At 46.4% G+C, this 72,089-nt stretch overlaps 1 pseudogene; it reads left to right on the plus strand.

Annotated features, from left to right (window-relative positions):
- The first annotated feature begins 17,328 nt into the window (after positions 1-17,328).
- Positions 17,329-25,097, plus strand: LOC119384194 (uncharacterized; annotated as a pseudogene).
- Positions 25,098-72,089: the final 46,992 nt, after the last annotated feature.

A 72,089-nucleotide genomic window follows, 5' to 3' on the forward strand; every position in this document is an offset into this window, starting at 1 on the left:
GAAATAACAGCGAGCTATTTATATACACCATTTACCGCTGGTGATAAGCAAATATCGGAGGAGCTTGAGCGTGTTTTCTATCACGCAACGCTCCTAATTTTCTTTCACTTTGAGAACTGCCCTTGAGACGCGCACGACAAAGTGGCCCTTTTCTGTACCCACTCGTGATGTGGAAGGATAAAAAAAACAAAGAACACCGGGCACGCCTTACATCAGACGCTCCCGTGTGATAGGAGACGCAGAGGGTCACTCTACGCACCGCAATTTAAAAGAAGAAGAAATATCTGAGAGCGTCTGATTCTCCATTGTTGACACTTGCAGACGCAACGCTCCTAATTTTCTTTCAATGTGAAAACTGCCCTTGAGACGCGCACGACAAATTGGCCCTTTTCTGTACCCCCTCGTGATGTGGAAGAAAAAAAGAACAAAGAACACTGGGCCCACCAGGCACACCTTGCCATAGAGTTTCCTAAAATTAACTAGAGGGGACTCTGGCGCTGCGATCGTTCAGCCACCATGGGAATGATGGGTAGTACACAGATTTGCCTAATCATCGTGCTTACGGCTTCAAACGCGTTTGTGGCTTTGTTTATTGCTGAGCTTTGGCGTTTGTTTCAGATAAAAGAATACACCGTTGTGAACTTCGTGACCAGATTTGAATTAGTGAGCCTAAAAAAGTTAGTGATGAAGTGGAACTGCTGACTTTTGCTGAACTTCGTTTTGCGACAAAGCGGATGCATGACGTGGTGAAATTAGAATCATGCGAGACGCGGGCCATACAGCGTCGTGGCCCGCGCGGCGTCTGAATAGTCTCGCGGTGACCCAAGACGTCTTGGATCGAGCTGCTTCTCGTTCTTCGCGTGACATTCCAATTTCTTTTTTCAGGGTAACGGATAGACTCACAAGACAGTGTATTTTCTTATTGCCTTGCGGCTATAACCTTAGTGGTATTATGAAAATGTAGGGTGATGTAGCTTCTTAGTTACTAAATCGTAACGAGCCACCTAAGCGAGAGGAAGCCGAATTGTGACGTCACGAGTGGATGTTCAACAACAACATGTCGCTTTCTCACCATATACTCTCATAAAAAAAATTTAATGCCTCACTCCACACACGAAGTTTCCAACGAGATAGAACTCTCCAAGAGATTTCCAAAGGGCTGGCGTTTTGCAGGCGCAGCAGAGGTCATATCTGTTTCTTTCACCCACTCACTGGCGCAACATCCGCGCCGTTTGAAGCTGTAATTCGAATGCTGTGCAGAGATATAGCGTGCGGGTAAATGAAGTAAATTTATCTCAGAAAAACATAGTGGAGGATTAAACATTTTTGTTTAGCAAGGAAAGCTAATCTATTTCCACATCTACAGCATACGAGGTGACGTTAACTTTGGATATTGCCACCTCATTTACAAAAAGTACCTTGGAACGAAGGTGAAATGCAAGTTAAGCTCATGACTTAAAAAGCCACTCGATTGATATTCTGGAATTAATGTTGTAATTTAGAAATATTTGGTGCCAAGACTTCAATTGGCTTTATGCAAGTTAGATAAAAAATAACGCGGCTTACCGTATTCCGTAACTTCTGTCAAAAACTGATCACTTTGTAAAAATAATATCGACTGGAAGTATATTTCCACACATTAATCACGAATTCCAAGTCCTGTCCGCCCCGTGATCGATTTTTTTTCTTAGTTACTTGCAAACCAATCAAATTAATGGAACGACCTCTCGCAGTTTGCTGACATCGAACGGCCGTGCGATGGTAGTGTTCAACTCAGTGATGTTCCTCACATTGCATGGACTGTCGCTAATATGAATTATATTTTGATGTGGTGTGTACTATAAACTACTGTGAACTATACTATAGCGATGTGCAGTAAGAGGTATAGAGATATTTCAAATCCTAAAAATTTTGCCAATCGCGTCTGCTGTTAATTACTGCATGTGAAAAACTTCATTTCTGCACTTCTTCAACTTTATTCTTTCTTTCTTTTTTTTTCATACGTCCATGCATTACGAAAGAGAGATAGAGAGAGATAAACATTTTAATGAAGCTGGAGATGTTTGCCTGGCTGTTCGCCTGACATGCTACTCCAGGTGCTGGGTGACGATTATGATATATACAGTGATAACCACATAACACATACAGTCACACAAGTTTACAAAGTTTCGTTCAGGCTCGTGGCCCGCAAGAAATTCAACAGCGCTTTCGTGGCACGTAGCGCACAGGTGCTGCTTTGCCATGGACCCAGAACATGTCGCAACTCTAAGCACGATCCCCGTTGAAGATGCAAGGCTGCCTTCAGAGACTGTCTCTCTGATGCGTATCGCTTGCATTCACAAAGAACATGATGTAGATCTTCTTGGACGTTGCATTGGGCGCACATTGGTGAGTCCGACAGCTTAATCTTGCTCCTGAAGTAGCTTCTGCAATTGTTCTATAGGGCTAGAAGACCTTTACCATTTCGAATATTCTTCTCATGATTCTCCTCACAGGCGATCATTTAAGCATACATCTGCTCTTCTGGCCAACGTATACGAAGTGGTTACCACTAATTATTTATTCAGCTAATACTGTATGTTAATAGCAGATTTTTTTTTCTTTAGTATGTGTTGCGCATAACCTACTGCCCTGGTCCTCAATAAGATATGTTTCTTGCAGAGGGCGCATTAAATGAATGAATGAATGAATGAATGAATGAATGAATGAATGAATGAATGAATGAATGAATGAATGACAGCGATGAGTATAACACATGTGGCGCACTTGAATAATGTCAAGTTGCTAGATAGTGTTGGATGATGTATTTATGCTCTATAATAAAATATTATACATATGACACACCTCCTATGTAACGCCGTCTCTAAGAAGTCATTTGCACTATGGCAACCGAAGCGATAAAAAAAAACTTTTAGTCATAGATCGCGGTAGCAATTTATCAGAAACGTGAAACCTTTCTAGATAGAGTGATGTTGATTGTTTACCTGTGTATTTTCTTAATTTTTTCGTAACTATAGTATTGCTATCGGCCCGTGGTCGCGAACTTTATCCCCAAAAGCAGTCTATATACTATTACTTTATCACGTGTGCATCGCTGTATCAGACTCACGAAAATAAAACGCCACAAGGGCGCCACTCGAGGACATGAACGATCAACAAGTACCCGCAATTTGCATGAAACATCACCCCTACCACAGTGCTTCGAAAACACCACCACGTGATATAACATTTTTGATATTAAACAAAAAAGGAGGCTGTGCTATCAGGGGCAGGAAGAGAGAGAGAGAGAGAAAAGGGAGAAAGGAAAGACAGGGAGGTTAACCAGAAGCAGTCTCCGGTTTGCTACCCTGCACGTGGGGAGGGGAAAGGGGATGTAAAAGAATGAAAGAGAAGAAGAAGAAGAGTTTGTGACGACAGCACGCGACAAAATACTACAACAACAATAAAAAACAAACAAACAAAACGAAGTCATAACAGCAGTCCAAGTACTACACAGCAACATCAGTCATTTTTCTTCCATCAGTCAGATAACTAATTTGCATAAGCGGGTTCTCGTTTACACTGATGCACGTTAGAACTCACTCTTTTCTTCTCGATTTTCGCAAACGTTAACACGTGATAATCCAAATGCGTGTGTCCATGTCAGCGTACGCTATCAATGTAAACACTGTAAATTAAGTCTGCTGAAGCACTATAGAGCAGATAGAGAATTTTAATTGACTTTAAGCGCAGTAAGCAGCTCCAGATAAAGTCATGCACAACGTTTTTTTCTTTCCTTCTTTCTTTCTTCGAAATTTCAGTCCCACGCCAACGTGTCGTTATCGGTAACGTCTTTGCCTTATACTGCTTATTCAGTCTCAGTTAGCTCTGGGATGAATATATGCACCACTATACGGCAATTAGGTGTACACCTCAATTCACGCGCCGATTTCCGAACATACGTGTCGCTATGCTTGGACGTCGCTAGCTGAAAACATAACGCGCTCCCAGCAAGCACGGTGCTATCTGAAGTCATCTTAAATATTACAGGGATGCACCGCAGGAGGACGGTGACCGATATTGAGCGCAGCGCGCGCCCAATTTGTCAAGAAGCGACGACGCGTCGGTCTGCAAGGCGGAGGAGAAAAACACAGAGTGCAATTACAGATTAAAAAACGGGCACGCGGAGATGCCTGCGGCATCCGTTGGTGCCTAATTAAAATCACATTTGTATTTTAGCGCGGCCGCACAGTGTCTCCCATTGCGATAGAGACGTGCGTGCTTCGACTCGCGAGCATTCGAATTTCGTAACCTATAATGAGCCGTCATATAATTATGCCCGAAGAAAGGACTATGGTGTGTGTAAAGATTTGAAGAAAGAACACACACGTTCGTTGGTTCTATCGTTGATTCGTGTGTGCCATCTCCTATGGCCATGCATGGTCAGCGTTAAAAACGTTATCGATACACACACCAACTATACAGCCGCAAAAATACGTTTTCGTACATAAAGGTGCTATACTATACGCGTATACGTAAAGCAGAGGAAATTACAAGCATAAACGTTCCCGTATCGAAGACTATGAGGTAGACGAAAGAGTAAACACAGCAAGTCGCGTGCAGAGTGTGCAATCGCTGTTGACAGCTTTGGTACTAGTCGCGAAAAAGAAACAACTGAAGATGCTGGAAAGTCTGGAAAATCCGGGCGCTGAACTGAGAGTTTCTCTGTTGTTCTATAGACGCTTCTGTTTACATCAGCACGTTGGTGAGATTTCCAGCTTTGATAAGGGGCTGTCGTAATTTTGCCTGTGTTGCAAGGGCTATACGTCGGCCATCGAAGCGACGGTATACAGAAGAGGTACTTAGCGGAAATATTTTAAGTTTTTTGTTGTACTTTATGGCCCGATTAGAAAAACGAACCTGTCAGCATCTGGAGTGACGTCCTTGTGATATATATACAACGAGAGAGAAATAGAGAGATAGAGAGAGAAACAAAATATACGCATTAACACAAACGTCAACCAGCCAGACTTGCCGTTCCCTTCCCCGCAGAGGGGGTAGGGAGCTACGAAAGAAAGAACTGAAAATTACACATAAATGTAGCTTAACCAAGTCAGCTAACAGGCGAGTTTGCATTCCATGAAACATCGAGCTTCCATGAAACATCATTCTTACGGCGAAAGCAATTAACGAGGCAAAGGGGAAACGCGAGTGCTTCGGTTGTTCATGTGTTTCGTTCATTACTTACGTGCTAGGAACTTTGATGAAGGAAATCAAGCACTGGCGACAAGGATTTGGTGAGAACAGACTAACACTCTTAAAAAATGTTCGCCCTTAATGGTGTTTCCTTGTCCCAAAGGTAACACCATTATCTTAACGGCTGTAAGAAAATGAAAAAGAAAATGGTATTACACTCAACAGCGAGCTTAACTATACGTACGACGAGAAAAGGCATCGTTAAAAAAATGTCCTTCTTGTGTAGTGATTGGTGTTCTAAATACTGCGCTAAATGCAGCTCCACTACTGAGAAACCTGAGGAAGTGCGCAGCACGGACACCCAGCGATTCCCGTTCGTAGAGTTCCCACTCACTGCTCTATTTACTGAACCGTCGGTGACGTCAATGTTTGAGGTGAGCATGTAAGGTCTCCCCGGCACGAGTAGAATCTTGTTAGAGAAATTCGCGAACTCGGTATACGACATGCGCGCTACTTTTTGCTGCGCTTTATCGACTTCCTGCTTGTTACGGCAGTTGATATACGTGTCGTCTGCAGCAAGTTCCGTCAGGTTGTTTCCCTCTTCAGATGTAGCGACGAAGGCGCCGGAGAAGTGCCGGTGGGAGGAGTGCCCTCTCTTGCGCGGCGCGGGTGTCAGCCGCATGTTTCCGAAGCGTTTTTAGCGATTTTAAGTTAATTCTTGCGATTACTTCTGTGTTATTTCTGTTAATTATATTTCTTTAGACCTTGTTCGTTTATTTTAACCCGGATTTGAGCATTGCTGGCTTTTTTTAGGCCTGTATCGACCACTTGATATTCAGCGTGATCACGCCTCATGTGATCTGCGGATGGGTAACAAGCCGGGCCACTAGAGTGCTACGCACTTAAAACTTTCCAGTGATTCTGAGCACCTGGTATGCATAGAAATAGAATTCGGGTAAGAGATTTACAAAATTTCTTCAGTGCACTTTTTCGTAGCCTACTTTTAGAGGTCAAGTTTATTTGAAATGATACGTCGTTAAATAAGAAAATTGCAGTTGTTCCTACATAAAATTTGATATCGCCCCTTAACCTTGAGTCATGAGACAACCAACACCCTTTGAACACCCATAAAGATGTTAAATTTTTTATTGTGGGAACACGTCGATCGCGGCAGTTGATCACGGCTGAGCCATGCGTTGTCGCAGTTCTTTACACAAAAATGTTGCCATGTATGCAAGCGGCGAAGGATTCTCGCCTTAATAAAGAAAAAAAGTGTGCACCTTACGCCTGCGTAGACTTGACGCAGTATATAAAGTACAGTCAGTTGAATGGACGCGTAGCAGTAAGTCCAACAGCAGAGCGGACCAAATAGTCCGTTATTTATAAGCAGGAAACCTGCCTTTATCAAGTGCGCACGCGCGCGGGTGCTGATATTGTGGACGTGTAGGCGTTTTTCGTCTCTGCAGGTTGTTTACATTTTCTGGCGACACATGCATTCCTGCGCGGTGCGCGCGTGCCATGCTATGCCTAACCACGACTGTGGGCTTCAGGATGTGGGGCATGTATGGTGAAAATTATGTGTTGTGATAGCGAAGGAGCAACAGCAGCAGCTTGAGAGATCGAGAATAAAGAAAATTAGAAAGAGAGCGACGAGCGTGTAGTTGGTGAGAGCTATATATATATATGTTACCTTTCCAAGGTGCAAAATAAAACAGCACGAAGGACGGGACGAAAGACACAAAACCACAAGACGAGTGCTGGTCTTGTGGTTTTGTGTCTTTCGTCCCGTCCTTCGTGCTGTTTTATTTTGCAAATGTCGCACCAACTTGCCCCAGACAAAGTCTCTGCTTTCCAAGGTGATCCTCTTTTCTGTACAGGTAACTAGAGCTGAGTATCCAACGCCACAGTGATGGTACCCGGAGCTTGTGTTTCGGCGTGAAATTTAAGAAAAACAAGAACACAGAAAGAAAGGTTGGAATACTAGCTTCTTTTCTAGCAAAAAACCTCTTATTAGGAATTATATCTCAAATATTTTTTTGTGATTATATACTTTATCAGTGTAAATAGACTGAGTGTCGTTGTCTTGTTTTTTTTTTTTTTTTTTTCACGATATACTAGAACTTATTGTGGAGCCCCCAGCTACGGTTCGTCTGTTTTAAGTACGTTGTGAATCAGACAGTCTGCGAGTTTGCATTATGCTTGAGCTTATGTGAAACTTCAACGGAACGTGTGAAGCAACCGAGCGTTGTTGTTATAGCTGAAATCAACTGAAGAGCTTGTTCATAAGTATGCGGTCTATATAGACTCGATCGATAGGAGTGTAGTGAGGAAATCATGTACGTGCTTATTATTTCCCCATGCCTCACGTATATGATATGTAGCAACGTTACTAGAACAAACTCAGTTTAAAAGCTCCGCCGGAGAGGCGGTCCGCGTGGCGGTCGCGAGAACTAGTGGCGCTGCAGTCACGTCTAGCTCCCGCGGCTGGCGCTTGTTGTGATCGGCGCCGCCGATGTACGAGCGCACGTGGGTTACAGCGTCGTCTGCGCTTCGTTAGCTCGTCATTTTTGCGACTGTTCTTGACCAGGCTTAGCGTCTTGTACGAAGATACGGCATGATGTACGGAGCGTAACGAGGATGAAGAGATTCACGGTGCGGTATGCCGACTTGTTTTGCGCCGGGCTGCAAGAACGGCTACCGCAACGACGACTCCGCTTCACGACACTTCTTCGGACCTCCAAAAGACCCCACGCCATTCAAGCTTTGCATGGCAAAGATAGAAAGCTTACTGCGAAAGGCAAGGTCTGTGACGTTCATTTTGAGAGTGACGACATTGTAAAGCACTATCGTCGTGTCGTTGCGGGACAAGAAGTTTTGATCTCACGTGGAAAGTGGGAACTCGCGTCCGGTGCCGTGCCGCGCTTGTTCCCAGCACTTGCACCCCACATTTCAAAGCCAAAATGTTCGGGGTTTAGGCGCAAATCCCCCCCAAAACACACGTCCCGCGAAAGCCCGGTGCCCAGTTTGGAGGAGCCGCCAGAAATATAACAGCAAAACGACAGGCAGGCGATTACCTACGCTACCGAGACTGAGAGTTGTATCACACTGACATTCGATCAGTTGTCATCTGTCGCTATGCGTTCAAAGCAGTGGATTTTCGAGAGATTTTACGACGAGCTATCGAACAAGATGTGCGGAATATTTTACACTCGCCGGCTCGGGAACGGGCTGCGCAGCGCAATAATTTGACACGGTACACATAGAAAAGACGAGGACCAGCGCTGGTCCTCGTCTTTCCTATGTGTACCGTGTCAATTTTTTTGCGCTGAGCAGTTTAATAATGGAATACCAACTAGCCCAATCCCACAGTTTGCTTCGGGAACTGAGACTTACTTGTGCAAAAGATAATTGTAGTTGACGAGCAGTTTAACTGCTTTGTGAACGGCTACAGCACGAAACGCGAACGGCTGTCGTACAGTGTAATAAGTGCTGCGGGCATGAAACATCTGCTCGGTGAAGTTGAAAAACTGAAGTTGAATACTGACGACTCTTCTAGCGACAGAGTACGCGCGAATAACTGCTCGGTGCTCACATCACGGCCGATCTGTTCGATTTGTTTAAGGCACCGTAGAAGGATGCGACGTATAAAGATGAGACACCGAAAATACAACTATCCGCCGAAAAAATTGCTCAGAGTCAGAGACGACATCTATTCGATATAATCGCACACTGAGATTTCATTTACCGAGTTCTCGTAAAATTTTCCGATTTCGGGTCAGTATCCCTTTAACCGTCACGAAAGCGTGTCTTGTAAACATTGCAAAGCATTGGTGATGTTTTTCGGGAAAGTTTTCTTCAATAAATTGTAGACAACACGAGTACTGTTTTTCTAGAACGTTTTTGTATCTCGAGTAAGTACACTTCTCTGTATACTATAAAGGCTTTTACAAACGTGTTTGGTTGTTCTTGGTCTAAATAAGACGGCAGCGGCTAAAATTGTGGTGGTAGTTATAAAAATTACGCTGAAAACCCTCATTCGCTTAAAAACTCCTATGCTTGGAAGTTAAGCGCAACGTAGACAGCTCAAATATTGTCACAGGGTCGTGACGTCGACGAAGGCAGCTGTCAGCAGGTCCGAGATAAAACTCTTTACTTGGCCGAACTTGTGGCCGGGAAACAAAGTCAAACTACAGCAATAGACTGATAGCGGCGAACAGAGCGTCGATCAACTGACAAGCAGTCAAGGGCGTCGGCTTTTATACAGGCGCTATCGAACTTTCCAGCGATATCGCTGGTGGCGGCGTTATCTCTCGACAAAGCTGGAACATTCGCGTGCGGCGCGCAATCTTACCAAAACGGTCTACTGCAATCGCGAAGCTTCTGGAACACTGCTTCGCGGACAGCGTTGATAACCGTCCTTGCTGGTCAAACCCGAATACATGAAAATAAAACAAGTGGGCGTGGCAATATAGACCGAACATCGAGTCTTAGCCAATCAATGAACAACGCACGCGGGCCAATGCATACAGACGACCTTATGCATATCCACCTCAGTATCCACCTAACTAGTACAATAAGAAAGTTGCCGCGCAGTTGCCGCGAGCAACTGCGCGGCGGACTGCAGCGTTATGCCGTGGCAGCAGACGACGCGCCGATAGTGGCGCAAGATGGAACTGCAGCGCCGCTAGTTCTCGCGACCGCCGTTCGGACCACCCTCCTCCGCTGGCGGAGATACGGAGCTTTAAAACTGAGTTTGTTCTAGTAACGTTGATATGTAGGACGGAAGAAATTGTCATTCATCTCTCGCCTCTTTTTCCGTGTATACCATTGCTGTTTATGGGAATGAGAAAGAGCAGGACGAAATGCTGTACAGTCAAACCAGAAAAAAAAAATAAACGTTTATTAGCTTCTTCCATGCTTGCTTTGAAGGTTTGCAAGGTTCTGTGATAAGATGGAGTGTATATAAAGAAAATAATCTTGGTATACAGTGCCTCCAAAAGCGCACTTTGTCGCTTATGTGTAACATGACATTTTTATTATCACTCGTCATGATAAAAGCTAGCAGTTGCCTAAGCCAGCCGCCTGTCACAACTTACATCGGCCATTTATATTCATCCGTGCGAACTTCGCAACGTCCGGGATGCTATTCAGCATTGGCGTAGCCAGAGGGGGGGGGGGGTGAATTTTTCATGTCGATACGTACACGCACACATACAAACACACGCACTAACTCATATAAAGAGTGGGCAAATCCCCCCTCCACCCCCGAAAAACATTTCTGGCCACGCCCCAGTTATTTAGTTAGACTTATTAAAACCCTACACGCGATCCCCTTGTCTTCATTAACACGGAGAATAACGTTTAATATGGTACAGTGCCAACACAAGAGGCAAGCAGAGAAATAAGAATGTTGTGAGCTGAAATTCGCCTGGATAACGAAGGAATCTTGTAAGAAATAAACCCCTTCTACTCTCGACAAGTTCGCAGCTCTCGAAGACACTTAAGCTCACGCGAACACCTATCTTATTGTTCTTTTTTTTTTTTTTCACGCGAACGCCGCAATGACGAAGTTACACGTAACGAAATGAACGTGCAGCTGGCGCGCCTGAAGCCACGAGGCGTGCGTGTGGTCTTGTGACGTTTTGCGCCACACGCCGGCTTTTCGCACTTTTCGCCGAGGAACCCTTCTCATGAGCCGTTTAAGGGTTTCACCTAAGTGTGTAAAAGAAGATATATAACTTATTTACGCAAAAAGGCGAGAGCATACGCGCGCGACCAGTGCATGGCCACTCTAATCCACGACAGTGACAAAGTAATTGACATACAAGTGAAGGGGAAGCTGGAGGTCTGAAGAGACGAGATGTCGTCGAACGAAGAAAGTCGCTGGAGCGAAAGTTTCGACGAGATTGCCTTTATCAGGGCCTAGTTTGTTTGCTTTGCGGCGTGTTTACGTCATCGAAGGTAAATATTTGTGATTGCCTGTGTTGTGTTGCTTGCTTGTTAGTCGCTTGTGTTTGCTTCGGGCAGACGTCCAGCACTTGCACGTGACGTTTTCTCATTATTCTTTTTGCGGTGATGAGGTCAGCCTCGATGTCTGTTCGAGTAGCTGTGTGTCTATTAGCGTGTGTGTGTATATATATATATATATATATATATATATATATATATATATATATATATATATATATATATATATCCGGGTGAAAGTAGCCCGTGTATCGATGGGCTTGGGTTGTCGCGTGCATGGGTGATTCCGCGTCCACCGTCGGAGTATATATAGGTGCTTCTCATACTTTGCCTGTGGTGGAACATGTGCTGCAGCTGGCGACGGTACAGTTTTCGATGCATCGTCTTCTTGTTTTCGGGACGCCCATTACAGTGTGTCTTTGCGTCTCTTCAAATGCGTTCCTAGCCATGCACTTGATGTTCCTACATGAAGACCACTTCGACTGCCAGAATATAAGATCCTCCCCGAGTAAGAAGAATATCGGAGTCGTGGAGAATTGCGACATAATGAATGAGGTCTACGTTTTCATGGAGATCACATTCAATATCTAGGATAAAATCGTTAACATTGCATGACCTCAGTGCGTGAGGAAGGGGCGTATGTAATTGTTTATTTGTTTGTGATCCTCGGAAATACTGTTGTCAGGCTTCTCCGTTTGGCCTGTCGCTCTGCAAATCGTTCACCACAGTTTTCATGGCCTCTACTTTGTCATCACCTGCGTTTGGTGTGAAGTCATTAATCCCGTTAGTATGAACCTTTCTGCTCACGTTGCGTCACGTTGGGTCCGGCCGGTTTACCCTTGTTAACGTGCCCAGTCTTCGTGAATAGTTTGCATCCACGTCGCCGTACCGAGGGCTGGGGCCCTGTAAGGTTTTCGTTGTTGAGAAACCTTACAGATTTAGCGTGTCAGCGCTAATGTTTGTGCGCCGGGCCGGCTACGTGAACCCTGCAACACGACCCGGAGATGAAACGTGTGTGACGACGACTACCGGTGACGACGACTACCATGAGCATGGTGTGGTGTCGTCGCTGCGCAAAGAGGACCAGGTCAAGACATGAAGACTAGACATCCACGGTGTGAATCGTGCGTTGTGTGTGCTGTGTGTCGGCGCGTGTTTATTGACCAGAGCCGGCAGTGTGCGCGCGCCTCGTTGTGACGTGTACGCGGTATGAAGGTGTATAAAACCGTATATGCCACCGCCGGCCGTATCAAACGTGCGATGAGCGCGTTTTACCTTCCGTGCCAGAGTGCGCCGGGCAAGTGATTAACAATGTTTGTGTAGTAATAGAAGGCTTGCAATCTTGATATTCTTATTTTTTGCATATGCCCGGTGATTGCTTTTGCTGTGTTCCGTTGTGTCGCGTTCGTACTAACGTTATCCGCGGCACAACGTACTGAAAGTGGGGGGAAGTGTAGTAAGAGACTATATGTGTGTTAAGAGACTACAACCCACAAGAGAGTATGCCGAACCAGAGACGACGACGACGGTGTGCGCGAGCGAGACGCTCGCGAAGCTCGAGAGCGGCAGAACGTCGCCGGGCTGAAAGAACGCGGCCAGGCAGCCAGAGCGCCGGTCGTTGGGCCGAGAGAAAAGGGACCGAGCTGGTGCGACCAGGCCAGCCGGGACGAGCTTGGTGTGTCCCGGGAACGAACGAGCGTGCGGGCCAGGAGCCGAGATCGTGGCCTCGGTGCCACGTCCAGGCGGTTCCGGCGCAACCCGAGCTGACCCCGTTCCGGAGCCGAGATCGTGGCCTCGGCGCCACGTCCAAGCGGACCCTTTTCCGGAGCCGAGATCGTGGCCGTGGTGCCACGTCCGAGTCGGCCGTCGTCAGCGTGGGCCTGTGCGTTCCGCGACGAGCAGGTCGTCGTCTGCTCGTGCACCTTCGCACGACTGCATCACTCACCTGTCCGCCTCGTGCTGGCGTCGTCGCTACCTGACTGCGGTACTGTGAGTGACGCTCGACGGGCCTAGACGTCAGGACGCACCGATCCTCTCGCGTGTGGTTTAATAACCCTGAGATTTAGGACTTAAAGGATAATTGTATTGTTCAGTCAGACGAAGCGTGTGTAATTGTGTGTGTGTGTGTCAAGTCGATAAATGTGTTTCTTGTTCGTGCCTTGGTTTTCCTGCATCTGAGGGCCCAAGAACCACCACAGTGTGACTCAGGGCCTCCTAAACTTGTGACGCCTTCTCTGCGTCTTCCTAGTATTCGGGCTTGCGTACACGATGCGTGGACATACAATTTCAGGCATTTACTCTATGTCAGCACTGAAGTGAATCCTTAAAGGCAACTTTAACTTTCGTAAAGCCCACTTGGACACCCGCAGGCGCACTGTAAGTTTCTGTTTGCTTGCGTTTTGCGACGGGTAAGAGAGCACAGGTTGGGCTGACAGAATTTCCAAAGATCACGCGGAATTCGCAGTTAGCAACCGACTGGCAACGTACTTTGGTCAAAAACGACGCACATTACTGCGGGAACGAGCGTGCATTCCCGAATCCCTTCCGGCGCCCGTTCGCACGCCTACTGTTGGCTTCGCTGCCGGCTGCCAGCAGTGATCGTCGACAGTTGCGCACAACCCGATTCCGATCTCGTCCCGACCGGTTCTCTCATTGCTCTCTCTCTCTCATGCTTTCTTTCTTTTATTTTATTGGCCCCTCTCCTTACATCAGCGCACTGACAATGGCGTGATGAAGAGAATGATACAAAAAAAGAGAAAGAAAAGCTGCGCCTCAAAAACAGAGCTGGGAAACCGGGCTGGTTTTGAGGGGGAGTACAACAACCATGGAGCGAGAGAGAGAAACCACGTGGCGAGAGGTGGAAAGAAACATGGCGGGCGTCGTCGTCTCTTTAAAAATGCACGGCTCCTCCCTCGCGTTTTGAAGCGGGGCGGAGCGAGCGGCGTCGGCGTTGACGCGCAGCGTCGGCCGGCGGGGCGAGGGAACGCACGGGTGAGTGACGGGGAGGATCGCGGCGGCGTCGAGCTCACTCGCCGCCGCCGCTGCGGCATAAGGAGAAATGGAGCGCACGGAGACATAATCGACAACGGTGTCTCACTTCCCCTCCACCCGCTCACTCACCCGTGAGACGGAGGAGACAAAAAAAGAAAAAGACAAGCGGTGAAGGAAGTAGTACACTACCGGAGCGGCGCGGATGGGTGCCACCGCAATGGTGACTGCGGTTGAGACAGTCTCGTTGAAACACCCACTCCCGTTAAGAGTGAAGTGCCGACTGATTTTTTTGGCCGCGAGTAATACGGAAAGCACGTTGCCGACTGTAGGACGTGTTCGGCCGATCGTGCCCTTTCTTTTTTCGTTCTTGTTCCTGCGCTGCAGGTGGCAGCGATGAAAGTTCTTCGGCATTGCTGTTCCTGGGAGGGACTGACGACCTCTGACCGGTCGTATTTGTTCGTCATTGTTAATTTTGCCGTTGAGCGTGCAGACGACATATCCGTACTGTATACTTGCATGTGCGCATAAGAGTAGATAGAGAAAGAAGCAATGAATAAATGGAGATGCTGCGTCGTCCGCATCACTGCGCTCTCCTCGCTTTTACGCAAGTGACCTAAAGTACTTCGTCCAAATTAGCCAGAGTACTGTATGAAAGAGAGACTTAAAACACTCATACGTAGGATGCTAGGACTTCCTTGCGTGTATACACTGCTGATTAATCATGCAGCTGTCGTCATTCGCCTTGTAATCCGTCGGTTTCGAACGAAGCTTGCTTACATAAAAGAAGGAAGCAAGAAAGGGCGGAAAGCAAAGTGTCCTCCTCACGCGGTACAGTTTCTTTTTCTTTCCTTTTACTAAAAGAGGAGAGACTTCTTTCCTTTTCGTCCTTTTTTTGTTTTCATCCTCTTTTGACTATGGCAATCCTACATGCAGTCTCGACCGAATATACGTCTTCATATATAGGTCATTCTCTAAATTTCTCTTGTTTATCAACAAGCTGTACAATTATTCGCGCTTGATTTGTTGAATGGTTACAAGCGTCCTCTCTGCTCCGTAGCAATAATAATAATAATAATAATAATAATAATAATAATAATAATAATAATAATAATAATAATAATAATAATAATAATAATAATAATAATAATAATAAATGGAGAATTCAGAACATGGTGGTTCGGTTTGTCAGCTCTGACTATATACCAGGAATTTCAGTGTTTCAAAAGCAAAAGAATCGCTTGGTGGGGAACTTCTACACAAACGAAGGGAATATCTGAGGTTGAAACTTTTTCACAACGTATTTCATAACCGAACAGGTCTCGACCCCTCGCGATACTTTCGCAAACCGGATTACGTTTCGCAGCGACTATAAATCATGCCAATAAGATAAAGGGAATGAGCTACTGGACTGACGCGTTTAAAATGTCATTTTTTCCCAGGACGATCAGCCAGTGGAATAGGTTGTCTCCTGAACTAGCAGAAATTACTTCATATGAAGTATTTTCAAGTTCACTGCTGGGTCTCCAGTAGTGTATTCGCGCGGTTGTGTAAGGACAAAACTGTACTATGAACCTGATTTATATTGTGTATACCCTATGCATCCCTACGTAAGTTGATAGTGACTTGTCTTTATTGTAATGTTGAAGTGTTGGAATCTGTATTCTGTATTGATTGAAATATTGTATTCTTCACCCACAATGTCTTCATACATATCGTCACGTCTTGACCATCAGCATAAAGTTTTTATTCCTTTCTGCCGTACTAACGTTTTTTCAGACTCCTTTCTGCCAAAAACCAGTGCCGAGTGGAACCACCTTCCCCCCTCCATCGCCTCCATTGAGGACGTGTCATCCTTCAAGACTGCACTAACCGATCATATCTTAAGCCTCCAATAACTGAGTATTGTTTGAACATGTATTCTAATTAATTTGTTGTATTATTGTGTTCTGTTTTTTACTACATTTTTTGTTATATTACCCACCCCCTCTGTAACGCCTTTATGTGCCCTGAGGGTAATGTAAATAAATAAATAAATAAATAAATAAATAAATGTAATGCGCTTGGGCGCTATGTGTACCATGATAAATAAATAAATAAATAAATAAATAAATAAATAAATAAATAAATAAATAAATAAATTCGAAACAAGCCCCAGCTTATTTCTAGTTTTCTCCATTTTAGGCAAGCCAGAGGCCTTGCGCAATTTTTTTTCTTTGTGAATACTTTCTCGGCTTTACGCCGCTTCGGCATATCAAAGTTATTTGACTGTGAGTTTGAATTTTTGGACCAGCACATGTAACTTTGATGTATATTGTTGTTGGGCTCACCTCGCTTTTTCCTTTTACCTGTACGCGAGCTCTATGCGTTGTCTCAGTTTGCGCATGCGGGGAACGTAGGGGGGTTGATCATATAAGTGTTGTTTCTGCAATAAAAAGTTTAGTTGTGAGTGTCAGCGCTGTGTTTCCGTTTCGCTTCTTTTCTCTGTCCGTGTGTGTGGTTGCGCTGCCGGTAAATATGAAGTACAACCAACTGGCCCAAGTTTCCGTTTTGTTACAGTTTATTGCTTGTACTACGGGCTCTTTTAATGGATATAACGCTCAGTTTTTCAGTAACCCCGCCTTCCTGGTTTCCCTGCTGGCATCGACTGTGTGCAGGGCAAGAGTTGCTTCGTGGTACGCAAGATGTGGGAGCAGCCCCCCTGAAATCCAAGCGTGGTGTGGTGTGTTGCAACCGTCGACGGGGCATTCAAGAAGAATTTGTCGCATCCTCCGGGCTGAATTGTACACGCAGGCAGGTTACTTCAAGGATTGCCTGTGGGTGACGTGCATGCGCCAGCACGGTGGCCAAAAAGGAAGAAGAACGTTTGTTGAATGGTGTAAGATTAGTGATCAGACTACTGAATTCCTCTGGAGAACAGTCTTGCCTTCTTTACCTTCTAAGCGTAAATCACATGCGCCTCAAAGACAGGTGGTTCGTCTGGGAAATGTGGATGTATCTGAAGAATACTTGCACATATTACAGAAAGGGCCCAAATTTTGTTTTGAACCCTCCCTAAATCCGGTGGAAAAATTGGCTAAATGCCGGGCTATTCCGAGGCTGGTGTTAGAAGATGAACGTCCCAGATGCATCAAGGAATGCGTGGATGTGCTGAAGAGTGTGACAAACAGCGGACGTACCAAGGATCTGAGACCGTTAATGAGCTACTTTGCTTCGAACGGCTTAAGACTCTTGGCGGCGGACAAAGAGGGCGTTTTCGTGGTTCTGTCGCAGTGTACGTTCAATGAGAAGGCTTGTGCTGCGGTAGAAAAGAACTTCAAGATGGTGACACAGAAGCCTTCAAAAGTGAAGCAAACGGCCTTGAAGTTGCTGCAACGTCACAATCTGGAAAGATTGAGGGCTTCGGTAAAAAAAGGCAAGTGCTGATACTTTGCAAATTTTCTTCACCGCCAAAACCCATAAGGTGGACGTTCCGTTTCGGGCCATTGTTACAGAAAGGAACACTTGGCAAGTGCAAGTTTCCGGGTTCCTACAATTGCACCTGTCTTCGTTGAAGCTGGCTGACCCTTGTGCCTTGGTCAACTCGGACGAGCTAGTGTCCTATTTTGAGACAGCTAACCCAAGTCCGTGTAACATGTTCAGTGTCGACATTGAAGACTTACTTTATTCAATTCCTCAGGAGAAACTTTTGGAATGCGTAAAATTGTGTATTGTTAAAGATAATGATGAGAGCAGGTTCATAGAAAAGTGCGGTGTATCACTTGAAAGTTTTTTGGAAATCCTCTTGTTTTACCTGCAGAGCACCTTAGTCAGTTGGAATGGGCAGACTTTCGTACAGAGGTCGGGAATCTGCATTGGTTCCAGAGTGGCGCCTATACTATAAGCAGCATTTTTCTTGCAAAGCTAGGCTGTCACTTGCATCTCGGCATGGAGTCCTTGGGAATTATAAAACTATTTAGATATGTTGATGATTTCTTGGTGATCATGAAAACCGGTGATTTGTGCCGTCAAATGACTGATGTCCTGAAGCTGTTCCGGGAACGCGGTTTTGGATTACGGTTCACTTGTGAGGCGCCGAATAAACGTGAACTCCAGTTTTTAGATATGAAGTTGAGGCTTACAAAAGAGCATGTTTGTTGGATGTATTCGCCAAGATCCTCAAAACCGCTTCTAGATTCTCGTTCAGGTCACTCTAAGATAGTGAAAAATGGCATCATAACGTCATGTTTAAAGTCGGCCATCTCTAGGTCCTGCCCCCATGTACTAAATGAAAGTTTCAACCAACAGATTGAAAGGCTCAGATCTGCTGGGTATGATAATCAACTGTTAAGGAGCCGCGTCATGAAGTTGCTACGATGGGTGAAGGGCGGGAAGCCATCAGGGGATTTCGAAGACCGCAACAAGGAAAAAAAAAACGGTTACAATTCCTTATGTTCATTGTTTTTCACATGGCGTGAAGAATGTGGGGGCTAGATACGGCGTAAATGTTGCCTTGTCCGCCCCCAATAAGCTGGGTAGCATGTGTAAGAAAATTCAGGACAAAATAAGCGGAAAAGAGGATGATAACGTTTGTAAAGTCAGGCACAGAAAGCAACATGTGCCATGTAATATGGGTGTGGTTTATTCAATTCCTTTGGCATGCGGGGCGTGTTATATAGGACAAACGGGCAGATGTGTCAACGTTAGGTTAAAAGAACACGAGAATTCCTTAAAAAGAAAAGGGCATGCTCATTTGGCGTCTCATGTGGACAGGTGCGGGTGTGAACCGATATTCAGTAAAGTTAACATTTTAAGGAAACATAGGAACCAGTTTGTTCGAGAGTTAAATGAGGCATATTTCATTAGGAAACAAGGGGGGGGGGGGTCATGTATCAGCGAACCGTCGGTGACGTTGACTGTGAGTTTGAATTTTTGGACCAGCACGTGTAACTTTGATGTATATTGTTGTTGGGCTCGCCTCGCTTTTTGCTTTTACCTGTACGCGAGCTCTATGCGTTCTCTCAGTTTGCGCATGCGGGGAACGTAGGGGGTTGATCATATAAGTGTTGTTTCTGCAATAAAAAGTTTAGTTGTGAGTGTCAGCGCTGTGTTTCCGTTTCGCTTCTTTTCTCTGTCCGTGTGTGTGGTTGCGCTGCCGGTAAATATAAAGTTTTCTACACAGGGGCATCCTCTCCATAAATTACGTCGTCTATACATGCCATCTCTAACAATGCTACTCTTCCTGACATTATGCCAAGGTATATATATATTCTGATTCGAAATCTTGACACGAAACGGCAGCCGGTTTACAATGTCCACTTCGCAGGTATCGCTTTGCATATCCACCTACTGAACTTTCCACGCATACGACTGCTTACACTCTATAGACCAGAACACAGCGAATTCCATGCGCATCGCCATATTTGCATCGCGCGTCGCGCCAACTATCGCACGCGCGAGGAAACAACGTGCGCGGGCTGCCACGCTAGCAGACGCTGCACAGAGCAAACGTGAAACTCCCGAAACTCAGCCCGCCGGAGAGCGTGTTTCGCGTCTTTTCTGGCCTGGACATTTTCGCTGATTTTATTGGAACATCAAGAACATCTTGCTCATGCAAGTCCACAATGTATACAGTACGTGCTGAGTGGGCTGCGGAAGCAACCTCGTCAGATACGTACGCTGTTACACATGTAAAAAAACGTTCTCGCTGTAGTACGCGTGAATCGTAATTGCAGTGCAGCTCGCGAAAGAGTGAAACGATGTTTTGTTGCCCCATATTACAAGTTGTGCAAAACGTTTTGTGAAAGCTCATCATTTCAGCATGCATCGCGTAATAATTAGAGTACGCTTTACGGGTAGTTTCGCGGAACGTAATTTTTGTTTCACGAGCGCTCGTACAATAATGCGTCTTGCTCACAAAAGCGTGCTATCAGAGAGTATCACCTGCAGTGACGTTCATCGATCCCTTTTGGAAGCTATCTGCGCAATTTTATTCTTGTAACGATGGCGCTTTACAAGCGAAACTGTGCTACTCTTAGTTAAGCCGGTTAGCTACGTCTGCGACGTAAAAGACACTGGCGCGAGTACTCTTTACTTACGTGCCAATATATGTATTATGTGTCGTGTCCAAATAAATTTGGGGACATCGAACACTGCAGTGAAAGCACGAAATTCTGGCCAGCTGTTGAGGAGCACCGTGCAATTTATTACCTTTCGAAGACGAAATCTCGAAGGCGTGGATGCCATCAAAAGCACTAAAGCTTAATACTACGTTGAAAGTAGCAAAGCATGCTGATTTCTTGTGCTTGAAAGCACTACCTTGCACTACATTTTCGTCAAAGGAAACGCTCTAAGGTATGAATTCGTGCACGCTCACACGAAGCTCGCGCCTGCCTTCAACCCAGCTGCGTGTCACGCAAATTAGGTTCGCAAAACGAAATAGGTGGGCACCACACTGCAGAATACACGCATTTAGTGTACTTACTCGAGCATTTTCACTCGGCTCCTAGTTTTTTTGCTTGAATCACAGTTATCCACTCGCGGCGAAGCTGAAAATACCGCACCGGCACTATTTCCGTGGCGCGTCGTATAATCGTCGCAGACAACGCTATTATCCTCTTGTTGCGCTGCTTGTTTTGGCATCCAAAGACGACGCAGTAGTGCCCAGACGAGCTCTTATACGCTGAAGCGGCGTGAACGAGTACTTTTTTGCACTTTAAAGCCTCAGAACTGCAGCTTGCCCTGTTTACTTGGTGCAGCCTGCGCGCGCCTTGGCAGCCCGGTGAGCCCGGCGTCTGGGTGCGAGAGTATCCGCTCGGCTCGCCAGCAGCCTGGGCTGGGTGCGAGACAGGCGTGCTCTAGTGTATAGACATGGACATTTTTTTCACATACAATTGCTCAAGCCGAGCACGAAACACGATGAAGGCGCACACGAGGATTGACTTGGGCAGAAAACTTCAATGTACATTGAAGAAACCAACCAAGCATCCTCTTACAGCAGTCAGCTATCATCACGAAACGCTTTACGAGCCCGCGACAGCAGATTAGCACCGATAACACCGATACTGTTTTAGCACCGATACTGTATAAGAATAGGGAGGCTATATTTAAAGGCTGAATCGAAGTGTTGTGGTGTTCATGTCCGCTTTCTTTTTTGTCAATTTTTGTTTTAGTTAATGTAGGGCACGGATGCTAAGAGTGTGTCGGAGCGACAGGGGGTATATGCAGCTAGCCGAGTAAGTTTGAATATTAACGCGATAGCGTTAAGGAGCTCGTTTCGCAGGAATTCCGCTGTCGGTGTCGGCGTCGTTGGTTGTGAGCGAAAAATCAGCGGTGTCCGTGATCGAAAAATGGAGAAAGCTGCAAATAAAACAAATAATAAAAATATTTGGTTCGAGTGAGAATCTAACCCAGGCCTTCTGCGCGGCAAGCAGGTGTTCTACCAGAGAGCCACGCCATTACTTCAAACAGCTTGGAAAAACAAAAAACAACTACATGAATGTCTTGTAGTGGTGGGAGGACTCTCCTTAACTCATGTAATATTGCGTGGCAGAAGCGTAGAATCGCGCCAGGCATCACATGTGAATTGCGCAACGAGTGGGTGTTTTAAAGGCCCACCTATTACAAAGCGCTCAGACATATTAATCATCATCATCAGCAAAAGCATCAACAACGTGAGCAGTTAGATAGGTTCGCGTGTTGCCTTAGGGACGCGTAGTGGGCCCTTCGCTGATTCGCAAAAGGAATAATTATGGCGCAGTGGGCACTTAACGACTGTATTTGCAGTAAGAATTCTAGGATAGTTTGAAACGGGCAATGTTACGCGCACAGTCTTTCGTTTCCTTACGGCACGGTTGATGCTTGCGCCGAGAGCCGAAGCGAGGCTAGCAATTGAGAAGGCGATGCGCACGGGGCCCGATTACGCTATCGTGTTCTACTCTTGAAGGCGAAGCACAAGCGTCCCCGAAGTTTTTATTACAATAGCCAAGTATATATGCACAATGTCAAGTTCGCTCAGGATTGAGTAAGCGATAATGGTTCTCTAGTAACCTCAATTTCAAAAATAAGAATGTGAAACGAGATGCTAGAATGCGGAATAGGACCACAACGCACAATGTCAAGGAGTGTACAACGTTTTTTAGAGCAAAGCTTTGCACTGGCGCTTGTACAAGGATGAGAGAGAGGGGAATAAAGGACATAATTTCATTGCTCGCATAAGGAACAGCAAGATGAAGCTCCCAGTCAATCTATAATCGCTTTCGAGCATGCAGTAAATTGCGGGTCAACAACGCTGCTTGCGGCATGTTATATACGTATAACTGTTCGGGTTTATATATATGTGCCAAAACCACGTTATGGCTATGAGGCACGCCGTTGTGGAGGAGTCCGCAAATTTCGACCACCTGCACCTAATCTAACGTGCACCTAATCTAAGTGCACGAGCCTCTAGCATTTTCGCCTCCATCGAAAATGCGACCGCCACGACCGGGACCGAACCCGCTGCCTTCGGGTCAGCAGCCGAGCACCGTAACCACCGGATCACCGCAGCGGTGGCGGCATTTTGTTGTCGATTCCTCGAGTCATGAACTTTACATAAAGGTAATTCGCCCTGCCTGTTACCCAAACCGAGTGTCATACCAAATAATTTGTCCTCATGTGCGAACGACTAAATCCGGTACCTATATTACTTCTTTTACCTTCATTCGTCAATTATTAAAAATGAGGCCGTCCGGCGTTTTTAATGTATGGCCTTGCTCTCTCTTCTGCCTACAGATTGTGTTACTTCTGATTTACTTTACTTTTACGTGTTTTATGTTAACCTCTTTTTTTTTTTAATTTTCGCTCTCCTTTCATTCGTTCCGTCTCCCATTTCTACGTTCTTGCTCCTTGCTTTCTGGGCCTGTATTGAAAACGTTCCTATATATATATATATATATATATATATATATATATATATATATATATATATATATATATATATATATATATATATATATATATATATATATATATATATTTGTTTGTAAGAGCAAATTTCAACCAGTCATGACACATTTAGCGAGCGCAACCGGCCAACAGCGATGTGCACGTACGAAAGAAAAGCTTGGTGCATTCAGGACCTGAAGAGTATATAGGCCCGCGTTGTGCTCTTTTCGGCGGCGGCAGCAGCCAGCCTGATCGTTTTTTTTTTTTTTTTCACCATCAAAACAAAAGCTAACAACACCTCCATACATGTTCTTACCCTGGACATCAAACCCTTACTTGCGCAAGGAACTTAGAATACAGTATACACTTCCAGCGGCTGCGGGACTCTGAAACTCTTAATAAGCTCCACGTAATTAAACCACACGCTGCGAATCGCGCATCCGCGATTATTTGTGCGGCGAATTGATGTCCTCCTCTGTCGCCTGAGGAAAGGCGCACACTTCCTGTAGGTATAGACACAATTATTTGCACATTGGCGGTAAATCTCCAACGTGTGGTATGTGTGAGGGAATACTGGGCGTCTTAAGTTCCCTGCTATACTAATGTCCCGAAACGGAAGCTGAGAGAAATAAACACTTTTCAATTACGTATACGCGGCGTATGTATATCGTTAGATACGGCACTGTTTCTTGGCTGGAAGACGTTATTTGAAGTGAAATAAGTTTTAGACTTTGTAAATGATGTCCATGCACCTCACGTCATCTGTCCAAGCGGTTGCTATCATAACCTCTCGTGAGAGGCCGCTGTTGTGGTGTTATCTGTCGTTATGGCACATGCCTATACAGGTTCCTTGCACTGAAAGGCCCGCTGTGCTATTCGCAAACTGTACCACCACTTGTTACTTTAAGTTTACGTCACGTTATTATCAACTGGTCGCATATGTTCCATATTCGTAGCAAGCCTCACTAAAGTCGTGGTCATATTTTCAATACGTCACATTTTAAGCAATTTACTGCGATTCGAAGCCTTTACACAGCCATGTGACAGGAGCCATTAGAAGCTCACCATTGAAAACTCGTAGCCACAGCGTTGGCGCTGTTTGGCCAAACCTGACCCTCCCGCTGAATTGGCTTCTTGAGGAGGAGGAGAAGAATATGAAGTTATCTTCTTAGCATGGCACAGTCGTTGAACATCACTTATCATCGCATTTGAACGCGATAGCGTTAAATATGCGAGGTTGCAGGAATTCCGGGGTCCGCGTCGGCGGCGTTGTCCGTGAGCAAAAAATCGAGATAGCTGCAAATAAGTCAATAAATAGTAAAAATCTTGGGTTCGAGCGGGAAACAAACCCAGGCCTTCTTCGTGGCAGTCAGGTGTTTTACCACAAAGCCACTTCAGGGCGTTTTTTTTTTTCTTTGAAGGCGTGTGAACTTGAGCTTGTTCTTTCATGGTATTTATATAAACGTAGTTAGTGTGTATACATAGCGATCAAAATAGCTTTACATGACGCCTGTATACGTTTTTTCCTCGAAGCGGTTTTAAGCACTTGCGCGGCTGTATATGTCTGCTGTGCGTTTGTATGTAATAATAATAATTATTACGGTTTAACGTCCCGAAACCACGACTTGATTATGAGGGACGCCGTAGTGGAGGACTCCGGGAATTTGGACCACCTGGGGTTCTTTAACGTGCACCTGAATCTAAGTACACGAACCTCAAGCATTTTCGCCTCCATCGAAAATGCGGCCACTGCGGCCGGGATTCGATGCCGCGACCTTCGGGTCAGCAGTCGAGCGCCATAACCACTAGAGCTGTGCGCTTGCAGAGCCGCGCCAATGTTTAAAACTGCTTCGAAAAAAAAAAAAAAAACCGTATACAGGCATAATGTAATGCGAGAAGTCCCGTTAACACATTTAATATTGCGTGGCAGAAAGGGTCACACCTGGGATAACAGAGAGCTGAGCTAGTTGGTAAGTATTCATGTTCAAGAGACATCACAAACGGCGGCGTTTGTGGTGTCTTGACTTCTCTCTTGTCTTCGTGTTTGCAGGCCGTCTCTTTAACACGAATTAACACCATGGGAAGTGCGCAAAGAATGGGTAGTTTAAAGCCCCACCCATTACAAAGCGCTCCGGCACAATTAATCACCAGCAGCAGCAACAGCATCATAACGTGTGCAGCTGCGCGTGTTACCTTACGGACGCGTATATAGTGGGTATACTTCGCCGATTCGCAGTATGACTAATTATGGCGCAGTGGGCACCGCACAACTGCACTTGCAGTAGACACGCGTTCTAGGAGAGTTTCAAACGGCCAATGTTGCGCGTACAGAGGTTCCTTTCCTCGCGCACGGTTGAGGTGATCCACTGAGAGCCTGGCAAGCGAATGAGAAGACGATGCGAACGGGGCCTAATCACGCTATCGCGTTCTGCTCTTGAAGGTGGAACCCAAGCGTTCTCAAGTTTGTTTGTTTTTTTCTTCCTCTCTTTCTCTCTGTCAAGTGCGCTAATGTTTTCAAACCAAATCGTCGCAAATGTTACCGCCTACAGTGGTTAAATTGATGCAGCGGTTGAATTGGCTTAAGTTTTCGCCCGTGTAGCTATACTAATCAATTTTCTCGTCTCTTACGAAGCATTTTAGCGCAATACGTTTTTCTGATAACGGAGGCGCAGGTAACCGACGACGTATTACCGAACAACACGATATGTGCTAACTGCAGGCAAACGGGATCAAGGACACTGGAGGATTCCTACATGCTGTAAGGAGGTTATAAGTGTATTTGCAGGCATATATAGAATTGAACTAACCAGTGGCGTTGCCAGGGGGTGGAACACCGGGCCCGTGGCCTCCCGCCCCCACCTCGAATTTTTTTTTCTCCCATAGGATACAGAGCACAAAATAACCTCCACCACACTTACCTGCCCGGACACCATGTCTGATCAAGGGCGTGTTTCGGATCAAGAAATAAATTTCTGCCTACGCCACTGGAACTAAGTGACATAGGACATGCGTAAAGGGAGATTGCTGTGAACGGAATTCTCAACAGCGGCCATATTGTTGGGTTAATCGCTGATGATGATTGCGATGAAATGCGCAAGATAGAAAAGGGAGCTGGCCTTTAAATATAGATGTGAATATTGATCTTTGCTCAAACTTCGCTTTCTCTCAAGTACTAGGATAGTTTATTTACCGTCAAGTGCCGAACATCGTTTGCTCAGAATATTTCGATCGCTTACCATGTGGCGCATTATGTAATTTGGAGCTTTTTTAACGTGCGTCGAGGAAATTGTCACAAGTGGACCAAATATACTGGCGTCCCTGTGAATAGGCTTGTCGAGTTACGGCTGTTTCGAGAAAAAAAAAAATCCCCGCTGAATCTTCTTTGGGAGTTAGTTATCCGAGTGACGCGTAAGCATTGTGTTTTATTGTAGGTAGCGGCCATGGGACAGCGTATATGCAATGCTATCACATGGCTCGTGCGTCCCGCGACCGCGCTGAAACGTGCGTTTGGCATCAAAGTTTTGCAAAGTATGAATTTTACTTATGCGTACAGTCCTCCCTGTCGGGTTCGCATGTTGTCCTGCAGAGAGTTTTTATTCCACTTCCATGAAATTCAACGAAGCTTTCACAGAGTGTGTTATCTTGTTACACTTGTCTTGAACCGCGAGTACAACGCATTCATGTCACATATGCTCATATTTTGCAAGCATGGATGCGTAGAGCACTGGTTAGGAGACACTTCTTCGTAGCGTGAGGACCCGGGTTCAAATCCAAGCACCGGAGTGCAAACGTTTCTTTTATTCATTGATTCCTTCATAGCCGCGATCGTTTCGTGCGTCGAGTCCACCACCTCGTATACTCAGCAACGCGCTATTGCAATGGAAATAAACACGAACAATGCGGCATCTGCGCGCTTCGCTGTTCGCATTTAATTTCAAGCGGTTGTAACATGGCTGGTAATAAAAAGACACTACAGTCACCCATGATTAATTCAAGGACAACTCTAGCGCAATTTAATTGTCACCAATGTAAGAGCGCGATGAAAACAAATGCGAACAGCGGAGCACTAAGGAGTCGCACTGTTCGCGTTTCTTTCCATCGCCCCTGTAACATCAAAACGGCTCGCTATAGAAACTGCGGCCGGGTCAGGATCCGCGTATACGAACTCGGCCACCTTTCGGCCGAGCTCATCCTTCACACGAACGATGAGGGGACTTTTTAAACACGACCAAAGCTGGAGAAACAACACCAGTATGAGGAACGTGCGAGCAACGAACGCGCTGTGTTCTTTTTCGCGAATACGTCAGCAAATACAGGCTACGCAGGAAATAAACGCGCGCGCTATACACATGGGCTTCCAGAAATTTGCGTGGGCTTCTGTTCTGTGTCATAGTCTACATGTATTTACGGTACGCCGATGTGTACACAGAGTGCTTTCCCTCCTATTTTTTCCCTCCTGTCCCTGCTGTTGTACGCGCCTTCTTTCTTTCTTTTATTGTGCGCCTATACTATACGCCGCGCACGCTGGCACAGCAGCGAGTGTGCCACTCTCGCCATTTTAAGGCAGCAGTCCTGCAACTAATTCTCCCGAATTAGGATCGCTTGCACGGCCAGTGATCGATAGAATGTGCTGCTTAAACAATGCGGATTGAGGGCCAATTTGGGGAAATAAACATACAAGAGGAAATGCGGTATACATATATAGGGCGATTATATCTGTGGATCACTGTGTCGTATAACGTTACACGCGAAGGTCTGTAGCGAGTACAATGTCCTTTAAGGTTAGTTGGCGAGCGGAAACCAGGAGTGGATATATAGGCCGATGCTTATACCGGAATGGTCGTACGGTTCCTGCACATTCCAAACTTGTAGATGAAGCACGCCTATCTCTCTCGTATTCGCGTGTCATTTCACTTTGATTAAAGGACGGTCGGCGTCGTTATGTAGCTCTTCGTCATTGCTTCTTCGGCGCATGTTCTCGCAAAGAGTGCGTTAGTGATAAAGCAGCGAAACGACGCTTGCCTCCCATGCTTGTTTTTGACAATGCTGTTATTTATTTATTTATTTAAAGTACCTGCAGCGCCCGAAGGCATTATTGCAGGGGGGAATACACAGGGTAACATATGCTACATAAATGGATAACTATGAAAACAAGATCAACAACAAAAAAGGAAAAAAAAGAAGAAAACTATGAGCGTAACAGTATATCTCTGAACGAAGTTTCAGTGCGACAGTCAACAATTTCCTTTGGAAGCTGATTCCACTGGGAGATTGTGTGTGGAAAAAACGAGTATTGGTATACGTTTGTTCTGCAAAAAACTTTCTCTTATTTTTAGAGGGTGATCACTTCTGTGAGACAAGAAATGGGGAGGTAAAATGTAAGATTCTTTATCTATTTTGACCAAGCCATGAAAGATTTTGAAAAGCATTTCTAATCTAATGTTTTTTCTACGTGTACTTAGTAGTTCCCACCCCAACCTATCCTTTATTGCAGTAACACTAAACGTGAAGTCATAGTTAGAACTGACAAAACGGGCTGCACGGTTTTGTACCAGCTCGAGCATATTACATAGGGTTTTACTCTGCGGGTCCCAAGCCACACAGGCATATTCTAACATAGGTCTGACGTTCGAAAAATAAAGCAATTCTCTGATTTTGGGGAGGAGCTAAGCGGAAGTTTTGTTTAACAAAATTTAACATTCTACAGGATTTCGCTGTAACATACTCAAACGTGTTTAGTCCAAGTAAGATTTGATGAAAAATGTACACCAAGGTATTTATAATCACTTGCTCGCGTTAGCTGGACAGAGTCTAATGTGTAATCAAACAGGTATGGATCGTGTTTACGAGTGAAGGAGACGCATTGACACTTACTAGGGTTCAGAGACATACGCCACCTAACACACCAGTGCATGATACTATCTAAATCGTGTTGCAAGTACTCATGGTCAGAGACAGATCGAATGCAATGGTAAATCACACAATCATCTGCATACAGGCGTACTTTGCATGAAACATCTCGAGCAATATCATTGATGTACACTAGAAACAACAGAGGCCCCAGAACAGATTCCTGAGGGACTCCCGAAGTAACAGTAACGTATTCAGATTGGGAGCCATTAATTGTGACCTTGTGGACAGTGCTTACGCGGCGAACGTCAATTAATTTCAACAGGACATTATATGTATGTAGCAGTCGAAGTATCGGCTCGTCCAGCTTTGGCTGACTATCCGCCTAAATAGGGTATTAAGAGACCAGCAATAAAAGTTTACGCTTAGGTAGGAGATGTATACTGACGATAAAAAAAAAAGCATATATCGTTAAAGCTTCCTACATATTGCGCCAGATTTCTGCAGCTTATGCGCCGGATGGGGAGTTGCACGATTTAACTGAGGGACATTCAAGCCAAGAAATCTTCAATGCAAGCGGTTACTATAGATTGACAAATGACGGCGGCTGTTATAAGTAACCGCAGCTCACGCCCAATTCAATGTGGAGGAACATGAACGAAAAAAGACGGCATGGTTAAAGGGGCACTGACACAATATTTCGCGGCCGAGATAGCCTGCGCGATCGATTCGGGTGAACATGCGTATATCATCTGCAAAATACCAGCAGCGAATATAGCTTGGGAGTTATTCTAAATGAATTTTGAGGTTTACGTGAGCGATCGATATTCTCGCGCTACTGACACCCTCAAAGGGGACCCTTGGGGACCCCCTACTTCCCTCACGTGACCACGCTGCAAGAAGTTATGATGACGTCATAGCCGCCATGTTTTTTTGCCGCGTTCGCTCCAGCAGCCTACTTCTCGGCGGCTGCTCGCGAACCGCGCTGAAGTGCGTCACAGTTCTGTGCGCTGATGTGATCGAGTGCTGCACCCGCTATAGGTGGTGATAGTTCCACCCGGAGGCTTGTCGCTTTTGAAACCGAAATTGGCACTGGTTGGTAATAAGGAGCCTGTAATTAATTATCTGTCGCGTGCTGCAGCAAACGATGTGCCTTGTTATGACTAACAGGCCCCCAGCAACACAATGCAGCAAAAAAACGCGAGGCCAAAATTTTTGTGTCAGTACTCCTATAATAATAGTTGTTTGGTTTTTACGTCCCAAAACCACGATACGATTATGAGGACGCCGTATATGTATCTCCGGAAATTTTTCGCCGCGTATATTATATATATATATATATATATATATATATATTATATATATATATATATATATATATATATATATATATATATATATATATATATTATATATATATATGTATATATATATATATATATATATATATATATATATATATATATATATATATATATATACGCACTCATACAAACGCACGCACGAACATACATCAAGTTTAGTTGAACCCCCCCCCTCCCGAAAGAAACTTCTGGCTTCACAAAAACTTCAACGCCACCTGTCCTCTTTGATGCATCTCTATGCCAACTGGACTCCGCCGAAGAGAGGCCACACTGTTTTATCGCTTATGGCTAGGGGTGGCATTTACGAAATCCTATTCCTTTCGCATTGGAATGGCCGACAACGCTCTTTGCGATGCCTGTCGTTGCGAGGAGACGCTACACCACGTCCTGTGCGACTGCCCGGTATATAATGTTCAGAGACAGTCACTGGCGCCCGTTCTAGCGCACCTTGACTGTAGACAAATATCTATTGAAACTATTCTTGCATGTCGTCAACAGAAGACATCGCAGCTGAAGGCGACGAAGGCACTGCTGAGGTTTTTAAGAGAAACGGACTTGAACAAGCGGCTGTGACAGTAATGTCGCGTACCACGCGAGAGTGACCGATTGTGACTGGCTCTGTGTGTGCTGTGTCATGTGCTATCTTTCTCTTTCTCTCCCCCATCCTGTTCTCATGTGTAGGGTAGCGAACCGGTTTTCCTCAACTGGTTAGCTTCCCTGCCTTTCCGTCTCTACTATTTCTTCCCTTGACCACCTGGGGTTCTTTAACGGGCGCCTAAAACTAAGCGCACGAGCCTCTAGCATTTCGCCTCCATCGAAATGCGGACGCCGCGGCCGGTATTCGACCCCTCGACCTTCGGGTCAGCAGTCGAGCACCATAACCACTGTACCACCACTGTTGACGGTGCGGTTATTCAGTCACGAATAATAATAATAATAATAATAATAATGTCTGGGGTTTAACGTCCCAAAACCAAGATATGATTACGAGAGACGCCGTAGTGGAGGGCTCCGGAAATTTCGACCACCTGGGGTTCTTTAACGTGCACCTAAATCTAGGTACACGGGCCTCAAACATTTTCGCCTCCATCGAAAATGCAGCCGCCGCGGCCGGGATTCGATCCCGCGACCTTCGGGTCAGCAGTCGAGCGCCATAACCACTAGACCACCGTGGCGGGGCATTCAGTCACGAAGTTTTATGAGGGTGAGTAAGTAATAGTATTTGGATTAATGGACAGCGGGCAAATGCACCTGCTAATGAACGAATGAGAGGTTGACGTGTAAGTAAATTCAGCGTGCAGGGGTGTCAACTGTCCTCGGCTATGGTTACTGCATGGGTGCATGCTATCAAACATTCGACTTTCGTGCGGGCTTGTGCTCGTGTATTGATACGACTATGCGTTGCTATAACGTAGAGTGTGTACGCATAAAATCTCTAACATGACCTGCATTAGTTTTTTTTTTTTTTTTTGAGGCCTTTCACTGCGAGATTTCGGTTTTCAGAAGGGCCGCACCAAGCTCAAAGTCACGACACGGTGATTCGTTGCGCATGGCCGCAACAGACATATTTTATCGTCAACAAGTTTTTTGTGTGACCGCTGTCTCGTAAGTTGTCACGACTATATGCTGTCGATCGTTCCAGCTATAAATAGTATAGATTCATCTATGAAGTTGACACAGTGTGGTAAGAAATACTCTTATAAATTAATGGAGGCGATTTGGCGGCATTATGCGTTTTTATTCTCGGTGAATGCCTGCGTACACAGTACAAAAGAAGAATTGAAAATAAAAGAAGCACATTGACACTTTTCTTCACATGTCTTTTGGATTCGCTATACACGTGTTCAATGGGCTACATTTTGTGTATGCATATCTTTCAAAATCTCGTAGTGGTATATACTTACGCTATTGCAATCCGCGATTTAATGGAACTCTCGTCCTTGAGGACTCACGTAGTTCCAGCTTTTTTTAAATCTCATTTTTCTTTCTTGAGTGTGGCACTGTGGCTTACAAAGGCAGCGCAGAATCGATGTCGCTTTAATGCGAAATAGTGACAAAGAATGCAGTCAAGAGAACGCCGACTAAGCGGCCATTCGCGTATGTATTATCAAGAGTACTATGTGAACCAGTGCAGTGGCATTCACTTGGCGTTTATGCTGTTGAGATGGCGACGTGAGGGATCTCCCGACGTTGGCCAGAAAGGTGCGAGTCACGCGATGCTCTCCCGCAAGCACGCCATGCGAACGCATTAAGACAGCGCCTCTTCTTTTTTCTTATTATTATTATTTCCGCGCCGTGCGAACATCACTCTCTGTTTTTCGTTGCTTTAATTAGGCTCATTTAAGCGGGTCAGTATTGCGTACAACATTTTTCTCGCCAGTTTACTCTCATGCGCATTTCCTTTTCTGTTTTTCTTTTTCTTTTTGGCGTCTGTTATCTATATACCCCCTATATACCCCCTCTTTCACTCATTATTGCAGTTTCTTTTACCCGCACGTCGTGTTTGGGGCGTTCATTTCTCAGAGACAGCTAATTTATATGCCTTATCGAGAAGCCTACGCGTCGACATTAATTTCGACGTAATCGGACCCTATAAACGTCAACGCTTTGCACTTTCTCAACCATGCCCAGCGCGGTCTGCCACTATAGATCGAAAACAAAAAAATAAATAAAATAAAACGAATGGCTGGCCGACGGCGCTGCGTCGAAATAAATTACCTTCGCCGCGCCTTCTCGATATCTCGTCGACCAATTATGTGGCTGCATACGTTGTATACGCGCACGCACAGGGCGCCCCAAGGAATCGAATGCCTATAAGCGGGTCAAATTGTTATAACGCCGTCCATTTAGCGCAATCGGCGGGGCCCGTGTACGAACAAGTCCCGCGAAAAAAAAAAAAATAAATAAAACAGCGAGATTTGTATTTTCACTCGCACGTTTCGCGCGCGCATGCACAAGCAAGCTCGAGGCCGATGATGCATGGCATAGCTCTATTAATTGAAGCACCGATCGAGGACGATATATGGCCATTAATTTTGCTTTCCATTATTTCTTTTAGTCCTCGGCCGCGTATGCTGTTTGCCGTTGCGTGCGTCGTCCCAAATGAGCTCGGATCCCGGCCATATTATAACGAACGATGAAAAACTTGTCGACACGGCCCGCCGTAATACGCGTATGTGAGTGTCAAGCTTTAACAGCTACATAGCCTGCGTGCCTACCTGATTTCATCTCACTTGGCGCGGTTCAGCCATCAGTGCCGCAGTTTTGCTTAGAGCATCGTGTGTGTACACACACCACACACACACACACACACACACACACACACACATATATATATATATATATATATATATATATATATATATATATATATATATATATATATATATATATATATATATATATATATATATATATATCCGAAATCTCTCCGAAAATCCTCAGAAGTATGGGAGACGGGCGGTCAGGTCAAATGGGAGAATCAGAGACCTTCCAGCGAAGACGCGATTTCCGCTTTGAGATGTCCAAAAAGGGCCGCTGGTAATTTTAGCGGTGTGATGAAATCTTACCAATTTCGTCGGCGAAACCGAGACGCGGAAGAAAGCAACTGCCATGTTCTTCCGAGACGTCCAGCACGAGCGAGTGTATGACTCTCTCTTTCGTCCGTTGTCATCGTGGCACCTCACACTAACAAAAAAAAAAGGACAAAGCGAGATGTCAACCATTGATCTCCTCTTTGTGGGTGCCCGGGCTGCGCTTGCCATGATAGCACGCCCGGCTCACTTACGTTAACGAATTCAGAAGAACTAACACCACTGCAATCGTTATCGTGAACGGGCATGACCAGGATTTGGGGACGTATGCCCGTACCGCCATCTCTCGTCGGTGACTGCGGTGGCCTGCCGTAACTGAATGGGAAATAGGGGAAAAAAAATCGTATCTGACGAAAAAAGTTAATTGTCAAAAACGACTCCCGGTTCTGTGCAGTAGAGACTTATTTGAACATTCTGTTAAAATAACAGCGTCGCACTACAAACCACGTGGCTTCCCAGGGTGTTAAAAATTCTACAATGGGGCCCCATGTGCTTCGAATAGGCGGTGTTCAATTGTCCTGGGGAGCCACACGCTTTCTAGTGCGATACTGCAATTTTACCAAAACGTTCCAGTAGGTCTCTACTGTAGAGAACCCCGAGTCGTTTTTGATAGCTTGCTTTTTTCAAGAGATATGATTTTTTTTCGCCCATTTCCCATTCAGTTATGGCAGGACGCCGTTGCTACCGCCGAGAGGTGGCGCCACGCACAAATGTCCCCAAATCCTGGGAATGGAACTCCCGTATATGGTCGTCTGCTATTTGCGCTCATCGACGCTTCGGTTCCAGTTTCTTCGGTGAATTTGACTGAACTTCATTACTCCGCGATAATTACCTATGGGCGCTTTTCGATTCAATTCGCTTTTCGACCGCCATTCTCCACTAGTGAAGAGCTTAATTAATTTAATATGTTAATTATTGCCCTAATTGATCTCTTTAGCGATTTTCAATTATTGTTGGTGAGCGCATATAGCGCAACGCGCGAGCTTATCCATCATTAATAATTTAAATAATTCTCCTTAAAAGAAGACTGCAGAAAATGATAAATATATCGCAGATCACATTGATTTGAGTCTGATTGGCGGTATATATTTGGAATGAATTCAAGTCAACTGTGTTCCGGCTGTTCAGATTCTTCGAACACGTACGGCCGGCTTTAAGATGTTATATAGTATAGTGCGGTACCTGGGAAAATGCTCAACTTCCGAGCAGTTTGAGACCGTTAAGAACTGCAAATTCGAACAGCATTTCGTTGTTTGCATATACCATGCATAGCATATACGGGCTGCAGATTCATATGCCGCCCTGCGTGGGCGAATACCGTAGAAACATTCATTTCTTTCCGTTACATGCCAATTTATGTGAAATTTTGGCGCATATAGCTATATATTGACCCGGTTAGTGAGTCTCTGACGCAGCTGATTTAAATTAACGTGTTGTGCACGTCAGTCCTCGATGTTAGGGCTAAGATATGTGAGCTAATGTATGTGAGCTAATTTATGCGAGATAATGTATGTGAGCTAATGTATGTGAGCTAATGTATGTGAGCTAATGTACGCGAGCAAATGTTTGCGTATAGTGTTGTACGTGGGTGAACATGCAATGTGTACCAAGCTTTATATCTCTTGACACCGCACGCTGACTGTACTAACAATGTACTGAAAGTTATTAATTTACGCTATTCTCGTCTATTTATTTCTTTCGTCTTTCTTTTGTAATACTGAAAAAATAAAGTAAGTTTCGTCTTTCTTTTGTAATACTGAAAAAATAAAGTATAAAGGAAACTACCGGACCAGTTTTAAATAAAGTTTATCAATTCATTCGAAGCTGTTTGCTTATTACTATTATTATTTGATATGGATACACAAAAACACAAGCAATTGTAAAAACCACTATATAATTCATGTCCGGTACCGATTACAACTTCAAATAAAGCGAATTATTTCCTCCTGCTCCGGTGAAGATATATATGTCTGTACAGTGCACGCATGTGGCTGATAGCGAAGGCTATTTAGCTATTAGGAAAAATAAAAACGAGACTGCAACGGCCTTCTACGTTCTTTTAAAGTTTATTTGCTGTTCTAAAAAAATGACAAAACGATATACACATAAGCATAAAACTCACCCCCAATCACCACAGCAACATTTTGCTAGTTCTTGCTACCCACAGAGCTGTGGCGTCGCGAATGGTAGTAATCCAGCTTTTTTTTTTTTTTTTGAAGAAGTTTCTTGTTGCACGACAAGGTATCTGAACGTTGCAAAGCACCCGGGAGCCGAATTCAGAAAACTTCTCTTTCGAAAGTGCGTTTTCCTATTGGTCAGCTGGCTTCACTAATGATGCGTCCCGCATCGCGATTAGCTGAAATATTCTCTTACGAAAACCTTTAGCGTAAGACTTTTTTTGTGATTTCGGGCCTCTGTTGTTGGCCAATTCTCCAATGCGGGTGCATGCCACAAGTTCAGTCGTCTACTCTATAATCTACTCTACTCTAGTTTGCAAGGATTGCAGCTACAGCTTCGAAGACGTGCCGTATACGTCGCTATATATTTTCAGCGTTATTACTTTCGATAGTATTTGCGTTACTCAACGCCGAGGAAAGGCGAACTCCATGCCACTTAGTGTAGGCGCGGATATGCCCGCTCTGTTGGCGTGGGCACGAACTGCTGGATCAGAAGGCTACCCCGCTTCTACATAGACGCTGCATGCATCGCGCAGTTTTTTTACCGAGTAAGCATGCACGGTCGTATACGTTATTTGTTTACAGGATATGCACAACTAAGCACATTGGCGCGTGCTCTGAAAAAACACAACCGTGTGTCAGTGCCCTGTCTGCGTCCCTCTCTTCACGTTTTCCCGCTGCACGTCTTCTGAGCACTGCAGCACCCGTTTCCTGTACTCGGCGCAACTGCTTCGAAAATATTTGGGAGCTGGTCGCGCGGTGCCCAATGTTTATTATGCCCTTAAGGCCCAAATTATTCAACCGTTTGTAAATACGTTCGTTGCGTAAACAGTTTGCTGTTTAGGGTTAATCCTTTTTTTTTTTTCGGTAAAACAGCGCGCACACTCCTCACAAGGAGTAGCCGAAAAACAAATTAATGACAAGCTTAAAGCTGAGTGCTTGAACTTTTGAGCAAATATATTCGCGGCGCATTTCATAAATTGTTTTTTTTTTATATTGCGCTGTCACAGGCGTTCATGGTGAAAGCACCAACGTGTTTTTTGATAGCGCGTGCGCAATTCATTAATTAGCATATTGTGTCTCCTGAGAGAGAGAAACACAATCTTTTCTTTGTGGCCACACCATGAACTATAGCAAAAATAAGTTGCTACTCGTACCGTGACTGGAAGAGGTTATCGTGTACAGAGTAGTTTTTGACGCGCTCACATTGTTCTGACCCAAAAAGCATCGCGCGTTGACTGTCTGACCATTCCTTTTTTTCCTTTTTTTTTGCCTCATGTGTGAGTAAATGGGGTGTACGAATTACGTGTGATGCATTCAGAACATCAATGTAGTACATGAGTTCAAAGAAACGACGATGCCACGAATGTAAACAAAAAAAAAAAAGAGAGAGAAGATAATCAACTCTGAACCTCAAAACATCGCAACGGTTTGCATCGTGACAGGCCGTTGTCGACTCCATATACACGTATACACGAGGCAGGTAATAATGCGGAGGGCCAGATGTGCGCAGCACGGGAGGGCTTTTTCGGCTAATGGCGAAAACGAACGTGTACAAGCTTACGGGCCGTCATTATGTCTGTTTTCGTTTGTTCGACGGAGAAGCCACGACGCAAAGCACGTGTATTTAGTACAGTACAAGTCTCCCACAAACGGCCGGGCGCTACGCCAAACTCTATGTGTTAGAGAAGTGCGCATCGAAGCCTTGTTGGACGTTGCCGTGTGTGACACGTGCGTAACGTCTCCATAACACGTCGTTCGCAACGTCTCTTTCCAGTTCCTCTATCAAACCTAGACCCCCCTCTCCCCCCTCACTTTTTCCTTGCTTGACAAACTAACTTACCTCTCTATATACTAGGAGTGACTGCTGAAGTTCCGAGGCCGTAACCTTCTTTTGATGTTTTTTTCATTTCACTCGTACCTAACCTTTTATTTTTATCTTGTTTTTACTGGACTAGCGACCTCGTAGTAAACAGCTGCTATGTTTTCCTTTTGAATATCGTTGCGCTTTTTTTTTTCTTGCGCGTTCAGACGAGGTTCCAGTGATCCATCACGTAAAGCCAGTGCTCCGCGCAAGCACGCTGGCAGCCAGCTATAGCTAGTCGCGCGGAAAGCGTGGCTCGCACTTTTTTCTGCGCCGCGCGCATGCATCGTTCACGAGGGCTTGCGCGCCCCACGTTCTCATGCGCACGTCCGTAGGGCGCAGCTTGGCTCAATCACACTTTAGCGCACAGTTTCTCGCTGTCGTTCGCTTAAAAACTGCGCACATGGCTTGACGAGTCTGTTACCTCTTTAATAAACAACTCTTCGGATAGAGACCCTCCCCGTTTTCTTTGCACTCCAATGAAGAAATGTTTTCGTCATCATCATATTCGATTTGCGAGTGGGAGTGGCCCGTAACGGCAATAGCGGCGCGATACGATCCATAATTACACTATACTTAAGCTTAACGAAAAAGACAGTATATAGTTTGATCTTCAAACAGCGCACACACACGAAGACACAAAAGAAAGAAATGACGACACGTAGTTTCACTCCTCAGCTGCATGAATGATGGTCCGAATTCGGAAAGCTTGCAGTTCGGTGGTTCTCTTTGATATTGGCCAGCCGGCTTCGCTAAATGATACGTGAGGCATCACGACTGGCTGAAATTTTTTCTCCTACGGACATTTCTAGCGTAAGACGTTTTTGTGAACACGGGCCAAGAACACATGATGTGAACGTTCTCCGTTCGTAAGTGCTGTTATGCCAGGGCTCCCAACCCAAACTTCCTTGCTTCGACAAGGAATTCAAGCTGGTAAAACGTCTCACGCAACCAGCTTCAACACCCGCTGATGCAACGAGGCGGGAGTCTTACGCAATCCCCGGCAACTCCGGCGCTGCGCCTGACGCAACCGACGGAAATCTCTCCCGCAACGTGCGGCAAGCCCTCTCCCCCCGCGGATCCGGTTCGAGCCAGCGACCAACGGCGGTTCCTGATTGGAGGCTTCGAACTACTGGCTGATGCAAGAGGTCGGCCAGGGCTATAAAAGAACCAAGCTGCGCGGAGCGAGACAGCGAGACAGCGAACGAAGAAATCCCGGGTCGTCGTCGCACCGCTGTGCGAGCCCAATAAGCTGTCGGCCCCAGCGCCGAATATGTAACGCCTCTGTATATATATAAATTTGCCTTAACTCACCGTCGCCTTGATCGCTCCGTCTATCAGCTCTGCACAGAAGCAGTCGCAAGCTGAGACACCTGTTACCCAACAGTGCCCTTACGAATGAAGCATCTTGTGAAAGAGCGTTTCGTTGAAGCTTTTCGTACTTTGTGAGCGAGATACAGACGAAAGGAAGGAATAGTAGGGAGGTTAGCCGGCATAAGTATCTGGATTGCTACCTACATTGTGGGGTGGAGGAAGGGGCCAGAAAGATCAGAAGAAAAGAGAGAGAGAGAGACCGCCAGGCCTGCGCGGAACACGCAGCGCAGTCACAACGTAAGCTGGAGGAGCGGCCTTCATGGAGTGCGCGTTGTAAACTCTTTTTATTTTCGATTCCTCAAAGGCCCCAGCTGGGGTATTACATGAGGGGTGGGTATTATTTGCAGCGAAGAAGTGATTCGAGAGCAGCCTTGAATTGATGTGGGTCGGAGTGGTGCACGGCAGTTGCAGGCAGATGGTTCCAGTCCCGTGCGGTTTTTACAAAAAAAAAGGAGCGAAAATGGGCGGTAGTTTGTGCTGGCGGAGTACCAAAATTTCTTCGTGAGTACCAAACACAGGGAGTGCTGTCTCGTGCCAACGCATTAAATATTCTATCTGGATCTGAGCGTGACGGATGCATAAGTTATGCTGTCTTCAACAGTAGCCGCGTTATCGATCGGCCTGCTCGTTACCCATATATGCTGCTGTGACTTGGAAGCTTTTGAAATGTGATGTGGGGACATTTCTCGGTCGAGGTATAGGATTGAATTGTCTCATCTCGAACACCAGTTGATCGTGTGGTCCGTGCCGCGGGATTGGAATGTAAAAATGAAGTGATAAAGCGGGATTGGAGTGTAAAAAAAAAAGGAAACAGAGACAGCGAAAGAAAGAGAGAAGACATGTTTTGCAAGTTTTTGTGCTCTGCGGCACGATACGCACGTTCGTAGTTTCCTTCTTTCTTTTTTTTTCTTTACCCACAAGAAATATTCTAGAAGGCGCAGAAGAAAAATGTATTCGGCAAACTACAGCTGCGTTGTATATGCACATTTAAGCAACTTCCTTCGGCAACGTGTATGTTATACGCAACCACCTTATCTTCATGAATGAAACAAGGTCGTTAAAAATGTTCAGGCATTCTTTAATACTTATCGTTTAAAGCCTCCTCCTCTGTGCACCGCAGAAGGGAGAGCAGTGATTAACGGTGTATATATAGTTGTGAGTATCAGCTAGTTACGGCGCCTCTTCGAAATCTGCGCGTAGCCGGGCGTATACACTCCCTCACCAGCATCATATTAATTGCGGCCCCTTGTGCCGCGCGGCGCGCCTTTCAATGCTCAAGTGTATAACACGTAACCACACGGCCCATCGGAAGGGACAGCGTTCTTATAGTATACATACATGCACTCTCGTCTCTCTCTGTCTGATTGGCACTTTCGATAAAGCCGTTATTAATCACTTTTAAACGCTACTGCTGGGCGCGACTATGATGCATCACCGCGCGTCCGCGCGGTAATTAGCACTTTCGAGCCTTTCTTGCATCGCGTTCGACGTCTGCGTTTCTTTCTTTTCTCCTTCCTGTAACAGAGGTGAATAAGTTATCCAAAAAGTTGAGTCGTGCCGACCGTGCTCCAAGTGGCAGCCATAGTCGAATCTGTCGCCCCCTTCTGTCGACACCTTTTTTGGCCACGACCGACAAGTGAGTGTTACGAATGTTACAGCTTATGCGATACATTGTTAACACTTTAGCTGCCTTATGTGTTTATGAAGGATGCTTGGTTCGATCCATGACTAAAGCCTTCATTCTTAAGGGATAGGATATCATGGTTGCTGTTGAAAGGAACTAGGCTTTCTATCTTTTTTTTTTTTGCAGAGATTTTGTAGTAAACATGATAAAACCTGCGACGGTTGACACGAGAATTGCATGAAATAAACATTGGTAGATATATTATTAATAATAATTCTCGAGGTTTAACGCCCCAAAAGCACTACATGATTATGAGAGACGCCGTAGTGGAGGGCTCCGTAAATTTCGACCACCTGGGGTTCTTTAACGTTCACCTAAATCTAAGTACACGGGCCTAAAGCATTTTCGCCTCCACCGAAAATGCGGCCGCCGCGGCCGGGATTCGATCTCGCGACCTCCAGGTCAGCAGTCGTGTGCAATAACCACTAGACCTCCGTGGCGGGTGATCGATATATTGGTGTCAGAAGCTTTCCTGTCAAATGCTATTGTGCGCAGCAAATGGTCGGAACTTATACACATTATATTTAACTACAGTTTCTGTTATTGTATCTGTAGATATAGAACTCGCCGTCATTTATACTTAAAAGGACCATGACACCCAATTTTCGATCATAATCTGTGTTATGTGGATTAATCCTTGTGCATTCACAAATAAGCTGGCGAAATTTTAGCGCATTTGGTCGAGCACTTAATTTATAATCGAATATTTTTATAAACACGCGAGTGGCCCGAGAGTCAGGCAACACTGGTGCACTCGGGAGTCGTGACGTAACAAGCAGCTAGCTTTGCGAGCGTCTGCATTGCGGTGAACGATATTGTTCCATGGTCAGCTGCTCGTGATATCGATATTTTAGCTTTCTTCAGCTTGGCACTGAAATCGAACGATTCCCAGCGGCTGAAACTTTGGTAGAAGACGACGGCTCCGTTCTGTGCTGCACATGACGTCACACGCGCCACTGCAAAATGGCGGTCGCCGGCGGTGGGCGGGGTTTACAGCCGGCAACTTCTAGGGCTTGTTTTGCACTGAACTATTCGTTTACGGCCCCCTTTTGAAATCTGTCTAAGAATATTAGACCCTCTACTTCTAGTTTTCGCTGAAAACCACCAATCTTTGGGCGACCGTGTCATGACCCCTTTAAAGAGACATGATAAACCAACATTCTTGAGGATGTAAAAGTCTTTAGAGCTTAGTCATGCTGGCCGAGATTCATAGTGTCAGATTGCCGGCTGTGTCACGATAAGACGAAGGTGGGAATAAAAAGCGAGCGATGTCTTTGTCAAACGATAATAAAGATAATCTGTGTTATTTCGTGACACCCGGACACTAATTCCGATAGTTTTTTTTGTTTTTTCTGTTTTGTTTTTTGCGTCTCAGCATTGTTGAAACATCTGAGGAAGCGGTACAGTCTGGCGTCAAGTCCGAGAAGTTCGCCGTCATATGACTTTAAAGAGTCGGGCTCTCGACAATGCACAGCGACACAGAACAATACTGGAAGTGTGCTAATCGGTCGTACGGAGCATATTCGAATAAAGAACCATGCACTAAGCCAGTGGTTTTCAAACGGGGTTCCGCGACGCCATGGCCCGCGAAAAAAAAAAAGTTTTTGGAGGCGAGTTTTGACCTATTCCCAGTTCCAGGTCCGGCTCCAGGAACTGCAGCAACATTCTGAACAAGATCGCCTCGGCTGCCCCAACGCCTCAATTAAAAACTAAGCCTGCTATATCAGACGCCCCCCCCCCCCCCCCCCAGCCCCACCCCCTCCGGTTCGTCACATCAAGGGGTCCGCCATCACTTCGACCAGTCCACAATGGTTCCCCGACGCATCGACGGCTGAGAACCACTGCACTAAATCTTAGTGCGCGTCTGTAAGCTAGGTGTAATAATTGGGAAATATTGAGAGCGCATTTCGCGGGTCCATGCTGATGAGGGCATCGACGAGCGCTGCCGATTTCTTAATCCGCAATTTGTCAAATCGGTATTATTATTCGTAGATTCCAATTGTCCCAGACGAGACAAAAAAGAAAAAAAACATGGATGGTCCCTCTGTCATAGGAATCGGTATAACACGAAAGTGAAACGTGTCTTCACAGACGTAGTTGAGCGTTTGTTACGCATTCTTTCGCCCAAGGGCGATGGAATGAATGCTACAGTAACAAATTGTAATGTCACGCGAATAACGGCAAGCAACTCGAAACTTGCAACGCGCTGCTCAAGCAGAAAGGACGCACGGAACGAACATACACAGGATGAGAGCGAACTAACTGTCACATCTGTAACTTATTTCTGCGTGAGCACCGCGCTCCTTTCGCAAAAGCAGCCACTGCAGTGGGCCAAGCGACCTTCGTGCTCTCAACGCGAGACGTACAAACCACCGCGATCACGAGCTAAGCGCCCGCACAAGCGACCACGCCCTGTAGACGCGGTCGCTCGTCGCAGCGGCGACGACCTTTCAAGAGCGCTCTTCTACGCTCTTCGAGCCCGTCGCGCCAGCTAGCCAGTGATAACGAAAACACTGTAACACAGATCTCTGAGTGCAGGCGACCACGCCCTGTAGACGCGGGCGCTCGTCGCAACAGCGACGACCTTTCAAGCGCGCTCTTCTACGCTCTTCGAGCCCGTCGCGCCATCTCGCTAGTGATAACGAAGACACACTAACACAAATCTCTGAGTACAGCCACCCGCAAATGGTGTATATAAATAGCTCGCCGTTAGCATTGTGAAGAACGTGCCGTCCGTGGCCGAATCGTTTCGCGCTGCGGAAAGAGCGGTCGTGAGTTCGATTCCCGGTGACGGAACTTTTTTCTTCTGGTTTTTTTTCATTGCCCACTGTTAGTCTTTATATTTTACAACGTCATATCCGTGACGGAAATACGTCAGCGGAGCCGTGGTGGACCCCGGCATAAAACACTTTCGTGTTAAAAAATACCTTAGCGATACTGCCAGTGTGCCACGAGTTTACTTTCTTCTGGCATTGTACCCCACCACACCGAAGCGAGGGCTTTGTAGTGCCGTTCTTTGGGCGTCTACGCGATGCATGCTGTTGCCAGTGCGGGGAGGCTCCTTCGCATCTGTCCTCGAACATGCCGATTTGATATTTATGTCTGTCCTTCTGTTTTTTATCGTTTCAGGGCCAGGGCTAAACGGTTCAAATACAAGGGAGCGGCGCCGGCACCGCGGAACCCGAGCCTGGCTATTCCTGTACATTCACCCCATCCTGGTCAAAGAAAAGTGTAGAAGAATAGAAAGAAGAGGAAAAGGAGGAGGAAGCTTGCTTCGAACGTCGAATAAAATCTACCTCTTGTTCAACAGGAACACGTTAATGTGGGCCCTCGTCCAAAACATGCTTGTTTTGTTTCTGGCTGCCCTTTCAATCGACTTCCTTCTACGCAAAACAAAAAAACAAACAATAACATGGCTGATCCCACCGTCATAAGAATCGGTATAACACGAAAGTGAAACGTGTCTTCACAGAAGTAGTGCTTATTGTGTAGTGATATATGAGAGCTTGTACAATGTCTATTGGGGTTTGGCAGCTACAGCACCGTTTGACGGGGATGCACCCACGTTGACGCCTAGTGGCATATCTTCATCGCGACGACTAACGCCCATGATCACGATTTGACCTATGTGTAGCAGAGGTTGATAACATATACCTGGACACATCATATGGAGAATCCAGCGCAAAGATGGCATTAACAAGCACGTAATAAACACTGGTGCTCCATGTGCACTTCTTCAAAGTGTCAATTAAGGAGAGAAATGGCACGGTGTGCTGTCCCGAGTGATAGGGTAACCTACGCTTGTGCTCATGCATACACTACTACATTGCGCTTCAGCAAGAAGGAAGGCAGTGGTTCGTAGCTTGAGCCGCGAACGCACGCAGGAGTTCCACGTACCGCTGGCATCTGTCTCCCTCCACCAAAAGGCACGATCTTCGCCCGTCGACATCGTTGCCTTTCTGCAGCGCTTACTACAGCAGTTTTATTAGTCGGTGCTGTCGCACTTGAAGTAGTCGGCGGCGAAACACCGTTGGTGCGTGTGGAAGCTGCACTACACCGACAACGAGCCGTCCCACGCTAACACGAAGCGAAAGGCAAATTACGTAACTGCGTCTAGGGCGACTCCCCGATGCTAGCGCGGCAAGTGTTCTTCGCTGGCATCGAGACGCTTTAACCATGTCCTTCGAGACTGCGCGCAGGCGCATAATCTCCGAAGCCATGCTTTAACTGCGTCGTCGCCGAATAGTTCTCTATCGGCGCTAGCAAATGTCATGCCGCATAGTTCTCTATTGGCGTGAGTAAGTGTCATGCCACATTACTTCAGTTGCCCACTCAGAGATGGCAGCACCAACCTGCCCCGCCTAGCCCCGCCAATAGAGAACACCGTGCGAGAGAGAATGTGTGAGTGTTATAAGGCGCGTTTGTGAAGTGCCGTGCATCTCCTTCGGTAGCATTGTCCGTAGAGTGCCGGGCGCTTATCGTCGCGGCCAAGAAGTCGTGGGTTCGATGCAGGCAACTTTCTCTTACAGTTTTTTCTTTCTCATCTTTTTGTGTCTATTTTATCAGCGCCATATCCGTGACGGAAATACGTCACTGAAGTCTTGGTGGACCTGGCCATGAAACACTTTCATGTTAAAAATTCAGGAGCCTTTCCCCCATCGCGAAAAGGGGGCCAAGCGAAACTTGGCGTGTGCGTGCCTGACCTACTACTTTTCTTTGTTTGTTTCTTTCTTTCTAGCATTGTTTGTTTCTGTCTCTCTTTCTATGCCTGGCGGAAGCGAAGGGGCTCTGATTGGTTGCTCGCGTGGCGTGAGTGCGCGCCTACACAGTTGGCATCATGCCTAATGACTCACGTTCCGGCGCCAGCGCCGGAACGTGAGGTCATGCGTTCATATCCAGGCAACAGTGAAATGTGGCAACGTGAAACGACAAGTGACCTCGATGAGAGATCAGGTTGCCAAATCAGAAAAGGCTGGTCGCCGACAAGCTCACGATCGAGAGAGCATCAATTAATGGAGAACGGCGTATATAAATACCTATGTGACCGGCGTACCTTCTAGGGTCGAATTTCTGTACGCTCGCCGGCGCGGGTTTTTCGCGTCTGGCAACTCCTCCACCAAAATCTGTAACTCATAACGAACTTCGCTTGAATAAAACGTGCAGAGCACGTCCATCTCCCGCTGAGCCTCTTTTCAAAATGTAACAGCCCGCTCTGCTGTTACCATGCAGTTGCACGGAAAGAGCACGTGTATACAGGTCAGAGACACCGTTCTTTCATTTTTTTTTTCCCTACGCATCCTACCCACGACGACTGTTTGTAACATTATTAATATAGTTGGTTGATGTCGGGTCGACAAACGCGCCCCTAACCGCTCTTCTCAAAGTTCATGCTCCCAGTTTCTACCGAGCTTCATCTGCGTGCGCTGACTGCTCAAGGCGCGTCGGCGGTGCCGCGAACGTGACAAAAGTTCCACACAGCATGGAGGTCGCTTTCTTGACGCCCACCAGACGCCGCAGCTTATGTGCGTCGCGGAGACTTGCTCTTGTTAAAAAGCAGTGCGCGTGCTCGACAGAAAAGCACATTTTCTGATCTCCCCTCCTGACCTCGACTATACCTCAACACCGGTTTCGTGCAAAGAAGGCAGGAGTGCAGGGGTGTCCCATAATAATCGAACATATGTACCACCGGCAAGAGAGCATAAGAAAGAGAGAGAGAGATAGACAGAAGATGATAGACGAAAGTTTTAACCAGATTAGATCTTTGGCTTGCTGCGGGCAACCGTTCTAAAGATGAGGTGAAAGGGCAAACCAACATGGCGAAAAAGCGGGTAAAGAACTGTCCTTGCGTACTCGGTGAGGTGGTTGACAGCCAATATATATAGCATGTCGCTTTCGAAGAGCACGGCAGTGGTTTTAATGATGCATGTACTCGGACCGGCGTCGATTGGGGCCATGGTTCAAGTATTTCGGTTTTCTGTCCTGTGGAAAAATCTCCGAGTATTGCGGAGTCTGTCGGGCCGGGGGCCCTGTGCTATTTAAATACTAAAATAAAAACACTCGCAGATAAAGTGCGATAGTTTCTGTCTCTGCACCTAAAAGCTTTCCATTAGGCCTTATCAACTCTTATCGATATATGCGAAATGCGAAATGAATATGCTATGTTTACTACGTAAAACGGGTACGAGTTAGTGTCCGCCAGTCCAAATGATAGACGAGTCGGCTGCCTTAATGCGTTCCCTCTCTATACGCGCAGTCAGGCATCGTGAATGTCATGTGACGCCATGGTAACGGCACGGAATGTGGTGATCCGGGGAACGAAGACGCTGGTTAAGCAATAGTTATTCGAATTTCATTAGACCAGTGCATGAAGAGAGCTGAACTTACCCGCTGAATCCGCTTTTGAAGATCGAGATACTAACGAAGTTGGCGTTTCCACGAACATATCAGGCGGCTGAATGAGCTCGCTCACTATCAATGAAACTGCTCTGACTTGACAGTAATTTGAGGATGATATCTGGTCCTTTTTTTTTTTTTGAGTTGCCAGATAGCGAATTTCTCTTTCGTCTGCGACAAGTTCGCGGGCTCCATCTCACAGTACTTCGTAAGCTCTGAACGGCTGCCTTGGAGTCGCAGTAGATGATGGAGCATTTCGTTGGGGAGCTTGCTGATCAATGGATTAATTTGTCATGCGCAGTGCTACAAGGTTGGCGCCCATCTTCGACGTCGAATGTGATGTTTTGAACTTAATCGGAAAAGTTTTAGCCTGGACGCCTATTGCTGCAGCAGTTGAGCTGTAGCAGGAAAGGAATATATTGTCACCCACCTGACAATAGCACGAAACCATACACTCTTAATCAGGTCCCGCTTAAAGTGCTAGATAGAGCCATTTCGTGTAGTTTCCTGGATATAGCCAGCACTTAGCCAGAACCTGTTTAAGAGTGCACAAAGGATTCATCGTGAAATGTAGCGACTCGGGCACACGCGTACACAAGAAATCAGAACCAGAAAACCATGGCTCTCTTCTCTTGTGTCCGTGATCTCAAGGCGATGGACTGGGCTAGTTGGTACATGTCGAATTGGATGAAAAACCAGCGGGAAACACGAACCACAGAGAGAGAACACGACGGGACACGCGTCGTGTCCCGTCGTGTTCTCTCTCTGTGGTTCGTGTTTCCCGCTGGTTTTTCATCCAATTCGTCTTGTGTCCGTCTTTGCACACCTCACCTGCCTTCATGATGAATCTTTACAAACTGGCTCAGGTTTCTTTCGTTATAACTTATCAAGGAATCCCATATGCGCTTCTCAAAAAGTAAGCCACGCAGTCGCAAAATATCGTACTAGTACGTAGTGCAGTGCAGGCCATGTATGGTACGCTGGCATCGAGACGTGTTTGTAAAGGATCATAACATGACTGTAACCTCTCGCGCTGCCTATATATCTCTCGCTAAGCAATAAAGATGGTGAAGACGTGCGCATATGCACCCTTAGAACACTGACTGCAACGTCCTACGTTGCGATCGGGTGGTTGCGCGTAGTGACAGTGGCTGCTGCGAATGCCGGCTTATAGGAAAGTAAGGAAAGCTAAGAGACGTCGTGTAAGGTGATTTGAGTTTGTCCCACATCCTGGAGCATACAGACGTTCGTCTAACCGGTGTTATGTGGCATGGACAGGTTATACGTTGAGAAACCTATGACTTGCGAATTGTAAACCTGATTGCACACACTACCTCCCACCCAGAAAGCTGAAGGTGTCTGAAATCGTTTCCGAACCTCTTTTTCGTGTATGATAAATGTGGGGTCAAAGGTAAACCATGTTTCATTGTGAGTGCATGAAATTCATGCGCACTTGCTTGCCCATTAACGTCCTTGCTTTGCGTGTACAGTAGGGAACCTCGTTATATATTAAAAAATCGTCGGAATTCGATAGATCTCTTCACCATATCCATACAATTATTATAGAGCTGCAGCTACCCATTTATAATTTTTTTTCGCCTGAGCGGAACACGCAAAGCAGTAGGAGCGAACACGCAAAACTGGTGGAGGAGCGGACTTTCTAGAGGCCATTGTAAATTGTTGGAGTGACTAAGTACTACAAGAGCAAGGTACCCACTACGCCATACATCATCATAATTTTGCGAAGTAGGGAAGAACTCACTATGTCGTTATTCATCATTTTGCAGAGAAGCGAGGTACCCACTACGCGTCTGTGAGGCATCATGTGCACCTTGTTGGTACTGTGGCTGATGACGATGAAGATTTAAGGCAGAGCCCTTTGTAATGGATGGGAAGCTTTAAACCACGCACTCGTTACGCATTTCGCATTGTGTGACGCCTGGTTGTTATTTTACTCTTCTACCACGCTAAATACCACATGTTAACGCTGCAGGGGACTCCTACATAACCTAAGTGACATAAAGGACATACTAGCCGCTCTTTCACCAGTTGCCTTGTGTTTACAAGAAACGAACTTAGGTTCTAAACAAAGAAACATCTTGAAAAACTAGAAAGTATTCCGGCAGGATGGAGAGCAGGCAAGTAGGTTCTCAGGTGGTGTTGCTATTATAGTTAAGAGTGGAAGGAAGGAAAATAACTTTATTGGGTCCTGCAGAACGCGACTGGGTCGCGCACCCGGCTCAGTCCCACGTAGGGACCGGCATGCCGAGCCTTCCGGCCACCGCGCGGACCCGCTGGACAGCCGTGAGCTGATCAACAGACCCCAAGTAGTTAAGAGTGGAGTTTCAGCGCGGGAACATAAACTTAAAACCAGAATAGAAGCCGTGGCAGCCATCATACACGCATTTAAAACGATTGCAGTGTGCAGCGTATACTTGGAGCCGCATCTTAAAATATCTATCTCCGATTAAGAACACCTTATAGAGCAGCTGCCAGAGCCCTTCCTGGTAGTCGGAGATTTTAATGCGCACTCCAATTTCTGGGGTAGTGAAAAAACTGACACTAGAGGCTAAATCATTGAAGACATTTTATTAAGCAATAACCTTTGTCTACTAAACACAGGAAAACCAACGTACTGTTCTCCTAGCTCAAGAAGAATGAGCTGCATAGACTTATCCTTTTGTTCACCTTCCGTTTTTATGGATTTCAAATGGGATGTCCTAAATTACCCATACGGAAGCGATCACCTACCCATAGTAATCAACCTAACAACCTCACCTGTAAGTCATCCAAAGAAAACCACGACGTTGGAAGCTACATTTAGCCGACTGGGCCCTCTTCCAAGAAAAGGCTAGCCTAGAAATTATAGCGTCAGACAACCTCAACATAGATGACCTAAACGAATGTATCACAAACAGTATTATTACAGCTGCGCGACTATCCACCCCTCAGACCTCCGGACTGGTCAAACAAAATCACAAGACATGGTACACATACGAATGCAGAGAAGCAAAAAAGAAGCAAAACAAACCTGTTGAACCTTCCGCAAGTATTCAACGCCAGAAAACTTTGTAAATTTTAAAAAGGCCAGAGCGAAAGCCAGATACATCCGCCGCAGCGCTGAAAAATCTTCGTGGCAAAAGTACGTCTCTTCCATAAACAGCACCACCACATCAAAAGAAATGTGGGAACGGATCCGAAAGATAGACGATAGTTTCTCTCCATTCACTGTACCTTTGCTCACAATCCCTGGCGTACAGACAAGTGTTGAAGAACAGGCAAATATTCTGGGTGAATTCTTTGGTGCTGTTTCCAGCTCGTCACATTACACACATTCATTTTCGAAACACAAACACACAGCCCAAAAACAAAGACTTCCAACAAGTGGCAATACAAACGAACCCTACAACTACTTAACTACTTCTCAAGAAATCCACTCAGTATTGGCTGCAGGTAAGCAGACTGCACCCGGACCTGATGAGATACACTATCAAATGCTAGCCCATCTCTCCGAACCCGCCACAGAAACACTTCTGACATTCTTTAACAAAGTGTGGATATCTAGAAAATTACCTGACGCCTAAAAGAAGGCCATTATCGTCCCTTTTTTTGAAACCGGGAAAGCCACCAACCGATTCTAGTATCTAGAGACCTATAGCTCTCACCAGCTGTCTATAAAGTCATTTGAAAGTGTTCCTAATATTAGATTGTCATTCGTATTGGACTCCCGCAATCTTCTCGACATTCATCAGTGTGGTTTTAAAAAAGCGTGCTGCACAACTGACCAGTCTCGAAAATACTGTCCGTGAGGCATTTGTACATAAACAAAACTGTCTGGCCGTCTTTTTTTAATTGGAAAGGGCATACGACACCACCTGAAGGTTCGGAATCCTCCAGGACCTGGCTGAGTTAGGAATCCGTGGTAGGATGTTGAACTGCCTAAAAGACTTCCTATCTAACCGTTCATTCCATGTGCGCCTAGGCTCGACACTATCGAAAAATTTCGCTCAATAAAATGTAGTACCACAAGAATGCATTTTAATCACAACACTATTTGTCGTGAAAACGAACTCGATCAGCAAAATAATACCAAAGTCATTCATGTAATCAGTCTACGTTGACGACCTTCAGATAGCTAGCACATCCTGCAACACATCAACATGCGAAGGACAGGTACAGTTAACAATTAACAAACTGGCAACATGGGCAGACAGAAATGGTTTCCCGTTTTCTGCGCAAAAAACAGTGTTCATTCTTTTCTCTCTCAAACGAGGCATACAGACGAACCCTACCTTACACCTAAACCAAACTGAATTACCAGTAAAGAAAGAACACAAGTTCCTGGGTATAATTTTTGACGAGAAGCTAGGATTCCTTCGACACATAGATGCGTTAAAGAAAAAAGCATCGCAATCTCTGAACATACTGAAAGCCCTGTCACGCAAACACTGGAGCTCAGATAAGACACGCCTACTACAAATTTACCGCTCAGTTGTACGATCCTGTCTAGATTATGGTAGCGTAGTATATGGGTCAGCAAGACAATCATATCTGAAACGACTGGATCCGGTACATTATCTAGGTCTGCGCCTCGCAAACAGTGCATATAGGACGTCACCCATAAACAGTCTGCATGAAGAAGCCAATGAGCCACCACTGGCAGACAGAATAACCATGCTCACATGCTCATATGTTTTAAAGATTCATTCAATGCCCAACCACCTCTGTCACCCTATAGTAAATCAGTGCCCATCTAGAACACTATTTATTAACAAAGCCCAAGCAATAAGGCCGCACTTTCTTCGCTTTGAAGATAAGTGCCAAGAGTTAAACATAAAGGACACATTGCCTAAGATCGTTCACAGACCTAATGCGCTCCCGCCTTGGTACTGCCTACCCTCTGTGTGCGACTTCGCGCTGACTCAATTTCAAAAAAAGCAAACACACCGCGAGCATGTTTTACGGAATTCCTAGCACTTAAGGCAAAATATGCGAAACACACAGAATTTTACACCGACGGTTCCAAATCAACACGATACGTTGGAAGTGCGGTAATACACAATCAGTGAGTTCGGCTACCCCAATGTGCATCCGTCTTTACCGCAGAATGCTACGCAGTCTCAGTGGCGGTAGAAAAAATAACAAATGAAAACATCGCGAACAGTGTAATTTACACAGACTCATTAGGTGTACTAACAGCACTTCAGCCGAGAAATGCGTGTTTACCAGTGATAGGCGATATTCTACACAACATAATAACAGATATAAGACAAGGACGCGACATAAAGCTTTGCTGGGTGCCAAGCCAAGTCGGAATCTGTGATAATGAGAAGGCAGACGAATAGGCAGCGAAAGCACGGCATAAAGAAATCAAGAACGTCAGCATTCCATACAAATACATCATAAAATCTGCGCACCACAAACTCAGAAATAAATGGCAGTCTATAGATGGGAGTTGGAAGCAAAGAATAATCTTCACCTCGTAAAACCCACCATGAAAGAATGGAAGTCATACTCACATCCAGAACGTTTCATAGAAGTAATTTATGTCGCTTACGCATTGGACACACACCTCTCACACAATTTCTTACTAGCAAAAGAAGATAAACCTCTGTGTGAGAGATGCAGATGTGAGCTCACAGTGAATCACATTTTGCTGTCATGCATAAAACTGGAAGAACTAAGAAAAAACATTTTACCGTATTTTACACTGAACATGTACCTCTTCATCCTGCATTGCTCTTAAGTGAAGACGGCCTGGTTGATAAATCGTATGTTTTCAGCTTCCTAAGAGAAGCAGGCATTTCAGATAAACTATAAATTCATACCCTGCGCCGTCTAAATACACAGGGACACCTCGTTGAGCTTCTCACTGTTGAGAAGAAGATCGAGGTCTTTTTGACCTGTTGGCATCCTCGGGGCCCTTGCCCAAACAAGGACTCGGCGAGGCATTCCAACATTTGAAGAGAACGATACCACGCGTTTGGTGCATGATAGTCAAGGTTGCCTATGCACCATTAAAACCAACCAGCCAAAGCAAACCAAACAAAACATGTTAACGCCATTCTTTGGTCAACATGACGCCTGTATAGGGTCTTTTTGCGACGGAGTTTCAAGCACCCGCGTGGCTCTGTGGTAGAACACTCGACCACCACGAAGAGGACCCGGGTTCAAATCCGGATCGGTCCTAGGTATTTTTTTCTTATTGCGCGCGATAGTGGTTATGTAGACCGGCGGCGGCGGCGCCGACGGACAACTACGCCACCAAAATTGGCTATTGTTGAGATCCCATAACAGCTTTCGCCGGAAAAAAAAAAATTGTGAGCGCAGTTTTGGTTTATTCTCGTTATAAAGTGTGTATGCAAATGTGGTCCTTATTGTGACACAGGCACGAAGCCAGGATATTTTTTCGGGTGGGGGGGCAAGGCTTAATTGTTCGAAAGAAAGTCTTTCCATGGCAAAAAGAACAAAAAGTTGCCCAGGAATATAGACGGCTGGACGAATTTCAGGGCGGGGCCCGGGCCCCCTTGCCCCCCTCCCTTGCCTACGTCCCTGTTGAGACAGAGGTTATGTCATTGCATTTCATAACATCAGCATTGACATTGCAAAGATTCACAAAGACGCTTGATGCTGCACAAAGCTGCGCGACACTATCACCATGCGCGATGCAGCCGATAATAATGCGCACGCGATCGAATACACACGATCATACTTATTTGTGCAAATGCTGTTCAGCGCTCGCACGGCGTTACGAAAGCACGGGAATAACCAGACGAGAAATCGAGGCTGCCCGTAGGCCTACGAATTCTTTCATTTGCTGAAAGTATAACGTTGAAACATCAGTGACTGCCATCAATGTTCACTTCGTCACCTTCAGGAAGTCTTATTTATTCGTAGCTGCTTTTTCTTTTTCTTCGTTTTCAGCAATGAAACGACTATTGATGCTATGCCAGTTGCAGTAAGTAAATGTGTTTTTCCGCCTATATTTTCTTTTCTGCATATAACGCGTCTTCACTATATCAGTGAAAGCACAATGCTTGAGTGCGCGGGAGCGCGCGTTTTTGTGTGTGCGTGCGCGTCTGCGTGTGTGTGCGAGAGCTTGTTAGTTTGTGTGTGTGTGTGTGTGTGTGTGTGTGTGTGTGTGTGTGTGTGTGTGTCCGGTTTTGACGTTTCTGTTAACTCTAACCATTTAGTTCATTGTATGCAGAATCACAACACAAGGCCGTAATGTGCACGCGTGCGAGGCAGCACTTTTCTTCTTATTTATTTATTTTTATTTATTTTGTTGACAATACACGAGTGTGGTGTAGCTGGAGACGAACGACGACGTTATGGGTCACCAGACTAGGCCCCTATAGCACCATAATTTGCATTCATCACACAAAGGGACTACAATATTATAACTCTGTAAGCTCTGTTTATGCATGTTCGAAGAACGTTATAGTTTAGCCTCCTTTTACAAACTCGCTCCCATTCATCTACGGATGCGCCGAACCAGACTCGTAGACGTTGATGTATCGTCCTTATAGATGGACACTCGGACTGCCTTTAGTGATAATAGAACGAGAGCTACGATTATCCCGTTGAAAAACGTGGAACACACCGACATGGCCCCCTTTCTACAGGTTAAATTAAGCTTTCGTTTCAGGAGTGGTAAGTGCGAGGAGAGTCCTTGAAATAGCTGTATATCCAAGAAGGTCGCGGTCACGCGTGTTCTCGCGCCAAACAGCTGATGCATTACGTTGTCGCACAAAGCGCTGGCGTGGGGATACATTGCCAAGGTTAATTGTTCGATTCCTTTCATGCTGTATAGATTTGGTGAAATCGAGCACGTTATCTATAGACGACCGGAGGCCGGCGCCATAGCGCACGTAGATACACTTCATAGTGTTAGATAAGAACCCTTCGATGCGTGGAAGCACCATCAATTACATTCGTTGTCCAACGCAACAGGCCAGGACGACGGGACGGTACGACGCTCGGCCTGCGACCTGCAAGGTCCAACTAGACTGAATATCGGTGACTGACCTTCCACTCTCACGGATCAATTTCTTGAGGCCAAGATTTGTTGCTGCGCTCCATTAGGTCACTTCAGGCGCTCGACCAATTCCCGTATGCCTGACACAATACAATTCCACCTGGATCAAGCTACATACAATTATCGCCTACCATACAGTTTCTCCATGGAAAAAAAAAAGGTCTACGTGCCTGTCAAAGCACGTGGACCTTATTTTTGTATATATGTATATTGTATTTTTTTTATTTCGTTTGCTCTGTATTTCTCATCGCACCTGCATTTGCATACAGTTGTATGAGCCTAACATCGTATCTTCATATGCATTGTAGTTGTTACTAATTTGATTTATTTTGTTTGCTTTGTTTGTTATTTCATGTACCCCACTCCCCTCTGTAAAACTTTGTGCGATTGAGGGTAAAATAAATGAAAACCAAAAGTATACACGAAAGCTTACCTGTGCATGCGCATAAATGAAATGAAGACCTTTATATCTCGCGGACCTCAACGCGCGCCTGAATGACCAGTGATGCTACAATACCTGCGCATGCGCAGATGAGCTATTGAGTCCGCTATCTATTCCGTCACAGTGCGCCCTTTCAATTACGACGATCGGTGTTTATGTTGTCTTGTTCCCTTCTCTTGTATCCGTGTTTGCGCGGCTTACCTTGTTTTTAGATAAACTAGCTTAAATTTCTGTCGTTCTATGCTCTTTGCTATGGGCCTGCCACCTTCAATAATGACATGTCCAGTGTCAGGATTGGCTAAAATTTTCTCTCATGAACAATATCAGGTTTCGTAAATTTGTGCTCAGATTTGACATATGGTCACCGTGAATTTCTTCAAGATCGACTCGCGCATCGTTCGGCAAATTCGGTGAAGTACAGTTGAAAGCGATTTTCCGGTTAGTAGTAACACGATCCCTTTCGTCAGTTTCGAGGCCGAGACAATCACTAAACGCTATTCCAGAGACACAAAGGGGATAGTGAAATACAGGCAGCTGCTCTTGATTAATCCCCGGAAACTATCTTGGGCTGCCCTTTTTAAAATAACGGTGCTCCTGCTCCAAGGCATCAGCTATTGGGGTTTTCTTTTATTGGAATCAAATCAGTGTTCAAGATCCTCTAGGTCGCGGGATCGAATCCCAGCCGGGACGGCCGCAATTTGATCGAGGCGAAATGCTTGAGGCACGCGTGTACTTAGATTTAGGATTTAGGTCGGCCATATTTTCGCCTTCATCGAAAATATGGCCGCCGCGGCCGGGATTCGATCCCGCGACCTGCGGGTCAGCAATCGAGCGCCATAACCACTAGGCCACCGTGGCGGGTTGCATTTTCGGGCGAAAGTGCTTGAGGCCCGTGTACTTAGATTTAGGTGCACGTTAAAGAACCCCAGGTGGTCGAAATTTCCGGAGCCCTCCCCTACGGCGTCCCTCATAATCATATCGTGGTTTCGGGACGTACGACCCCAACAATTAATAACGCGATAGCGTTAAACATCTCGTTGGCGTAAAGGTCTCGGCGCTGGCGTCGGTGTCGGCGCCGACGTCATTGGTTGTGAGCGAAGATCGGCGCTGTCCGTGACTTAAGCAGGTGTACTGATGCAGTCTTCGTAACGTGATGCCCGCTGCAGCATGTAAATTTGTTCACATCTTTCACTAAGTGTATACGATAGATAATGCTGCACTTTGCTTCGTACTTGGTACTTGGCCTTCGTACTTGGTTCGGCACTTCTTAGTCCGCAGTACTCCCGTCCTGGCTTCAAACAACAGACAGCTACTCCTAGAATTACCATAGATCTCTTTGGCAATTTCCTGCTTGAAAGTTCTGTACGTTCCCAGTGCTGATTTCCTAAGCGTCACTAATTTCCGCAGGCCCTCACCTTTTCCTTAACCCATTTCTTAACCGATGATTATTTTTGGCTTGGTCTCCGGCCATTGTCTAAATAGTTGATTGATAATCTTCTGGTTAGCTTGCTCCATTTTGTATCGACGTTCCTGGTGTACAAGTAGCTGAAAACTTTCCTAGCCCACCGCTACTCCCCCATTTCTCTCAATCGCTCCTCAAATTCTGTCTTTCTGCTAGATTCCCTGCCCTGTACTGATGCCCATCTCATGTCACCTTGTATCCCCTGATTTGGTGTATTCCCGTGTGCTCCCAAAGCAAGCCTACCTACGCCACGTTGCTTAATTTCTAACCTTGCTTGAGCCTCTGATCTCATGCACAAGACCGCATTGCCGGTCGTCAGACAAGCAACCATCACCCCTTTCCAAATATCTCTCACCACTTCGTACCCATTGCACTTTCATAGTACCCTATTTTTCATGACAGCTGCATTCCTGTTACCTTTAGTCGTTATGTATCTTTCGTGTTCATTTAGTACTCAGCCACATTGTTTATCCACACGCCAAGATATTCGCATTTATTCACTACCTCCGGCTGACCTCCTGTATCCTACGCTCACCATCTCTATTATCATTAAAACTCATCACGGCGGATTTTTTTTTTTCGAAAGTTTTCGTTGCTAATCCTTCAAGCTAACCTATCTCCCTCTTTACCGCAGATGTCCATCAATCCCTGCAAATATTCGTTGTCGTCGGCCGGTAATACTATATCGTCTGATCTGCGTACATCAATCCTGGTAATGACTCTTCAGTACATTTTTCTTGCTTGATAAAAGAAACGTTGGAGTCAAGACCATTCCTCTCAAACGTGGCCTCTAATCCTTTTTGCTACAGCATAAATAGTAACTGGGACAAAGGAAACCTTTCATAAGCCCCCATTGTATCTCTATAGACTCAGATACCTGTTTGTCCCATTTTATAACATACCTTGTTGCTTTTATAAATATAATTTAAAAGATTAGTTACTCTATCTTCCACTCTATGTTACTCTATGTGTCCAGTCCTCCTGAATCGCACTGTCGTAGGCTCCCTTGATATCCAGACATCCCTGCCATAAGGTCTTGTGTTCCATTTCTGCTACTTAAATGCACTGCGTCAACGAGAACAGATTGTCCTCTAACCACATTTGTTTTCGGCACCCACGCCACCACACGCATCGTGGCGCCATCTCTCGAAGAGATGGCAGAACCCGCGCCGCGGAACTATTTTCACTGGTTGCCCGGATGTCCTCGTTATTTAAGGCAAAAGCCTTAGATGCCTCATAAAACGCGAAAATTGACCGTCGGCGTCCCGCGTCGCCGGCGTCAACACGATCGAGTGATGCAAAAAATTACCATCACGTGATGACGTCACGGGTCGCAAGATTATGTCCCGTCATCATGACGTCATCATGACGTCACATGAGGACGTCATAACATGACATCGTCGCTTGGTCAAAGGTGGGCCGATCACGGAGGCAGGGCAAAACCAGGTGAGGTGCAGAAGAAGCAATGCCTCCGATCCTGGAGGCAGTGAAAAACCACGTTAGGTGTAGAAAGCTTTCGCAGGGGGACGGGGGAGGATTAATACATCGACTGAGAAGAAAAAGATGGCTTTTGCCATCGAGTCGTCTTAGGCGAATGCATAAGGGACCCTGTGAGTTTTTTCTCGTTTGAGTGCCCGGATGCTCTCGTTTGAGTTCCCGGATAACGGCACTAGCTTCTGGATGAAGGTCACTAGAGGTCGCCGACAATGGAAGCTAAAAGCATCCCATGCTTAAAACGCAGCGCGAGTTTCGTTCATTCTAATTTTAGCCCTTGGCCTTGTTACATCTGACGTGCTTTGGGCCGAATAAGTAGCCGCTTCTAACCCCTTTGCCCCTTTCACGTTAAGTGAATGGCGTTGTCGACCTTCACTACGGTTTATCTCAATTCGGTACCAAAAGTTCAGCGTAATTTGGATAGTCTTGAGAGTCAGCCCATGGTCACAATTACGCAGACCGCGATGCTGCTGTAACGGTACAGTGACCCAACCTGTTACCGCTAAGGCAAACACAGCTAGCGAAACAGGCAGAGAGGCAACAGCTGACGCCACAATGACGTCGCAGATAAGTCAGTATCTTTTCAGAAGCATCGCCGAAGCCGTCGTGCGCTTGTTAATGCCTTGCATCGGGAATGCTTCTGGAAACATACGCCGGCGAACACTCGGTGGGGCCATATCATTTTCGTAAATATTATTGCGATAGCAATTATGTGGACACTCCAGGCGTATTTTATCTGTCGCCGTCGCCGTCATGTTGCGTGTAAAATCCTAATCGATAACATCGCCCCGGGCATCGTATGTTCTATGTGCGAGTGAAAGCGTGCGGGGGCTGCTGATGGCCGCGGCTCAAGGAGAGATGAAACAAGCCGGCCGTCTCCTTCGCGCGAAAGGTGCATGGAGAGAACGCGTACTTTCACCGGCCGGGCGTGGTCGCCAGCGGTCCCGTGCGCCATATCTTTAGAGGGGATCAGCAGACGGCTCATACCTTTGTACATAACGTGCGCTCATCGCAAAGTTTGCGATGAAGCCATAAGCAGCATGGAGGTCGCTTCGCTCGCTGCAACGGCCGCGTTTCCTTACACCAGCTCGCATCCTAAAGGAGCGAAGTGCTAGCCTTACTTCGTATAACATTCCAGTACGTAGCTATCGCAGTCATTGCTTCGCTCTTGCTGCGAAACGGTGCCTTTTCTTCCTAATGTCTACCGCATTCTATATGCGTGAGCCTTTCGTGGCTAAATTTCATTTTGTGTTGCAACGACGTGTGTGAGAGGAATGCGAGGAATAATAAACGGAGCTCTAACGTTTCCCGGTAGCATACTTCGGTTGAAAAATCAAATAATTCTAAATTTTGTTTCTTCATAACCGTTTGACATTGTCTTCAGTGCACTTCAGCACACGAACTAGTACGCTCAACGCTGTTTTGCAGCACTTCGAAGTTAGCGACACTGGATACTTTGTTTGCGAAGATGAATCATTAGAAAACATGCAAAAATGCTGAATTTAAGGGCTGTAGCATTTTGTTGCAAAAATGATGCGTCCCTGGCATTACTATACCGAAGGACAGCCCCGCCACGATGGGTTAGTGATTATCGCGCTCGACTGCTGGCCCGAAGGTCGCGGGATCGAATCCCGGCCGCGGCGGCTGCATTTTCGATGAAGGCGAAAATGTTTGAGGCCCGTGTGCTTAGATTTAGGTGCAGGTGGTAGAAATTTCCGGAGCCCTCCACTACGGCGTCTCTCATAATCATATCGTGGTTTTGGAACGTAAAACCCCAAATATTATTATACCGAAGGACAGTGGTGAATGAGCCATTACAAGCTATCCAGGACTCGTAATAGGGTCCCCTATTATGCGAGTCCAACGTCTGCAGTGCGAAAATTCAAAGTGTCGAAGTCGTCAAAAGAACAATGACATACTAATAAAGCTACTTTAACGTGAAACTGCTTGCAAAAGTTCACCGACGACTACGATATTCGATAATGCGACATTTGAGCGCAGGTGTTTAGGTGTTTTCATTTTACGATCGTATATGGCGAGGAATTTGAGAGAGACGTGCGTAGTGTAGAGATATCTCGGCGGCAAAGATGACTTGCTGTTTCGATGACTGGAACGGCAGGATCCTCTCTCCAGCGGAAGCGGCTGCGACGCGAAAGCGGCTGCGGGCTGAGTGGGAGAGGGCTGACGGAGCAATCCAACCTTGCACGTCACAGGGATGCCTCCGCTGGCGGCGCCACGGTATGTCCTCGCGCCCAATAGGCGCTGCTTCGGTGGCGCGAACCTCCGTATTTTGACACCCGCGTCTCTGAGCCTTCGCTTGGGCAGCCCGTTCAGCAGCAGCGGCAGACGAAGCGCTCCTACCGGTTGCGTCCTTCATTGGTCAGAAATATCTGGCTGAGACTACTTCAAATTATGATTAAAAGAACGCTGTGAGTTGCGTGGCTGTAGGCGAGGACAATGTATTGTGCAGCTCATTTTCATTGATGCGTGGGCGCGTTTCCAAGCAGTCACCGCAGACAGACCTTCGATCATGCTCCGCTTCGTCTCAAATTATGCTATCGGCGGACGCGCTCACCGCACACAACTCATTGGCGAACGGACGACGGTGCGATATATTCGGGCGCCACCTCTTCCGCTTTCCTCCTCACGCTTTCGATGTGCCTTCCTCTACTTACCTCCTCCTGCTCTCTTCGCCATCGTTGTCATTCACTCTCTGCTGCGCACCGCGTTCGCTTTCTTTCATCCTCCCCCGTGACAGATCACTTTGTTACGACGACGACGACGACGAGAAACGCACGAACGCGAGCTTCAGAGCTGCGCTCTAAGAGACAGAGAGAGAGAGATACGAAGAGGAAAGGCAGGGAGGTTAACCAAGCTTTGGCTCGGTTGGCTACCCTGCACTTGGGGTGGGGGAAGGGGAAATAATAGAAAAGAAAGGGTAAAGAAGAAAGAAGAAGAGTAAGAAAGGGATGGATCAACAGTTTGAAACTACACAACACGAACTCGCGCTGTTAGTTCACAGGCGCTCGTGAAGTCCGGTGGTCCTCAAGAAGCGCAAGTGGGCTTTCGTGGCCTCGCGCATATGCGAGACCGTAGGCCAAGGTCCCAAGATCTTCTTTCTGTCAGCGGTCTTGAGTCCAGGTGACGGAGCTTGACTTCCATACTACGTCGTTGAGCTTGGTATGATGGGCAGTGGCATAGAATGTGTTCAAGCGTCTCCTCGCAGGCGCAAATGTTGCATGCCGCACTGCTGGCCATTCCAATGAGACACGAATACGCATTCGTAAATGCCACGCCCAACCACATGCGGCACAGTAAAGTTGCATCGCGTCTTGAGAGCCCTGATGGCAAACGAAGTTGCAAATTTGGGTCAATCGAATACAGGCGCGCGTTGGAAAAACCCGGCGTATTCCATTGTAGAAGAGTGATACGGCGTGCAAGTAATTGTAGTGGCCACGCGGCGTCTGTTCTCAAGAGGGGTATGGGTGTCCGCAGATCTTGGTCATGAGCCGATCGTGCGGCTTCATCCGCGTGATCATCGCCGACAATTCCGCAATGACTCGGCAACCATTGAAATATAATATCATGTTCTTCCTCGAGTGCTTGCTGGTAGTCGTGCCTTATCTCGTACATGGATTGTTCGTGTAATCCGTGCCGTAAAGCAAACCGTAGTGTTTGTAAGGCTGACCTGGAGTCGCAAAAGATGGCCCATCGATTAGGTGGCTGCTGAAGGATGTACTTGACCGCACCTTGAAGCGCTGCGAGTTCTGCGGCTGTCGACGTCGTGACATTGCGTGCGGGCTGCTTTAGCCATTCTAGAAAAGCCTTTCTACACGATTTTCCGCATGTTGTACAAAGCTGACCATGTTGTATACTTCAGTTGACGAAGGCTGGCGTGTACCGCCCTTGACATTCGAGGCAGTGCGTGACCAAATGGGGAAAGCATCGGTCGCTGCAGCTAGGACAATACATCTTAAGGACGACCATAGCGCATAATTGAGCGCCACAGAATCACGCCGTGCACGAGGACTCCGTATGGATAACCTTGCCGTAGTGGCGCGATCGTTGCAACTGAGCCACGTCGTGTCCATCCGCAGATTGAATCAGCGATTCGACGCACCGACTAATTTCCAAGACCACCAAGGTGCTTCCGAAGTTCTTCTAAGCCCTTGATACCTGATCGAGGTTAGTCCCGAGAAGCTATGTATACCTACCGGTCACTTATTAGCGATTTATATGGATGCCCCTTTATATAATGAAGAACGGTATATTAGTAACGTTCCTGTATGTTATGCACGCTGCAGGCGCTGTTCTCTATCAATAAAATTGGGGGACGCTTAAGCTTCGCCTTTAAGAGTTGAACGCGATAGCGATATCCTGCCCCTAGTGCGCACTTCGAACACTACGAGTGTTTAACAGATTGCGTGCACTAAGGTGTGCGCCTTATGTAATGGGTAGGATACTTTAAACCAGGAGCAATTATGCGCGAGAAACTTTTTCGAAGTTGCGATGCACCCACTACGTGGTCCTAAGGGAATACGCGCAGTAATGTGTGTGCCTTTTGTAATGGGTGGCTGTCTTTAAACCACCAAGTCGTTATGATTATTGACATGGTGTGACGCCCGGTGGCAATGTACGCTTGTACCACGCATTATTACTGCGATATTACATCTCGTACTGTGCCGCGGCGGCTGCATTTTCGATGGAGGCGAAAATGTTTGAGGCCCGTGTACTTAGATTTAGGTGCATGTTAAAGAACCCCAGGTGGTCGAAATTTCCGGAGCCCTCCACTACGGCGTCTCTCATAATCATATCGTGGTTTTGGGACGTTAAACCCCAGATATTATTATTATTATTATTACATCTCGTACTGTGGCACCTGTATACAGGACGCGTATTTTTGAGATGCATGAAAGTTCATTTCAGTGCAGCTCTAAGCTGAGGCGTGGCTGTGTGGTAGAACACCTGCTTGCCACGCAGACGGCCTGGGTTCGATTCTCACTCGGACCCAACATTTTTATTATTTATTTTATTTGCAGCTTTTTGGATTTTTCGGTCACGGACAAGATGATGATATTTCGCTCACAACCAACGGCGCCGACGCCGACGGCGGAATTTCTGCGATACGAGATATTTAACGCTATCGCGTTAAAAGGCCCCGGGAAAGACTGCATGCAGGTACCGAGAGACTAGATAAGCGTTGAGTGCTATATAGACAACCGAAGGACGGAAGGAAAAAAGAACACAAGGCCGGCATTGATAGATGGAGTGGCTGCGCGCGCACGGATAGGCAAGAGGGCTCAGAGAGGAGTTGATTCTGCCGTCCTTACATGCGGCTATGATGAGAAAATTTCCTACAGAGTGCACAAAAAAATACTCAAAACTACTACTCCTCAAGAGAGTGTGCCACGAATGCGATGACCCCGCCACGTCAAGTACAATACTCACGGATTGAAGCTTGACATCGTTTCTTTTCTTTCTTTTTTATAACGACTGCTATGAGCAATTGCTCGTGATAACAGCGTCATGTCGCTGCAAATCTGGCTGCCAAAGGCACTTTTGGCTCTGATGTAAGTGTTCCACAAGCCGATATGGCGCGAACTGTAGGCGCTGGAAACGAAAGCACGCGCATTACTTAGCCCTAAATTATCGTGTTTCAATCCGCGAGTACTGTACAAGCGATGGTAGTGCACGTGTCCAACAGCCATCAACAAGCCGCGCTGAAACATGGAATTCAGGACAACGGGTGCGGGGAAACTTGCATTAAGCGCGTCCTGGTATATACTACTCATAAACAAGTCACATAAGACATAAATGCGTTCCGCATCTTATAGCGCCCAGTTCGCCGAGGTCACGTGCACGACAAAAGACGGACCCCCTGAATGAGCCGCCGGGCAATACAATATTACGGATCTCATGCAGCAATATGGCCCTGGTGAGTATACCTGTAACACGTGAGGCTCTTCAGGTGAAGATTGAGGCTCTTTAGGTGGAATAGATTTAATGAGCTTAGAAACTAGTAATTAAATCAAAGCTTGTTGGAGGGTCTTAGCTGCTCTCTGTGTCAAGTTCACGCACATATATCTTCCGCGCTAATCTGATGGCCTAAGCAAGCTTTTCATCCAACCACAAAGAAATCAGTTTGGCGTCCTATAGGCTCCTAGACACATCTGGTGCCTAGCTGGCGAACAAGCACTAACTTTTCTCTGTATTTTTTTTTTTGCTGTTTTCTACAGCAGCATTTGGTGAGCAGGCGTCTCTTTATTGCGCGACTGCAATGGCTCTTCAAAAATTAGCCGTATCCTGCTATTCGTTCCCAGATTGTTTTGTTTGACTGGCGTTTACGTCATACACTATATGTGGCCAAATATTTGCGCGAAGTGAAGTGGGCGGTTCGAAGTAATCAATGAAATTCGTTTACACGAATATCTGCGCATCTCTCAAGCCTGTTATTTTACATAAATTACGGTAGTGTGCGGGGTAACTATATACCCAGCGAATTTCATTGAGATCCATTGACATCGGAAACTCGTCGGAGATGGCCTTTAAACCGAATTCATGTGTATACGTAGTGAAGGGCGCGTGAGAACTGCGTATTTAAGCTATCGTGATTCAGGGCCACTTCGTTTCGCAGTGAATGCATCGGTGAATTACCATCGAAATGTTGAAAAGCGCGCGTATGGCCAGATAATATCGCGACACTTCAATGAGGCGTCGATGTAAGGTAGAAATAATTATTCTGGGCTCCACTCGCCGCATACTTTAACCTGGTTCATATAAAAATAAACGAACGGACAAAAAAGAGACACCCATGACCAGCAGGCATGAATCAATGCGAGTGCTTCGATCGAGGTCGCCACCCGACCGCGTTGTCGCAGATACAGCAGCGACCACTCACACGTAGCCCCGTACGATTCTGCTCGGGCTGCCGGAAAGCACATCCGCCATTCAGAGTGGGACAGCTGCAGAGACTGGGCGCAAGAAGAGTCCAGCCACCTTGCCGGCATTCAGACCGACAAACACGCAGGGTGGCAAAAGCATCCAAAAAAAAAAAAACACACGCACCAACAAACAACTGTAGACGAAAACTGCGTCCGGGTTCCACGCTGGACGAGCCAGAAAGAAGCGGCACGGTTAGGAAGCATGCAGACCACCCGACGACTCGGTCTTATTCAGCCGCAGCATCGAAGAGGGTCGCCGGCAGCGGGACGCGGCAATATTTCACCGGCGCGAACCCGCAGCAGCGACTGCGCAGCGCCGGCTCCGCGGGCGTCCCGCTGCGAAGACGAAGAACGCCTTTCGTGGCGACGACTACGACCCGAGAAGCCGCCGCTCGCGGGACAGCCACCCGCTCCTCGTATACATGAGGAGCCAGGGTTAAAAGTGCCCGCGACGGGACCAGGCCGAACACCCGACGCGGCGCAACAAACAAATAAAAAGAGCAGCGACCGTGCGCAATGCATGTGGTATACGCGCAGTGCCGGATGGATGGCTGGTAGATAGGGAGAAAAAAAAAAAAAAGGTTGCAAAATAATGGAGAAGGAGGAGGCAACATCAAGAAGATGGCCGTACCAACATGACGGAGCGGCGAGACGTCTGTGCGCGTCGTGATCTCGCGCGGTCCGCCATGCACTGTCCTCCGACCATATATGCGTGTACGTGGCCGTATGTTGCGCACTTCTCTGCGTGCAGCCTCGAGTCGTCGTTAAAGAAATAAGAGTTAAGAAAAAAAGCCGAACAGTCCAATTTGCAATGCAGATAAGTAGCGCGCGCCGAGCGGTCTGTTGGTTGGTCGGTTGGGCTTCTCTGGTTGCCTCGGAGGTGTCGTCGTATGAAAAACGCACAAGCGCTCGTCTTGGGGTTGCTGCGATTACCTCGTCGAGCACCTGCCTACATTGCGCGTTTACGTGTGGGCGACCGGGCTAACGTACGCGATGCGCAACATGCGCCGAAGCGCAGCCTCTTACCGTTCGGCTATCTCCTCGGGCGTCTAGCAAACTACATACATCTACTTCACTAAACCGCCAAAGATGCACTCCCGTACGAATGCAGCTAGTTGTCGGGGTGCGGATAGTATTAATTGTATTCAACGGAGTTTGCTTTCGAAGGAAAGATGCGATGGACGAAATCACTTTGACGTCTCCAGTACTTCGCATTAGGGGGGGGGGCAAAGGTTCGTCGCAGCGCCCCCCCCCACCCTACTAAGTAAATGTATGGGGCAGATTTTGAGCCCCCCCCCCCCTCTTAGGCGACTAGAAGGGTCAATGTACGGGGCAGATTTCGCCCCCCCCCCCTCTTAGGTGATTAGGGAGGGCGGCCGCCCCCCCCCCCCCTGCCCCCCCCTGTGCGCACGCCTATGGTGATCAGTGTGTCGTGACATTTGGGAAAACTAAATGTGAGTTCTACGTTTTATTCTCGGACGTCGACACTGTCAAGAATGTTCCGAGCCCGCGAGAAGTGTAAAACTCAATGATTAATCTTGCATTTGGCATCCATAAAAAAGCACGTACGCGCACTAAATAAACAAACAGAACCTTTCCGTTTTTTTTCTTCAGCGTAACAAAGGGGCAAGAAGCTACGTCATCGTGCATTAGGACCTTGAGTACATCCTATTCTTTGTTTTTTTTTTTTTACTTTGGACGCGTAGGTGAGATTCAGTGTGATTACGAGCGCGCTGGTGTCCCTACAGCGTAATTCTATATAGTACACTACAGAACGTGGCGTCGGCATGTGGCGGTACCCCGTGGCTGCCGCATGCGGCATAATAAGAGTGCTCAGCTCAGCCAATGGCCGTGTCGTTCTCTCCTTTGACGTAGTCGAACCCGTGGATGACGTAATTTGCCGGGAGAATAGTGAGCGATTGCTAGACTAGGTGTCTTTGAAACGTAATTGAAAGTTCCATTCCATGCCGCGTGCAATTCTCAGGAGCCTCGACTAGCTATCGGCAGCGTATTCTGACCAGGTTCAAAAAGTGTTGCAGGGCCCTGTTAACGTTACATTGTAGATATTTTGTTGCACAAGCAACATAGAATAGAGCGAGGCACAAACTCATTCAATTTTAACGTTTCGCTTAGCTTGCGCCATGCTTCCATGTCGAGTGCGAAAGTGGCGCGCCGGTAGAAATATTCTTCCTGACAGGCAGTGTTAGAGAGGATGCGTGTAGGTTAATGGGTATCGGCTTAAGATGGAATGGCTCAGTGGGTCTCTCGCGGTTCCTGGTATGCGTGCGCTCGCATACAGTCGTGTGCCTGCTGGTTACCGCTAAGGACTCATACATACGATGTTTAGATATAGCGAGTTGGTGCGCTCCACCAGAATCCTTCTGGCTCGATTCAGCACGCGATCGAAATTTTGCCCCTTGCATAATTTCTCCATGTTTGTTGTCGTAGTTTTCGCTGTTGGTGATGGTATAGTGCATAGGCGTGCGCACAGGGGGGGGGGGGGCAGGGGGGGCGGTCGCCCCCCTTAATCACCTAAGAGGGGAGGCGCGAAATCTGCCCCGTACAATGACCCTTCTAGTCGCCTAAGAGGGGGGGGGGGGGGCTCAAAATCTGCCCCATACATTGACTTAGTAGGGTGGGGGGGGCGCTGCGACGAACCTTTGCCCCCCCCCCCCCCCCTAATGCGGAACCCTGCGCACGCCTATGCTGATCACAGCTTTTGAATCTGACCAGACTTCAAGTTACATTCCTGGATTTTGACGAGACATAACCACAATATGATTATAAGCATGCGGCAGTGGGGTACCCTGAGTAATAAACATTACTACCATGAGTTGATTCTTTAACGTGCACTCAAAATCTAAGTAGATAGGGGCTCTTGCATTTCGCCCTCACTGAATCGCGGTGCTATGACATGGAGGCGAGCGCCTCTTCATAATATCGAATTATGCTCATCACGTCACTGTTTCATATTCGGAGAATGTGTCATAGCCCTACCCTATCTCAAACCTATATCATGTAAAATATTATCGACCATGCCTCATTCACGAACTTAGTCGTCCCAATAAAGTATCGGGAAGCGGGCTCTATTGAAGACCTATATATATGTATGTTTAGCCTACGGATCACAGTTTAAAAGTCTGTGTGTTAGCTTGCCGCATTATAACCTGTACACTAACTCCCTTCCCAAAAGCCAACGGTGAATGGAACCATATGTCCCCCGGCTCTGTCGCTGACTTTGCGGACATCACCAGCTTCAAGCTCGCTTTCTTTAACTATTTTGTCCACCGCACTTCTTTGTGTATTGCCCTCGGGCCCAGAAAATGTAAGTACATAAACATACGAGTTTTACTTTGCCTAATTGCTTCTTTTATGACAGCGCGGATGGGGAGTGTAGTAGCCATCGTCAATAAAGTTCGCATAAAAATAAAGTGTGTGTGTGTGGGGGGGGGGGGGGTTCTCCGCGATGCTTATCGACGCAAATAGCTTGACTAACGCATTACAAATACCATCATAGTCACATTCATTCCTTCCTTTTCTTACAACCCGTTCTACGTTTTTTTATTTCATTTTTTTCAGTTATATGTTGCTAACCCTCATGTCTTCCCTGATGATTCTTTGTGTCCTGCCCAATACCTTCAAACAGTGCAATGCTTCATTCCGACTTATCATGAACTCTGACCAATCCAGTGATTTCGCATGATGCTATCAGTAATTAAAACTAACTCTATAGAAAGTGAGTAGCCGTCATTGTCATGCGTAAATCTTGTTTTTGTTGGTTTATTACTAGGCAGTTAAATGCAATGGGTACAGTTCCACATCCTTGTTGAGAAAGAAAGAAAGAAAGAAAGAAAGAAAGAAAGAAAGAAAGAAAGAAAGAAAGAAAGAAAGAAAGAAAGAAAGAAAGAAAGAAAGAAGGAAAGAAAGAAAGAAAGAAAGAAAGAAAGAAAGAAAGAAAGAAAGAAAGAAAGAAAGGCCAGGCATCCAGACAGTCGTCGAGAAAGAAAGCAGACACCCCGCGAAGGAGTTCTCCGATTCTGTATTTATGCACCCGCGGGTGTTCCTTCTCCGGGCCTCTCTATGCGAACGCCACTTGGCGGTCTCATTGTGCATGGATGAAAAATGAGCTGCATTTCTGGTGCAGCGCATCCGCTTACAACGAGAATTCAAAGAGAGGCAAACATAACAAAATGACATCCGTGGTCGGATGACGAAATGAAAGAGGGTAAAAAAAAGAAAAGAATACAACCAACGCGAATATAGTAATTGCAGTCGCCAAGGAGGCCTCGGCGTCGCGGCGTAAATCATCAGTGCCGCAAAGGTGCGACCGCACGTCGGACCTCATGCTGGGTTTGAGAAGAACTCGGCCTCGTATGTATACGCGTACGCGCGTCGAAGTTGCGCTCGTGTGTACAGCGGCGACCGCGGCAATAAATTCTCTGCCGCCTCCCCTCCCTCCCCTCCTCACCCCCGGCTCCTCTTCGCGTTCCCAGGGTAGATCGCACCGCACTCAGACGCCGTATCCAGCGGTATATTCGCGGTCCAGCGCCTGATACACTCTGTGGGCATTGCTCGGGCTGAACTTGGCGTCCTGGGTTCGACTGGAGTGGTATCCCAAAACCCTGACCCTTGAAGACGGAAAGAAGATTGGAAAGGGGGGGGGGGGTATAGGAGCGAATGACAGGTTCCGTACATGCAGTTAGCAGGAGAGGCCACGTCGATGTCGATTTGCCGTATCACACACACACACACACACACACACACACACACACACACACACACACACACACACACACACACACACACACACACACCTCTAATTTGACACATCTACGAACACAGAACGTCTTGCATTCTGTTCATCATATTACTACCGCCATTTATACCACTAACACCTGAGACATCAGCGCTTGTCTGTCTCAGTCTCTTCACCATCCGTGTCTTTTGCGCGCGTCATTTTCCTTAAAAGGACACTAAAGAGAATAACTATTTTTCGCGTATTAGTAAATTACGCTTTCACAATATCAAAAACACCACGTTTGCCGCTAGAAGAGGCTTGGTAAGCGAGAAAACGCGCAAAAACAAAATGCGGGTGGCGACGCCACCTTGAAGTTCCCGCAGCAAGAGCCATGACGTCCTAGATTTTGACGGCGTCTGTTAGGTTCCACATAGTTCCCAATCACTAAAAATGAAGTAAATTGTGCTCTGAGAGTGCCGTACACTTCACACACCAAGTTTCGGTAAATTTCGTTCAGCCAATGTGGCTAAAATACGAAAATTACAGTTTGAAATCCGTGACGTCACGCGCAGATTTCAGCCCGAAATTTAAAAATGAAACTTTGACCTTGATTTTCTCATCTATTATTAAAGCTGTGATGGTGAAATTAACGATATTAGAGTTTTGAAAGTAGAATTTATCAATCTAAACCGATTCATTGTTTCACTTTAGTGTCCCTTTAATATACACCACCACGCTACTGCCACCGTCGCCGCCGCTGCCTTATGCTGCTGCTGCATCCTCGCAGGGAACACGCATTGGCAGCTCTACCATCCCGGCTATTCGCACTCAAAGACGCATACACTGTGGTGCACCGATATGAAAGTGAGCACTTGATGGCCTCCAAAGTAGTTGCTAGATAGGCAAATTCGAACCTGATTATTTTCCATCGGCAACCTTGTCTTTACGATGCAGAAAATGTCTCGTAGTCCTTTTGTTGCTGTTGTTGTACAATTACTTTAGCACGAGAACGAGAAGAATTATATGGGGGCTGGGTAGGAAACAAGGCAATCAGATTGGTCGACTCCATGTACGAGGGACTGACCCAAGCGATAAAATCTCCGCATGAATGCAGACTGATTCTTTGTGGATCTTCGTCGACTTCATGTTCGGCGAAGTGCTCAAGTAGGGTGTACAGAACGATTGAAATGTCAACTTCCCCCTCTCCCTAGCCGGTCAAGCCGGTCTCGTTTTCGTCCATGCACTGGACTAAATAGGCGTCCTCAAAACGCAAGAGTTGAGCGTTTTCTCGTTTTCACGACGCACCTTGAAATAATGACTTAGTATGCTTTGTGGCGCAGCAGTACAGAGGTCAATCAACAAGAAACGCGAATTTCATCCGGTGGTGCATTCTTTCGGAATTCCTGCGAATCACGTTCCGGCCAGCGCTGTATATGACAGCACCGTCCACGCGTGAGCGACACGCACGGTTTTCGGGACGCACTTGGACTTCACCAGAGAAGCGTTCACGAACTTACGAAGAGTTCCTGATCGAGAGAGCGGAAAAAAAAAAGAACAAGAACACAAAAACGAGGTGAAACGATGACGCGTGATACAAAATGTAGATTGTTTTTTTGTTTTTTGTTTTTTGTCTGATTGCTA

This window comes from Rhipicephalus sanguineus, chromosome 1, assembly GCF_013339695.2.
Source record: "Rhipicephalus sanguineus isolate Rsan-2018 chromosome 1, BIME_Rsan_1.4, whole genome shotgun sequence".
NCBI lineage: Eukaryota > Metazoa > Arthropoda > Arachnida > Ixodida > Ixodidae > Rhipicephalus > Rhipicephalus sanguineus.